This window comes from Camellia sinensis, chromosome 13, assembly GCF_055761805.1.
Source record: "Camellia sinensis isolate YWXY chromosome 13, ASM5576180v1, whole genome shotgun sequence".
Classification (NCBI taxonomy): domain Eukaryota; kingdom Viridiplantae; phylum Streptophyta; class Magnoliopsida; order Ericales; family Theaceae; genus Camellia; species Camellia sinensis.
Genome location: NC_138973.1, coordinates 73,975,142 through 74,047,230, shown reverse-complemented (window position 1 = coordinate 74,047,230; position 72,089 = coordinate 73,975,142). Strand labels below are relative to the sequence as shown.

The window sequence follows — 72,089 nt, the reverse complement described above, 5'->3', positions numbered from 1 at the left end:
TAACCAAGCCAAATAGATAATGACCACACTTATTATTATTATTATTATTTTCAAATAATATATAAATAGACACACACAAACAAAATAGTTGAGTGATAGCAGCTGAATAGAATAGCATAGGCCTTACAGCTTCAACAAATCAATAACATATTCTTCATCTTCCCTCTTTTCTCTTTCTATCTCTTACTCCTCCGTTTTCTATCTTTATCTTCCCTCTTCTCTCTATCCCTCTTCCCCATTTTCAGCTTTTTTTTGTGTGTTTTTTCGAAAGAAACAGTTTGGAACCGTTACGTAACGGTGCATAACAAGCCATTACGGCTGTTACGGCGCCGTTACGACCGCTACGGCCGACACACCTGTGAATCTCAATCACACTGCAAAAGCGGCCGTAATGGGTGGCGGTAACCGCCAAAACCGTTACGTAATGGCGTTACGTAACGGTTGCGGCCGCTTTTTAAAACCTTGCTAATATAACATGTAGACAAAGGTTGGCTAAACCCAAAGAATGTGAAAAATGGAGAAAATTAAACTCCACAACTCCCTTGTCACATCACAATGGAGACAAAGGTTAGCTAAATTGAACTCCAACCACCATAGGAGCAGCCCCTCCACCCTTGCTAGTGTTGCCCAACAAATTCCCCACCACTTCAATAGATCAGTCCATATTCTCCTGTTTCAGCCACTACCCAACCAACCTTGTAGCCTACTTACTTGATAAGTTCGACAGTGTATTTTATCCTCATTTATTTGGTTGATATTAATCAGGTTTAAGTCATAACATTAAGCATTCTTTTGGAGGTCTTTGCATTTAGATTTTGCACCATTTATAATTACCCATTTCATTTGATTTCATATTGCTTTCTGATTTTTCCTCAAAGAAGCTGAGAAAATTTATTATTATTTGTGCATTCTTGTAAAAGATGCTTCTATAATATCCGACACAATTGTATTGATTCAATTCTGTTAGTAACTTGGTGAGGTTCTACATTCTTATGGACCTATCTTAGTTCTACATTAGGGGTGGCTTTTGTGTATGTTTGACAGATTGACAATGGATGGAACGTATTTCGGGGAGCATTAGAGGATTATATTTTGAATTTTTGGATATATTTTGTCATAAGATTTTGTAGCTTGGAAGTATTTTTGGAATCATTGTGTATATGTTTCAAGTTTCGGATATTTTGCTTATATTTAATATGCTACTATTGAATTAAGTTTATAGTTTGGATGCTTTGCACAATTTTAATTTTTTTTTGATTGCATGTATGTGTAGAAATGATGCACAGGAAAAGTAAGTTTGGGTTTGGATTTGGATTATTTTTTAATAGGTTTATGAACTGGACAGGGAAATTGTAAAAAAAATTAAAATAATAAATTTTTAATGATGGGTTTTTCAGTTGTTAATTTACTTTTGGTGACAAGTTGTTTCGGTTGCTAAAAAGTCTGTGAAATAGGATATGAATTTATAGTAACCAAAATCTTTATTGGTCACAAAAGATTTGGCATTTAACAACTAATTTGTTTGGTCGCTGAAGGATGTTTTAGCGACGTTTTTGTGGGTCGCTAAAACCTAACATGGCATCTGTTGAAGGCTACTTTTAGTGACTAAATGTTACTTTACGGCGATGATTTTTTAGTATTTGGTGACTAAATTATTTGGTCACTGATTGTTTTATAAACACGACAGTAGTTTATTTGGTTGCTGAATCATTTAGTGACATGGTTTTGGCGACCATTTTTTTGAGTCGCTAAGACTTTCGGTGTTGGAAAATACATTTTTGATGACTAAAAAAATGTCGCTAAAAGTGTTTTTTTTTTCTTGTGGTGAACAATAAATATATTGCATAATATACATAAACAAATCAAACATGCTAATAAATTTTAATTTTGTAAACAGTTAGTGAACACACTACTTTCTAAAAATTGATGCATATAAAAACAAAGAGCATTATGCATTCTACTATGAAACCATTATTATAGCCATCCAAAAATATAAGTAAAAGCACGCTTGCTTAATGAAAAACAAACAAAAATATGAAGCTTGTAATTTTTAAAATAATAGCAAACAAATAGATATAAAAAAAGCAAACATACACTTTAAGCTTGTAATTTAAAAAAAAAAAAAAAAAAAAAACACGTACTTCATTCTTACTGAGTATATTAAAGGAAACAATCACTTCAAGCTTTTAATTTGAAAAACAAAAAAAACACATATAAGCATTTTTTTTTAGCTTCTTTTAAGAAAAATAAGTTACTTAAATATCTTTTTTACATGTAGGAATTTTGTTAACCGGAAAAAAACTAAATAAAATTACAAAATAAATCTAAGGTTTCCGCAATCAGAAAAAATTAAATAAAAATTTATAATAAAAAAAAGCATACTGAAACAAATATCATTATAATATTTAGAGCATTGAAAAACGTGAACGATTCATTATCTAGTGCATAATATATATCAACTAATCAAACATGCTAATAAATTTCTATTTTGTAAACAGTTAACACAATGATTTATTTTATTGAAAAACTAACACACATTTTAAGAACAAAAAAAAAAAACACACATGAGCATCGGATTGTTTTCACTGTTTCCACATTAGCTTCTTTTAAACAAATAAGTAAGCATTATAAAAATGACTTAAAACATGTAGGGTTGCAAATAAGTAAACAAAACAGTGTGGGGTTTACTTAATGAAAACAAAAATATAAATAAACACACATTAGCTTCTTTTAAACAAAAACAATGACTCAAAACAAGGGGTTTTGTTATAAAAATAAAAAAATAAAAAGTTCCATGTAGGGTTTATGTTAGTATGCAAAAATTTTAAAAATATATATATTAAATCTAGTGTTTTTATTAAAACAATATTTAAAAATACAAAATCCATGTAGGGTTTCAATTATTTAAGAAACAATTAACCATAAACACAATATCGATCAAGGTTTGTAATTAATCAAAAACATTATAAAAAAAATTAACAAATAAACTCATAGGGTTTTGGTTAGTAAGAGAGCGCAATCACCAGCATTGGAGTCTCTAATTTGAAGGATAGATGAAACACCTCAGAAAGTATCATAGAGAGAGAGAGAGAGAGAGAGAGAGATTGGAAAGAGATGGATTTGGGAAGTTGAGAATGGGTAAATCATAGTTGTAAAAAGATATATAATGAGAGAAGAATGTGGGTTTACGTTACACAGAGAGAGAGAGAGAGAGAGAAATATGGGGAAGAGGAGAGGAGATGATAGGTCTGCTATTGGGACAACTTTGCTTTGAAAGTTGAAATTATCACCATCATCATAGAAAACTTCTTGTGGAAGCTTTGCATTTCTTCCAAGAATAATACAATTATACAGATATATATTAAAAATATAGAAGCTGCTTGTGTTATAGATTTTGGCCGGGTCCATTTCAACCGCAATAATTTACATAAAATCATTGTCAATTGCGAAACAGCGAAATTCAGCCAAACTAAACCGTAACCAACTGGTTGAATATTCGAAACTGTCTGTTTCCATTAGGTTCGGGTCGGTCTGGGAGGATGGTTCGGGTTCCGATTTTTCATGAACACCTCTAATGCTAGGAGCCAGAGTGGAATTTCACAAGGATTACAACATCCCGGTTGACATCCAATTTGAATTAACCAAAGAAGGAATCCTACCCTAGGCCTTATAAGGGTTCTGCCCTTTTACCATCTTGTCTATTATAGAAGGGGGTCTGCACTTCTCGGTGCAACTATTAATTTGTGAATGCCTAAGGCAAAGCAAACTTTGCCCCACCCAAGTTTCCACCAATATCTATAGAGTAATAAACAAAGTAGCTGAGCTCAATTGTAGGTTAAACTTGAACCTTGGTCTTGCTGAGATATTTTGTCAATACACCATTAACCACATAGATGATGGGTTATGTTGGTACTTGAAAATCAAAATGGGTCATGAATGCCTGGTGATGGGAGTGCCATACAAGGATTTGCATGATGATAACTTCCTTTGGGTATGGTAACTAGGAGATCACCAACGTGCCCAATTAGTATATAAACCAAATGAAGGGCAAAGAAGGTAAAAAGGAATAGCCTAGTCGAACATTGAATCGAACATTGCACCGAGTTGAATGTTTCTCTTTTTGTAGATATGAACCGACTTCAAGCTCAATACTTTCACCCGAACGAAGATGCGATCAGGGCGGTGCTTCGGTGTAAACAACATGACTGCTATGACCTCCTAAACTACGAACTGATTTATTAGTATTCGACATTGCACAAAAGCAAAGTAACAAACTTCTTGTCTGAACCTTTTCTTTCTTCAAACCCAACACTCTTAGACATTCTGTTGATTAGCCTAATCGAGAAAGAAGACATGGAAAAACAGAACAAAATCAAGAATTTGATGGTAGCCTATTCAAGGGACAAAGCCACCACTTCCACCACTCCTTCAGCTCAGATAGCCAAGGTGTCAACAAGAAATGTGCTAGCCTTGGCTTCGACCGTAGTTTTAGCAGTCAACACTAGATCACATCAGGCTTCCAAAAAGGCATGCATCAATGATCCATCCGTGGATCTGACGACCGAACTAAGCACCAACCAACCCGTTAAGGAAGTCGCTCCTGCACCAGCCTGGAAGCCATCATTGACCTACCGAGGAAAAATGATCACAATGACAGACTTCGTTGCTGCAAATAATGAGCATTTGCTCGGTGACAATCGTTCTAAGGCCTTGCTTTTACCTGCTGATAAGAAAAAGTGTAGCCATTATGCCGACACTTGGGTCATCAAATCCGTGCTAAAATCCATGACCAGGGTAAGTTTTTCTTTTAACCATGTCTTTTTGCTTTGTTTGTGTTGTATTTTCATCTCGGTTTTAATTTTTAACATTTGCATTTCTGACAGACTATCCAAAAATCCCATGTTGCAAAGGAGATATTGGTTAAGCTGAGACAGGACTTGAATGACAAGACCGCCCATGCTGCTGAGGTAAAGACCGAGCTAAGGCGGTCCAAGACTTCGCTAGAGATTGCCAATGCTGACAATATTCAGCTTCTCAGTTAGGTTACTACTATCGAGAAGGTGAAGGATGACGTTTCGGCCAAGATGAGAAAGTTGAAAGAGGAGGTTGGTTGTCGCGCGACAAACTGCCCTTGATGTTGCACTGAAGGTTGCTAAAGACAAATGCATCAATGAGGCGGAAGAGCTCTATAAAAAGCAAGTTGATGCCACAAAAGATGTCTTCTTCTAGTTCAGTTGGAAGGCAGTGTGTGAAAAATTTGGCCATGGCCCCAATACCGAGGTATTCATTACTTCTCCCCCTACTTCCTGTTGGACTACATGGAGGCCTACGCTGTGTTCAAAGCTCTTGAACCGGTGTAGCTCGCTTTTCGTGCTCCTCGGATACGATAGTCATATAGTTCGGACTCCCTTGTTTTTGAATCTGGTTTTACAAGTGCAATGTGAAACAGAAAGAACGTAAATGAGTCCAAATCCGACAAATCTTTTGAAAATCCATTTGTCATCGAAGATGCCGAAAATATATTGCATTGCCAAATTTCAGAATTGCCACCCTAATATTTTTAAAAAATTTAGGAAACTCGTAACTCACACCAAAGGCTACTTGTCTGTCATCACCAAAGTGTCTCAGCTCGGGAACTTAAGTATGAGAGGGGATGGTCATGAAATAAGCACCCCACTCACCCGATCAAAGATCTGCCTCTACTAATCATGATGTGATTTTTATAGACAGTATATGCTCATATTCCGATTATTATGCTAACATTACTACGTGAGGCATTCAAGTATAGACTATTTCACCCACTTTAGATCGCTTTAATTTCATGTTTGTTTTTAAAAGAGTTTTGAATATGAGCTACTTAAAAAAGTAAGCTCACATGTACATGTGTCAAACCATTTCAATTTAAGCGAAAAAGCCTTCATCCACAACGTTCAAGAGATATAATAACTAAACACTTAGTCTCATGGTAAGCATGCTTGATATGGCAACACTAACGTACATGCAATACGCTAAAGCGAAAATGCTTACTTAGTACTCAGTCGAACCGAGGCAAGCCAAAAGAAATAAAACCATTAGAAAAAATGCATGCTCTACTATGCAAGGTGACTAGTGCAACACATACAACATGCAATTCATAGGTTTGGCTACTAGCATGGCATGTGAGTCAATTCAAGGCATGCGATAAAGTACGTATTCGAGTAAGGAATTTGAAATTGACATTGATTTGTATGATGAGCCGAACCCTTATGCATGCAAAACGAATAGATGCGAGTCTTGGAAAATGCTAAGGAAAATATGATACTATACAACCACGGTAAGCGGGTAAATAGAAGGAAGAAAGAAATGGTGGTTGGAAGATATACACAAATTATTACAAATGTGCCCTCATACAAGAAGGTTCGAATGTCCAAGTGTCCGAATTAACTACTTAATACAAATCCAAATGAATACTATCTAATTTATTACAAGATTAATATTACAACAAGAATATGTAAAGAATGCACAAGGAACCCACACACACCGACAAAGACAGCCCTCGGAAATTACTCTATTTATCTCTTGAGAAACTATTCTGTTTTGCCCTTCGCCACTACTCTCTCTTGGAGAGAGGATGCTCTTGTTATAAATCAAACTTGATCCTAAAGCACTCTTAAGTTTGAATTATGGTACCAAAGTCTCAACCAAATCTTTAAGTCCAAGCTCTAATGGTGTATATGGTGTATATGTATAGCTCAAAGATGATATGAGAGCACAAAGATGACTTGCAAGAGAAGAGGGAGCTCTTAAATATCTTTTTTACTCTTTGAAATTTTTCTAACCTTCAAAACAAAGGTCTGAGCTCGTATTTATAGAATTTGAGGCAAATAGGTCATAAATATCTTCAAAAATGGACAGTTGGTGGATTTCCACCCAGAACATTGTTTGTCGCCCAAAGGGCACGACCGGATCCCAATGGCAACCGCCAGCCCCAAATGAGGCACGACCGGGCCCCAATGTGGCTCCCCTGCCTCTTCGTTCTATGTTCAATGTAGGTTGGCACAATGCTCAAAAATAGGTTTCTGAGGTAAAAACATCTTGGGTATGGAAGGTTGAGACTGTTTAGAGCTCGAATTCGGATTCCTTTATTGAGAATTCAAACCACTTACACAACGTAACCTTCATCATCGAGTGCTCGAAATAAAGCGCCCAAGTCTTATGGGCGGTCAAAAATGGAGTGTCTACAGTTGCCCCTTTTTGACAGAGCTCAGTACGTTATGAAATGACATGAGTAATGCCAAAGCCCAAAGATGACCCATTTGACGAAACCGTAAGACTTAGGCAAACAAACAAATGCAAATACAATTGGTTGAGCCCGAGGGTTGCCTACGTATCCCTTTGCAAGGAATCAAACCTGCATAGTTTAGGGGCAAGACGTAAAATAATATATATAATGTGATGCATTTGAAAGTTGGACTTACACACTACACAAAGCTAGTCACTTTTGCAAATCCATGGTCATGCAAGACAATGCGATAAGCAAGATAACAGCATGAATGAAAAGCTTCAAAACAAATCTAATCGTGCCTCGCACGAAAAAGAGTAAGCAATTAACAAGACGGTGCAACCAACAGACACGTCTCCCCGTATGCATACGGAGAGAGAAGGAAGATTTTAACCAAGGAAAATCAACAACCTAACATGTCTCATACGAAAGAAGGTAAAGGTAGTGTGAACAACAGGTGCACTTGATGTTTTTAACCGAGTGAATCAACAACCTAATGCGTCTCCCGTGAAAGGAGGAAAGATGGTGTGAACAACAGGTGCACCTAATGTTTTTAACCAAGTGAATTAACAACCTAATGCGTCTCATGCGAAAGGAGGAAAGATGGTGTGAACAATAGGCGCACCTAATGTTTTTAACCGTGTGAATCAATAACCTAACGTGTCTCACGCGAAAGAAGGAAAGATGGTGTGAACAACAGGCGCACCTGATGTTTTTAACTGAGTGAATCAACAACCTAACGCATCTCACGTGAAAGGAGGAAAGATGGTTCAAGGTTCAAAGCCCTTCGAATTAGTGAAAGGGCAAATGAGTTTTCAAAACTCAATGCAGCGAGATTATCCCATCCCAGGAAATAACACTTGCTTCTGAAAATGCCCTGGAGAATGAAGCTCATGGAGATAACCCGATTCCAGGTATGAAGATTTGAACATGAGTTTAGACAAAACTAAAATGATGCACAAATCAAAACAATGCTCGAATTAATAATATGAAATCAACTCTGCCGATTTTCTTTTGAAAGTGGGGCCCAGTTTGGAATTAACATACCTCAGAAAAATGATATAAAGAAATGAAATGCATTTGGATTATGATTTCGTAATACTTGAAATCTGGAACAAATTATGAAGCAAACAAAACAAAACACCCTTTTCTTTTTTTTCCTTTTCTTTTTTTTTCCCTTTTTTTTCTTCTTTTTTTCCTTTTTATTTTCAATTGAGGCCTACCCAGATTGAAACAAGGTTACCAATTCATTGAAATATTAACAAAAAAAAAAAAACAAACTGTGTTGCACTTGGGGCCGGTTGAGCCTAAATGAAGCATGGCCGGGCTCCAATAGAGCTGGCCGAGTCGTGATGACGGCAGAGGGCAGTTCGATTAAACCACAAACCGTGGCCCTTTAAAACACAACCCAACCCCTATTTCGCACACACCCAAGGCCAAAAACTCTCTCCATCTCTCCTTAGGCTCCTCCTCTCTCTAGATTTCCTTTCCATTCGCGATACCTAACAATCCTTGCGAAATTTATTTGAGACATTTTTATTCCTCTACATTTGAACCGATTAGAATTTGTTTTGGCGAGGTTTTGGGATTTCTCTTTGTTTTTCTTGGTTTCTCACGTGATTGCTCGGGTTTTACTTACCCTCTATTGATTTTTCCATTTTCTCTGTTTTCTCTCTCTTAGGCTCAGATTTGGGATTTTCTCCTCTCATTCACTCTCCCATACACTTTTCATCATTTTGTTTCTTTTTTTTTCCCCCTCTCTATGGCTAGTGACGAGGTTCCTATTCCGAATCTTACCGCAGACATTGGAGCCATCCTGGGTGAAGACATGGCGGCCGAGGACATTCTCCCTCCTGTACCTAAGTTGCTTCCTTTTGCCGTCAAGCCCGCGTACACACGCCTGGACTCCTTGCGACATTCTAAGATTTGAGGGCCTCATTCCTAGGATTGATGCGGACATCCTACTGCGAGAGCCCTTGGAGCATTTATCTGCTAATGCCTCCACGGTAAGAAACCATTTTTTTTTGTTTGTTTTTGTTTTTCTATTTCTGAAAATATTTAGTCAAAGATCTTTTGCTATCTTTTAATACAAGTGTTAACAACATATCTTCTGCCCCAGGTGATGGCTAGGATGATGGGTGGCTATGGGACAGTTTCAGTCCCTTGGCACTGGTATGAGAGGCTCTCTCTAGAGGTCCGCACTATAGTTGATGAAGTCGACTTCGGGCTTTTTTGCTCAGGACTAGTATAGATGAGGGCTGGGCCACTTCTATATGGGGCCTTAGTGGAGAGGTGGTGAGACACCACTAACTCCTTCCACTTTTTCTCGACCGGGAAGCTGACCCTGATCCCATACGATTTCTCGATACTCGCAGGCTTGCGGGTAGGGGTTGGCGATTTGGTCCTATTCGACCCCGACATGACACAGTGGAGAGTCGTCTAGCTTTACCTTCTTAGGGCGATCCCAGATACTGCCAGCCACGAGACGGTACACTACAGCTAGTTCTTGGACCGCTTCTCTAGCCTTCAGCCAGCTATCCCAGAGGAGATTGCTCAGTACACTCATGGTTTCCTCATGTATCTCCTTGGTACAACCCTATTTGCGAACAGGGGAAATATCGTGGGCCTATACATCTTGGGCGCACTGGTGCATTTTCCACGGGTGGTGGAGTATGATTGGGGTGGTGCCAGCTTGGCCACCATATACTGCTACATGAGTTCAGCATCTCGCCTAAAGGCGGATTCACTTGGCGGATACTGGAGAGTCTGGGAGGTACACTTTCTTCTTTTTCTCTTAATTCTGTTTACATATTATGCTTCTTACTTCGCATTTTCAGTTTACATATGCTTTCCCTACTGATACTTGCTTCTTTTGTCCATTCATTCACAAACCTATTTCCTTTTGCAGCTGTGGGTCTACTCCTACTTCACTTCCCTTGCCCCAGTCCTAGTGCGGCCGATCAAGTTGTCTGTACCCTATTCTCAGTATTACGACTCCTGGTTTGAGCGCCGACGATGAGTAGATCGTGACTTTCTCTACTTCCATCGCTTCTTTGACACAGTCACTTCGGAGAAGGTAACAAAACCTGATACTAATCTCTATCATTTACTGCTTTCACTGTTTCCATACTGTTCAACCCTTGATATCTAACATTTGCCTTGCATCGTCTACTTGTAGATTGATTGGCACCCTTCGGCGGGCATTCCTCAAGCATTGAGAATGACCTATGCTGCTGCATGGAAGGCTTTTTCCATGCGGGATTCTATTCGAGGGTCCCTTTGGCAGCGTATATCACCTAGAAGAGCGATTCATTCGCCAGACTCAGGGCCGAGCTGATCCTGATGTTCCACATCCCCCTCCTTTAGGTATGAGGATCGCTGATGATCTTTGTGACGGGCCCCTAATTGATCACCTTATGCAGGGAGAGGATGGTGACTGGTACCACGGAGCTAGCAACTTTATCGCATTCCTGCAGACTTGTGTGATGGTTCCTCTTACCAGGGGTGTGGTCTGTGCACTTTTTGAGGCTACTGCTGCCATCGTTGCTAGAGGTGTTCCTGCCATAGCTCCCACTCCTAGGCTTCCTACGATTCCTACCGGGGTTGTATATATGCGACTAGACGAGGTGATCGAACAGATCCCTCTTGAGCACATTGAGGAGAGGGATCGCAGGTTAGTGGTTGTTCCTAGTGCTGAACATGTAAACACTTCCCCTATATCTATGCCCACTACGCTTTACAACTTTGTTCCATATTCTCAAGTTTTCTCTCTTTTTGTGACGATTGACCGACTACTTCTCATGGTGTGAAAGAGACAAACTGCTTTGGCCACTCATGGGATCGAGGTACACTTACTCATTTTGTCCATAGTCTATTGTTTTTGCAATCTTGCTCACAATTCTACTGAATCTATTCTAATATCTATACTCTTTTCAGCTTGAGCCGGCGCCGGCTGCACCTGCAAGACCTTCTCCACCTGGGAGAAAGAGTGGGAGACGGGCCCCAGTGAGAGGTAGAGAGCGGGCTGATCGTAGAAGAGGTAAAGTGAGACAACGCTCGCCTTTCGAGAATACTTTTGATGAGTACACTAACCCTGAGGATGAGGGGGATGATGTTGACGTCCAGTCCAGTGGTGCCAATGATGATAGTGACGTGCCTTCTTCATGGCCAAGTATGAAGAAGGCCAGGATGGGTTGATTTTTCTTTTTTCTTTTTTCCTTTTCCCTTTTTTTTTTTTTTTTTTTTTTGTTAGGAACTATGTAGCTTCAAATAGACCTCTCGTTTTGTTTTTGAAGACTTTTCTTTTGCTTTTGCTTTTGTGAAACAATGATCGGGGTTGGACCCAACAGTTTATGAAAAGAAAGATTTTGACGGTTTCTCTTGCACAATATGTGATGAATGGCGTAACCCTTGTATAACAAAACATTTTACAAGACTTTAAAATTGTGAATGCTTGCTTTTGAATTCATTCTTGAATCGGATAACAAACCTATAACCGGACAAAATGCAAAATACAACTCGATAACAGAAAAAATAAAGGAAAACAACCTAAAAACACCACAAAAAAATTAGCTAGGACTAAGGCTAGACTCAAAACAAAACAACAGAATGCCTTGCCAATGCTGACCTCTCCTGCAAACATTCTTATTTTGGCCATACATTGAGACAAGGCGGAGCCTAAATAGGCACAACCGGGTTAAAAAGGAGGTCGGTCAATGTGATCCAGCTGTCATGCGCTGCCCTTTCTTAATCTTTATAAAAGGTGCTCCCATGCTGTTTTTCTAACAGAATAGCAACTCTTTAATATTTTGCTCCCAAGATAGAGATTTTACTCAACAATAGGCTTCGAGACTGGATAGCCACTTTGGATGGCTTGGGAAAGGTGAATTTCCGCGGTTTTAGTATAAACGCTATTTTTCCTTTGAGCTATACTTCGTTTTGTTTCCGTTCCTCCATGCCGCTGTTCAATGCTGAAACTTGGTTGCATACGTATTTCACTTCAAGGCACAAGAAATGTGCCTTACACTCGAAGAATTACAAGTTTTAATGGAATCCCGGCTTGATGAGGAGATTATGCCCCAGCCTCGTTTTGGTCATGCACAAGCACTTGAACAGATGTGTGGGCTCACCTTACACGAGGCTCGGTCTTTGGCCTATGACAGGGAGTTGGACATTCCCAGTTTGATTCATCAGTTTTCTGACATTATAGACAGAGGTGACCTTCTCTGGCAAGGTTATCGCCAACACGCCCTCTGCTTATGTTTACTTGCACTCTTCTTTCTTGCCCCTAGTTGAAACGGAGCTAGCATTAGGTTGACTGAAGTGGCCCAACATCTGAAAAGGGTTAGAATTGCAGAGGCCTGGCACTAGCTGAGACCCTGATGGGTTTGGATGCTTTCTACAGGCAAAAGACTACTCAGTTTGCAGGTAGTCCACTGCTTCTCCAGGTATTGTTTCCTATCCTTTCTTATTTATGATTTCTCAAATCACTCGGGCACTCATTCTCTATTTTCTCTCAAAGCCCTTTCCTTACTTTTCCCTTAACTCAACATCTTTCTATTCTTTAATCTCTTATTTTTCATCCATTCCCAGGTGTGGTTGATGGATAAGCTGAAAATAGTGGACCCTTGCCCCGAGTATTTGGTCAGAGCCTACTTCTTTCTTCCATGGCTAGTGGACTTTTCCTCAGAGGGGTCATGGTGCGACTGGATGTGCAGCAGATTCGCGGCTGACATCGCTTGACATTGCCCCTAGCTTATTTTGACTGAGATGAGCTACAGCATGTCCTGACAACCAGGTATATAGTTGATTGGCCTCACGCACTGTGTGTTCTATTTTCCCTTTCGGTTTAGATGCCAGTTTGGACATGATCAGACTTATCCAAATGAGGGGGTTGAATACCCAGTTCCATTCCTATTTTGTGCTTTGCACCTAGCAGAGACTTCCACGAATGCAAGCAGGAGACATAGGACTGACGCCTAACTTATTTATGATGGAAAAGCGACTTTGATTTAATCAAAGAGCTAGAGAATATACTTGTGTTGAAATCAATGGAATTAAAGTTGTGAGCACTGAAAATTTTCCTTTTTGGTCTATGTTAAAAAAGGTAAATTTTAATAAAAATCAACTTTATTAAAACTTTTCAAAACCATTTTTGGAAACGGTCACTACCTGACAAACACGGAATCAGTCTTTAAGACGTACATCCCCGAATAAAAAAGATCGTAACTGCCTATGACTGCATTCACCATCACTGCTTTATCTTGCAACTAGCCCTTTTGCCAAATGGAGGTAACACAACCCAGCTAACAGACAAAAAAAGATGGACCGATCAATCAAATGAAGAGAACAGTTGAGTTGAAAATGGTTGTGGCCGAATTTCAGGATGAAGTTGCCTACATATCCCAAAGATGGGAATTAGGCCTTACATAGTTCGGTTCGAGTTAACTTGAGTATTAACTCTCTCCTTTTGCGCTCTAACTTTTGCCAAAGCTGCCCTTTCGGGTTTTCGACCTTGCGAGCTCGGTCGTTCTTTGTTTCTAATTTTTCATGCTTTAACTTTTGCCTAGGTCGCCCTTTTGGGTTTTCGGCCTAGCGAGCCTCTTAGGGATAGTATTTCTTTAACTTGTCTATATCAATCGGCTACGAGAACTCCAAACCATCCAAATCCATAAGGATAATCACCTCTCTTAACCAGATAGACTTAATGATGTAAGAACCAGTCCAATTAGGTCTGAACTTGCTTCTAGGGTCATAGATGGAAGCTCTATTGTCCTTGAGCACCATATATCCTTCTTTAAGGTTTTTGGATTTGACTTTCTTATTAAAGGCCCTGGTGATTTTGCGCTGATACCCTTGGATGTGATATAATGCCTTCAACCTCCTCTCGTCAAACAACATCAACTCTTCGAGTTTGCTCTGCTGCCAATCCGCCTTTGTTATCTGTCACTCAACCATGATCCTTAGTGATGGTAATTCAATCTCAATCGGCAAAACATGCTCCATCCCATATACTAGAGAATAGGGGGTCGCCCATGTGGATGTTCAAATTGACGTTCTGTAACCCCAGAGCACAAAATGCAATTTATCTAGCTAGTCTTTGTAGGCCTTCACCATCTTCTGTAGGATGTTCTTAACATTCTTGTTTACAGCTTCAACGACTCCGTTGGTTTGTGGTCTATATGTCGATGACTTATGAAAAGTCACGTTGTATTTCTCAAGTAAATCCACTACATCTTTCTTGAAGTGTGAGCTGTTATCAAATATGATCTCATTTGGGATCCCATACCTGCAGATGATGTAGTTTCTAATGAATTTGGCTACATACGACACCTTTAACACAGAGTAAGACTGAGCTTCCTCCCACTTGGTAAAATAGGCGATCGCTACTAGATGAACTCACGTCTGTTTGAGCCCTTTGGCGAGACCGCTTTGATAACATCAATTTCCCAGACGAAGAGAAGGCCACGGTGAAGTCATGTTGTAGAGCTTTGACAACGGGATATTCATGCGATTGGCATGGATTTGACATCTGTGGCATCGCCGAATAGAGTTGATACAATCCTCCTCCATAGTTGACCAATAATAGCCTTGTCTGAGGATTTTCCTGGCCAGTATCACACTATTCATGTGTGCTCCACACTCCCCTTCGTGGATGGCCTCCATGAGATGTTTCGACTCATTTTCTTCAACACAAAGCTTATGCAGTCCCGAATGCCCCCTCTTATACAGCTTGTTTCTGCAGATAATGAATTGGACAGCCAGACGTCGTATTCCTCATTTATCTTTGGCCTTTGCCCCTTATGGGTACATGTCCTTTTCCAAGAAATTCCAAATGTCATAATACCAAGGTTTCTTGTCTTGAACTTCGTCTATTGCGGTTATTAAAAGTGTCACATAAGCAGGTGCATACTTCTGTTCGATGATATAATCGGACACATCTTTACTCCAAGCGGGATGTCTATCATGGAAGATAGAGTTGCCAATGCATCAGCGAACTGGTTGTTCTCTCTTAGCAGATGTGCAAATATTAGTTTTTCAAACCTCGGAATTAGAATATCCATGGTCTAATGATAAACCTTGATGTTCTCTTCCTTAACCTTCTAATCCCCGTTGGCTTGGGAAACAACTAGGTTCAAGTCTCCAATGACGTCCAACCTTATTGCCCCTAGTTCTAGGGTAGCTTTCAATTCAGCGATACACGCCTCATATTCTGCTTCATTGTTGGACACTTTGAATCAGCGTTTGAAAGCCAGGGGCATATGGGAATTATCAGGTGCTATGAGCAACACACCTATCCCATAACCGTATTGATTAGATGCTCCGTCAAAGTACATTGTCCATGTTTCCTCTATTACCTGTAGAATGCCTTTATCTGGGAATAGATACTCTACCACTTCATCTCCTTTCACTGGGTGGTCTGCCACAAACTTCGTTATGGCTCTTCCTTTGACAAATTTGCGCGTGACATACTTAAGGTCAAACTTGGAGAGAAGAAGCAACCAACGAGCTAGCCTACCCGTAAGTGTCGGTTTCTCAAAGAGATATTTGATGGGATCTAATCTCGAAACCAGAATTGCGGAATGAGCTAACAATTAGTGTCTCAACTTCCTCGTTGCCCATACCAAAGCTAAGCAAGCTTTCTCCAGGGGGTGTTACGGGTCTCATAGTTCAGCATCTTTTTGCTCAGATAGTAGATGGCCTTTTCCACCTTTGCTTTAGATTCTTAAGCTAGCATGCACCCCATGGTCCTCTCTGTCATCGACAGGTCCAGGATCAGTAGCTTCTCTAGTTCTAGTGGCGACAATACAGGTGGATTCTATAAGTATTGTTTGACTTGTTCGAAGGAAAACTGACATCGATCATCTCATTGAAACTTATTCCCTTTCTTTAAGAGACCAAATAGTGGTTCACGAGTCAAGGTTAATTTTAAGATAAACCGCCTTATAAATTGTACTTTGCCTAGAAAGTTGCGCACCTCCTTTTCAGTGTTTGGTGGTGGCATTTCTAAGATAGTCTTGATTTTGGATGGATCTACTTCAATTCCCCTTTGTGTAATCAGAAATCCCAGTATTTTCCTAGCAGTCATCCTAAAGGTCCATTTCTGTGGGTTCAACCTCAGTCTGTACTCCCTGATCCGTTCAAAGAATTTTTCCAGTGCGGTATAGTGGCCTTCTTGCTCCTTAGACTTGACAATCATGTTATCCACATACACCTCAACTTCATGCAAGATCGTGGTCACAATCTTCTGATATGTGGCATGTAGCTCAACTTTTCTGCGCCCCCTTTCGAGAGGCGGAATAAGCCCTACAGTTCGGACTCCCGTAGTTCTGAATCTGATCTCACAAGTGCAATGCGAAATAGATAATCACCAAAGAGTCCAAATCCGACAAATCTTCTAGAAAATTGATTTTGAATAAAAAATGACAAAAATGGACTGCTTTGCCAGATACAGAGTCGCCACCTAAATATTTTTTGTTTGGGGAAATTTACGAAACCCATGACTCGTGCCAAAGGCCAAGTGTCCGTCATCACCAAGATTGTCTCGGCTCGGGAACTTGGGTACAAAAGGGGAAGGTCATGAATGAATTGGGTACCCCCGTTCACCTGATCAAAGATCGGCCTCTACTAATCATGATATGAATCTTATTTATATTATATGCTATTGTTCCGGTTTTATTAGGCTAGCATTACTATGTGATGTGCACACACACAAGTACAGACTAACTTTGCAAGAATTGGCACACTTGATTTATGTTTGTTTTAAAAATTATTTCGAAATATGTACCACTTGAAAAAGTGATCGCATATGAACTTTGCTCAAATTATTCTAATTCAAGCAACAAGCCTTCATCCACAGGCATTCAAGCAATTATAACACTTAAGCACTTAGCCTCATGGCAAGCATGCTAGACATGGCAACAATCACACACATGCGATATGCTAAAGCGAGTAAAGGCTAACCTAGTACTCCAAGCCAAAAAGAGAAATGAGTTAGAAAAATGCATGATTCCTAACTTATGCAATATGACTAATGCAACACATACAAAAATGTAACTAATAGGCTCGACTATTAATATGGCATATGAATTAATTAAATAGCATGCCGTCTAAGCACGTATTCAAAGAAGTATTTAAACGACAATGCAAGTTAAAATGATGAACCAAGCCTCGATGCATGCAATACAAATGGATGCAAACATGAAGTATGCTAAACAAAACGTGACATCCCTAAACTAACCATCATAAGCAGTTAAATAAAAGGGAGAAAGACGTGGGGTTGGAAGACATACACATTATTACAACATTATGCTCTCACGAAGGAGAGTCCGAATGAACTAAGCTAACTAACTAACTAATTAAAGCTAAGCTAATTATTACAAACCAATAAACTTAGCTATACTACTTAACTAATTATTACAACAAATGAATTGAATTAACTATTTTAGTTAACTAACTAATTAATTACAATACCTTACAAAATAAACTAGCTACAACTAATTAATTACAACAATTTAAACTGAAACATGCTTGGTACGCGAAGAATGCTCATGCACATGTTCAGTTTCCACCAGAAAAACCACTGTTCTGCTTCCAAAGAGCCTCTATTTCACAATAAAACACTACCACTGTTGCCCACTTCCAAAATAACTCTGTTTTGCTCAAAGAGCACACTGCTAAATTTTGAATCAGTGGCTAGCCGGCCAGTAATGAGGCCTACCGGCCACCAGTGATAGTCAGTCAACAATTAAAGGTGGCCTGCCAGCCATGGAAAGTGGCTCATCGGCTATTGCTGCCCAGTTCACCTTACTGCAACAGAGAACAAATAGAGTAAGCACAGGGTATTCTCAAGGGTTTGTTTGCACAACTCACCTCTCATTTTCATGAACAAATCAAATAAGTGGCAAGCTTAGTTCATAAACCATTAACTCAAGCAATTTTATTGCATGATGACATATAAATCAAAGTGTGCAAGTTCAATAAATACGATGAAATGAGACTCTCAAAACCGCCTCCCTATCATGAAAGATCAAGGAAAGTGGTGACCTTGGAAATTTGAACCTCACTAATGAGTATGAAATGCCTCAAGCTTCCATGTGTTCAATTAACATTCGATTGAACACAAACAAATTATTATCTTGCACCTTTTTAGCCTCAATTTTATTGCATCATTTTAGATTGCCAACCATTCTTTAATGAATTGAGTCCAAAGGGTGAGTTTAAGTCCTCTAATAGAAAGATGGCTCAAACCAAGAGTTATCTTAGACATGAAAGAGACATCATACCATTGGTAATGAACCCCTTAAGGGATTAAACCATTAAGAATGACACCTCAATCTCATGCTTTAAATAAACAAGTTGTTTGAACCACTTTCAAAGCAAAACAAAACCCAAGAAAGGAGGGAGGTTGCAGAGGTGATTAAGGGTGATTACAAGTATGGAAAGCCATAAATAAATGCAATCAACTCAAACAAGATGGTGTCTAAGGCCTAGAACACCAAACTCATGACGACTATTACACTACAAGCATGCAAAACAAAGCTCAAATGCAACTGTCAACCAAAAACAATGCTAAAATAGTGTAAAATAAGTCCTAAAATATGCTAGAAGTAAGCTAAAAAAGACTAGATTAATATGCTAAAATATAGCACAAGCTAGGCTAGTAAGCAAGACACAAGGAGGGGAGGCTAACCCCTTCAAATTTGGACTTCAAAACGTGATTTTGGCCACTGAAATAAATCTGAAAAATAGTGTTTAAAAGCTCAAAAAAGATAGTAAAAGGGTAGGAAACACAAGGAAAAAGGCCTTCAAAGTAAGGCACAAAGAAGAGTGAAACACCCCTCAACCTTTACTGGCCTTAAAACCCAAGCTTTAGCCCCAAAATACATAAGTTTACAGCTCAAAAACACTTGGAAAATTGCAAGAAAAAGAGTAGACAAAGCAAGCAAATAGGCAAAGCCTTATACCTTTGAAGAAGAAAACCAATTCCAAGCAACAAAACCCAGCAAATATACCCTCTAGAGCTCCAACAAGGCTCAAGAATACCTCAGCTCAAAGATGAAGGGGTTTGGTTAAGAGTGTATAGGCAAAGGTTGAAGATTTGTAAGCAAAAGTGTAAGAATTTGTTAGAGAGAGGAAAATTTTTGCTCTAAATTTTTTCTAATCTTAAAACATGAGAGGAATGCCCTCTATATATAGAAAACATGAATTCTCCTCAAGAATCTCCAGTCCTACACGTAGGGGCAGATGCATGCATCTGTGCAACAGTTTCAAAATATCTGCAAAAGAAACCAGTGGCCAGCAACCAAAAGTGATGGCCGGCCACCAGAAGCTATAGGCTTGAAGAACCAAGGTTTGGTCCAAGAATGAAGCAACAAGCGTGTAGGGTTTGAAGGGCTCAAAGTTGTGGCATTCCGCTGAGGACTTCAAGCACTTGACGAGCACATAAACTCATCATCGGGTGTGCATGCAATGCTGTCCAAGTCGTAAGGGCAGTCAAAAATGGGGTGTCTACAGTTGCCCCTCTTTGACAGAACTCGAAGTCATGAAATAATGCGAGTGAATGTTAAAGCCCGAAGACGACCCATTTTGACAAGGCCGTAAGACTTGGACAAACAATTAAGACAGAAACAAATGGTTGCGTCTGCAGGCTGCCTATGTATCCCTTTGCAAGGAATCTAACCAGCATAGTTCTGAGGCAAGATGAAAATGACATGCACAATGTAACTTTGAAAGTTGGACTCACACGCTACGTGAAGCCGACTATTTTGAAAACTCATGATCATGCAAGATGATGCAATAAGCAATAACAAATGCAATGAGCAATAACAAGATAACAAAACATGAATGAGCGGCTTCAAGCTTAGAACCGACACAGACTTTGACCACGCCAAAACAAGAGACGAGGAAAGAAAACATAGCTTAGGGTTACGTTTCACGCATCTTGAGAAATTGAGAACAAAAACCGCTCAGGGTCGCGTTTACACATCCTGAGAAACTGAAGAACAAAAACCGCTTGGGATCACATTTCACATGTCCGGGGTAAGAGAAAACCGCTCGGGCTCACGTTTCACGCGTCCCGAGAAATAAGAAAACTGCTCTGGCTCACGCTTCACGCGTCCCGAGATACAACACGCCCAGGGCGGTGCGTCACTCATCCTGAGATACTAGAAAACTACTCGGGCTAGCGTTTCACGCGTCTTGAGAAACAAGAAAACTCACTTGAGCTTGCACTTCACGTGTCCTGAGAAACAAGAAACAAAAATTGCTTGGGCTCGTGCTTCACGAGTCCCGAGATACAACCCGCTTAAGGCCGCGCGTCACGCGTCCTAAGATACAAGAAAATTGCTCTCGGGGTCGCGCTTCACGTGTCCTGAGATGAAACACGCCCAGGGCCGCGTATTACACAACCTAAGATACTCCAAACACGCTGAAATGGTGAAAAGAGGAGAAAAACCACTCAGGCTCGCGTTTCGCACTTCCTGAGATGAAACACACCCAGGGTCGTGCATCATGCGTCTTGAGATATAAGAAAATCGCTCGGGTTCGCGCTTCATGCATCCCGAGATACAACAATGGGGTGTGCGATAGATGCACGAAGGTAAACCACTGCAATAGATGCACGAAGGTAAACAAATGCGATAGATGCACAAAGTAAAAAAATGCGATAGATGCACAAAGTGAACAAGAATGCAAATCGAAATAGTGAGAACACATGTTCCATACAAGATGATCAACCAACGTATGATGGCAATGGAAGGCATATTCTATTCAAGAAACAAAAACATATTCTATGCGAAAATATAAATGATGCGAGACACGCATACAATATGCGATGCACATTCTATGCAATGGAAAAGAACAAAAAATCGAATAAAACAATACTCAATGGCACCTCCAAGTTACCTTTCGGAGGAATCGCAATATGTTTAAAAAGGATACACCTCATTCATGTTGACAAGTGATGAACCTCGTGAGCTAAAAAATAGTTTTGAGCCTCCTTTGAGACAATTTGGACCCAACAGTGAACCTTCATTGCACTTCCTTGCACTTGTTGGGAAACAAAGACACAAAGCAACATCAAGACTTAGAGGAAGGCCACTAGCCACTTGCCGGTCACCACTGTGGTTTGCTGGCCACTGATGGCAGTTCGGGGGTTTTTCGGTCTTTTCACCCACGGGTCTGTAAGTATACATGACAAGGGCTCATTTCTTCACTTCTCTAGGTCCGAAATTCTTTCCTCTCTCTCTCTAGACACTTTCCCTCTCTAGATCCGAGCTTTTTACGCATTTTCCGACGCCCCACGCACATTTTCTTTGCTAAACCCTCTTAATTCTCTTCCTTTTGAACCGATTAGATTTTGATTTCAGCGATTCTTTCCTCATTTTCACTACTTTAGGCTTGTTCCCCTCGAGTTTCTCTCGAGTTTCGTGAACTTTTCTTGACTTTGACTTTTTCTCCCATTTTCTCTCCTAGGGTTGACTTTTTCTAAATTTACCCTATTTTTTCCATTTTTCTTCACTTTTCACCTTTTTTTCACCTCTTTCTAGATGGCAGATGATTTTTCACATGACAGGGATCCTCTAGAGGTTCCCCCCATATTTCCACCTGTTGTTGAGGGGGAGGTGTCGGTCGCTGCCGAGGCTGGCGAGGCGACTCAGGGTATTGAGGCTGGCCTCAAGGCGGAGTTTGAGATTGAGGTTGAGTCAGAGCCACTACGATTGAGGGTACGACCTTTTGATCCAGCAAGGTGCCATCCCCGGACACATATTTTGCCACCCGGAGGCATTAGGTGCTTCAGCGACTTCGCTCGCGGTGTACCGGAGGACCTCCTACTGAGGGAGCCGGCTTCTCACCTTTCATCCATCGCTGTTAAGGTATGAACTCTGTTTTTATGCATTCCTTCCTTTCTTTACTTGTATTTCTTGCACTGCCTTTTATCTAACTGTACTTTCATCACTGCCTAATTTGATTTATATGTTCTTTGCCGCAGGAAGAGTCTCGTGCCTTCAGAGGGTACGGAGCCACGACTGCGCGAGATTGGTACGACGAGCTCCTTGCTGGAGTTCGCGACATTGTGGACCAGACTAGCTTCAGCCACTTATGTTCCGGCATGACGCGGGTCATCACCAGTCGTCTTCTTCTGGGAGCACTAGTGGAGAGGTGGTGAGACACCACCAACTCGTTCCACTTCTCCACTATTGGGGAGATGACGATGACTCCCTACGACTTTGCCATGATCACGGGCTTAGGAGTAGAGGAAGATCTGATCCCGTTCGTCAACACTGACATGGGGGAGTGAGAGGCCGCTTAGATTGAGTTACTTGGAGCACACGGACAGCTATGGTTAGATATAGCTGGTTTGCTAAGCATTTCAGAGGGAGCGAGCCAGAGACATTAAAGGAGATGGAGCAGTACACCAAAGGCTTTTTGATGTTTGTCGTCGGTACCACCTTGTTCTTGAACAGGTGGAACACCATAGCCTTATATCTGTTGAGTTCCTTGGTGACCCTTCCCCGGGTGCGCTTCTATGACTGGGGCGGAGCTGGCCTCGCCACTCTGTACGGCTACATGAGCTTTACCTCCCGCCTGAGGGGAGAGTTGATCAGAGGCTACTGGCGAGCCTGGGAGGTATGCATTTTAGTTCCCTCTTTGCACTTTATATTTTCTGCTCTACATTTTTTGCTTTATATCTGTTTAACACCTATGCTTTTTTCTTTGCACTTTCTACATCTGTTCATGCTGTGTGTTTTCTGCTTTGCACTTTCTGTATCTGTTCATGTTGTGTTGATCACATATTACTGCACTTTTCTTTTAACTGTGGATTTATGCTTGTTTCCCGACTTTTGCCCCAGAGCCCATGGAGGAGCTCCCTCTGGCAGTCCCCCTACTTGAGGTGGTATGATGGCAGATGCTAGCGTCGGAGCTGCGAGTCCTTCGCATTCTTTCATCACTATTTCGACATAGTGGCCACCCATGAGGTAACCCAAATTACAGTCATTTTTGCTTTAACAACTATTCTGATTCACATTTTTGTAACTGACAGCAACTAATAATTTGTACACTCTCTGTTTACAGATCATGTGGCAGCCTTGGGCCATGATGCCGGCTGGGATACGGGACCAGTACGCTGGGGCCTGGGCCACTTCTCGTTTCTGCATTCTACTTGAGGGTCCAATCTGCCGGGCTTGGCTCCTGAGTGAGCGATTCGTTTGCCAGACCGTAGGCTTGCTGAATCTGATCGTCCCGATGGCACCGTTAGAGTCTATGAGATCAGCAGACAGCTTATTCGTTGATGCAGTTACTCAGTTTATGGTGGGCTTGGATGCTGATCATTTCAGGATAGAGGGCGACTACACGACCTTTATTCAGACCCATCTCATTCTATCTCTGACAGGCACTCGTGGAGGCGAGGGTTCCTGCAGCGAAAGAGGCGAGTAGGGCGACCAAGGCCCGTACTAGAGGGGCTCCTCGTGTGGGGCAGAACATCCGTTGGCCAGAGCTTTCCACCGTGCTTACATGCTGGTGGTATACTGGGGTGGCTTACCAGATCCCAATCGAGTTTGCAGCGGCTGGTCACAAGCTAGTCGGAGTTCGGGGTTTGTCTCGGGTATGGACCATACTTTACAATTTGCACCTAAATTTCATTTCAGATATGTTTATTACGAACACTGATCATCCAAATGCATTTGCAGACATCGATAGAGTACACGAGGAGCGCTCTCGAGCTGATAGCCTCCTTGATGGACATGGTACAAATGAGGGAGACGTTACTCGGTCTCCATGGCATCTCTGTAATTTCTTCAGTTTCTACCTTATGCTATCAAATTTCCACTGATACACTGGCATTTCAACTGTAGTCTTCCCAGATTACACTAATACATTATATTAGCACACTGTATTCACTCATTGTACTTATACATTGTTGACTTCTACATACACTCATTTTGTATATTATGCTTACATTTGATACACACACCAAAACTGATATGTGACAACTATCTTTTCAGATCCCAGCTATACTGATTGCATTGGCGGCAGCACCAGCACCGGCGGTACCCCCTCCAGCAGTAGGGTAGAGAGAGACAGATAGGGGCACCTGAGGCTAGAGTAGTCCTCTAGAGCCCATCTTAAGCAATGATGATGCTAAGACCAGTGACTCTGAGGAGGCAGCAAGTCAGCATTCTGAGTCATCCGAGAGTGGAGATGATGTCGGCATTGGTTCCGAGAGCAGAGGTGATGATGCCGAGGTAGATTTTGGGGCAAAGAGCGGAGATGATGCCAGCTCTAGTTCTGGCTTAGAGACTGATTTAAACAGCGGCGCTGATGGAGATAGTGCCCTAGAGTCCTCTCCTCCGAGGAAGAAGACGAAGAGGGCCTCTCAGGCTAGGAATGACAACGGGGTGGGGCGGGGCCGGGGATCACACTCCATGTCCCCGATCCCTGACGGGAAACCTATATCTGCCCCAACCCCAGCCCCTTAACAGGGATTGGGTTTCCCCGACCCCGAACAACCCCCGACCCTTTTTTTTTTTTTTGGAAAACTGCTTTGAAGCTGAAGGATAAAAAAAAAGAAGATCAACATGGAGAAACAGAGAAATCAACACCAACAGATCATCATCATCATGTATCATCATTAACTACAGATAAAAAAAAAACCAAAACAGAACAGATCAAAAAAAACCAATAGATCCAAAAAAAAAGAAAAAAAAAAGATTAACAATATATTATCATCATCATAGAATAAATCTCAAGATCTAAGCTTCAATCTATAATATACATACATATATATATAACACAGAGAAAGAGAGAGGGCTAGAGATCGGCGCTGTGAAGAGCTAATCGGCAAAGGAGTCGGCGAAAGAGGGCGAAGAAGGAGATCGGTGAAGGAGTAGGTAGAGGAGATCGACGACGACGGAGGATCAACTCTCTCTCTCTCTCTCCCTCCCTCCTCTCTCCTTTCCTCCCTCTCATTTCATTTTTCTCACGCAACTCCCTCTCACTCCATTTTTCTCACACAGCAGCGAAGTGGCACTGTGGCACTGCCAACATAAAGACATGCATATATATATATACATAGGGGTAAAGTAGTAATTTTATTTCTGGGAGAAGCGGGGCGGGGGTCGGGGCCGGGGACGAGGCTGGGAAATGTATCATCGTCCCTGGCCTGAAAGTGATCGGGGATTCATTTTTAACTACCATCATCAGCCCATCGGGGGTATTTTTCAGAGAAAAATCGCTCGAATCGGGGTCAGGGAGGCGGGTCCCCGTCGGGCCATGTTTAAATTGCCATCCCTATCTCGGGCCTAAAGGGACTGGCATTGATTTTTTGTACTTTTGCTTAGTTTCTTTTTGTTTGGTAGTATTAGCAGATGTATAGCTTTAGATAGGCTTTATTTTGCTTTGAAAACTTGTACTCTTTTTTTGTAAAGAACCATGATCGGAACAAAACTTTGCAATTTTCATAAAAAGTGTTGTTATTTTTGTATCATGAGCACCATATTTGCATAAAATGAACATGGAATCGAATTGGCCAAGCACCATATTTTTGTTATTTTTGTATCATGAGCACCATTTTTGTAAAGAACCATATTTGCTTTGAAAACTTGTACTCTTTAACCAAAAAGCCTCACACCTCATTTTCAGTCCTTGGTGGTGGCATTTCTAGGATGGCCTTGATTTTAGAAAGATCTACATCGATGCCCCTCTGTGTGATAAAAAAAAGCTCAGCATTTTCCCTGCTGTTACGCCGAAAGTGCATTTCTGCAGGTTCAACCTCAATCTCTATTCTCTGATTCGTTGAAAGAATTTCTTCAAGGTAGTGTAGTGACCCTCTCTTTCTTTGGACTTGACAATCATGTCGTCCACGTACACCTCGACCTCTTTGTGGATCATATCATACAGAATAGTGGTTACGGCCCATTGATAGGTAGCCCCAGCATTCTTCAGCCCAAACGGCATAACCCGATAGCAGTAGGTACCCCACGGTGTAGTAAATACAATTTTCTCTTTGTCTTCAGGCACCATCAAAATTTGGTTATACCCAGAAAACCCGTCCATGAAGGATTGCAATGCATGGCCCACAGTGAAATCTACTAAGTCATCAAGGCAAAAGGAAGTCGTCCTTCGGACTGGCTCTGTTCAAATCTCAGAAGTCCACACACACTCGGATTCTACCATCTTTTTTCGGTACTAGGACGATGTTGGCCAACCAAGTCGGATATACCTCGATCTGCTTTGTGACCTCTTCTTTGATTTTCAACACCCAATTCGGACGGATTCTGCACAACTTCTGCTTGACAGGTCGGGCCTCGGGGTCAGGAGGGATCCGATGCTGTACAATCTCAGTATTGATTCCAGGCAAGTCTTCGTAGGGCCACGCGAAAACATCTTTGAAATCTTTTAATAAAGCGACTAAGCGCTCGCGCTCCTCCGAAGACAACATAGACCCGATCTAGACCAAACGCGGACCCTTCTCAGGACCCATATTAACAACAATGATTTCATCAGTGCAGGGCTTTTCAAACCTCTCCTCCTCTCGATTAATCAAGTTTTTCAAAACCAGAGGAATTCCTTCCTCTTCGTTTTCATTAAAATTCTGAAAATCTTGGTCAATGTAATAAATAAACAACACAGAGAAATGCTCAGAATCAGCAGCATTCTCATTGATAAGATCCAGCTCTTTAGTTACAACTAACTCAAAAGCAAAAGAAAAAAAGGACCTGGACAAGACCTTGGCATCCGAGTTATCACCCCCAGGAATATCGAACTCAGACTCAGAAGAATCGGAATCTGATTCTGACTCCACAGACTTTGTAGAATCAGATTCTAGCTTATTACCTGACACAAAACTAGACAGGTAGCCCTCCTCCAACTGCCAGATAAGAGATGGTGCTTTAGATGTATCCAAAATGCTACTGGATGGGTTCACACCACGTTGGTCCTCGATTATGGAGATGGTAAGGTTATCCCCCAAGTTCTCTGAGTCAGCCGGAGGATTTGTAAGGAGACATGCCAGTGCTATCCCTACTCCAAGCTCGCTTTTGTTCGAGTCACTTTCCATGCTATGTTTAACTTCAGCACTTGAATTAGCCTTTTGCTCAGCATCACTATCTTACAGCTATAAATCAAAGAAGATTTTGAAGCCGGGAACACAGTGCTTCGCAAAATTCATCCAGGGCTCAAGAAAGACGCAAAAGGGGAAGTCTTCACCTTCCCGAACAAAGCAGCCATTCAACGTTCCCTGGATTGGCCTGTGAACGAGCTCATAGTGTTTCCCAGCCTGCTTGGCTCTGGCTCTGTCTGCCACCTTTTCCTTTTTCTTGACCCGATCCTCTTTGGTGGGTACATATCCCAAACTAAGGGTATGCGGATTATGTGGCACATCGGCCAATGCTATGACACCTTTTCGGCTACTTCTTTCAAGCCTCATTCCGGGCACATGTTGCAATTTGTTCATGACATAGATTGATTGGGTGCTGACATACATGCCCTCATCAGTGGCCAAGATGGTCTGCACTACTTGGGCGTCAACCAGCGTAAACCTTGAGAGGAATACATCCTCCTTGCCATGAACGATCTCCAACACTGGTGTAGTTACCTCTGACGAAGGATGAATGGATGAATTCCCGAAAACAATCGCCACTCCTTTTTCATGAGGGTATTTCAGTATTTGGTGGAGAGTAGAGGAGACTGCTTTCACATAATGCAGCCAGGGCCTCCCTAGCAGTAAGTTTAAGGTGGCCAGAACATCCAGGATATAGAACTCAACATCCCACTGAGCTAGGCCTACCTGGACTCTGATTTGTATCGTGCCCATAACCTCCCTGCTGATAATATCATATGCCCAGATTACTTAGGCTGTAGGCAGGAAATCTGCCCGTCTAAGGCCAATGGCATAAGTTATGTTAGAAGAACAGACATTGATAGCTGAATCGGTGTCTATCAACACCACCGATACCCATTTTTCTCTGCGCTCAACAAATATGCATAGGGGTTTATTGTGAGTTGAGCCTTCCGGCAGCAGTTCTTTGTCAGAAAAGGTTAGGGTTGGCCCGGCACCACCTGGGAAGACCAATCTCACAAGCTATTCAGGGGTGGTGTCAATGGACAATTTAGCTTTGTCCATTGCTGATAGTACAGCATGTCGATACACCCGGGAGGCCATAAGAAGACTCCAAATTGAGATGTCGGCTTGGATTTTCTTCAGTTGCTTTAACACTGCCTCTTCTTCCAACTGCTTCTCTTTCTGTTTCTTAACCTCTCTATCTTTCCCAGAGGCCTCAAGTTGATCTAAGTGTGGTGGCTTGAAATACCGCCCACTTCTCGTCACATGATCAATCTCTTCAGTGTACCGCGTGTTGTCTAAGAGGTACTTACCCCAGTTTTCATCAGTGTGAGCTAGATACAGATCGTCATCCTCCCACCATACACCTCCGGTAGCTGACAAACAGTTGTCCAGCTCTATTCGTATCACTTTCACCTCACAAGCATCCCCCGCAGGGTGTTGGGCCATTACAGCTTTATAGTTGTCTTCAACCCTCTCTTGTGCAAACTGCTTCAGCGCAGCTTCCTGTTTTGTGTCCACAGTACTCACGGCGCCCAGTTCCTCAGCTGATTTTTCCACGCTAGTGTTCTCCGATAGTTTCCCCTTTTCATCGGCTATTCCAGCCACTACAGCAATTCCTGCTTTCTTTTCCTCTAGTTTTGTTTTAGTTCCTTCCTCCATGTCCGGTTCATCACTTAACCACCCAAAGTTATCCATTGACCCATTCAAATCAAACCAGTTAATATGCACATCCACTTGATCTTATTTATCGAAGAACTATAAGTTGTCTAAGTCTTCTTCAAGTTTCGCCAAATCATCCAAATCTTGGCTCGGGCCATCCTCCCTAACCACATTGACCTCCACTGCAGTTGTTAATACCACTTCTGAATTGGCTTGATCAATCGGCACAATATAGCATCTTGGATCATACTCTCTCTTAGAAAAGTCCTCAGAGCACTCAAGCAACAGACTCGTACTCTCTTCTAAGGCCAGCCTTCCTTCTTCTGCCACTATCACCACCACAGGTTTAGGTTAAAGTGTGCACGTGTCCATCATGCACAAATCTGTGCTGTCACGAATGAACACCGTCAGTCTGGATAGGTGGGAAGGGGTAATATATACGCTGGGGTCATAGGGGAGGGCCAGTGTATGAATTAGGTTTAGATTGTGAGGTGGGAAAACTTTATTGTGGGCCGAGAGAGGGTTAGTAGTTATATTTGCTTTTTGGGGTGGTGCAATACTGTCAATAAGGTCTTGAATCTCATAATGCAGCCTGAAGCATTGGTCGATGTCGTGACCGTGATGCTAGTGAAATGCATAGTACTTGGCTGGGTTATGTTTCAGTGGGTGAAGATCAAGTAACGGGCGAGGCTTTAATGGCTTGAGGTGCCCTTTTTTGATCAACACCTCCATGGCTTGAGATAAAGGCATGTAGAGTTGGGTAAAGGTCCTCTAGGATAGTGTAGGGTTGTTTGAAGTTTGTGGAGTCGTGTTGGCAAAGGGATTGGTGGTCTTGGTTGTAGTGATGACAACACTCACATCAGACGGCCGCGTAGTTGTGCTACCACTGGTGGTTGCATTGGAATTACGCACAAAAAGCTTATTGGCCTGCTCTTTCTCATCAGTGATCAATCCCTATTTCATGGCATCTTTAATCTGAACCCCCATCTCATGGAGCTCGGTGAATGTGAACAGAGGTAGGACGATCATTTTCTGGAGCAACTTCCCATGCAGATTGCGGACTACCATGCTTATCTGATCTTTTTCAGAAGGCCTTGTGGTTATCATTGAAGCTTTGGCCCTCCACCTTGTCACAAATTCTGAAAAGCCCTCATTCGGCTCCTAGCGCATTGCCTCGACATCACGAGTTGTGATCTTGATTTGTGTGTTGTACGAGTACTGTACAACAAAGGCCTCAGTCATTTCTTCCCAACTCTGCTTCACAGAATCCTCTAGCTTCGCACCATATAGCGGCTATACCAGACATGGTATGGCCAAAGAGTGAGAGCTTCTGCAACCTGGTCAAGCCCATCGGCCGCAGAATGTCTGAAAACGGCCGAAGATGAACCATGGGGTCTATTAAACCAATCGATGTGTGGCATTTTGAACCGATTTGGTAATGTCACTGTAGAGTCGATATACCCGTCTTCTATGTCAAGAATAGAGTTAACACCCTGTGCTCTCTTGAATAGCTTCTCTAGTTTGCTGACCTTAAGCACGATCGGGTCAACCTCAATCTCAAATGGAGCCTCAGTTTGATATACAGGTGCTTTGGAGGCTTGTGGTGGGATCAGCTCTGCCGAATTGCCCTATTTCTCAACATAGGCAATGGTTCCGAGTGCTGGGATACCCGTAGGAGGTGCATGAGATATAGAAGTCGCTGTTGGCTATAGTTGTTGTTGTTGCAACCTGTTTATTACTTCAGCCTGACGTGCTATGACCTCGGCCTGACGAGTAGTTGCTGCATGGTTTCAAGTGTTTGTTGAAGATGATGGATTAGGTCCTCCATGCTGATTGGGGGATACTGTGGCATCGAAATTGGTGAGTGATCTCATACTAGACTAGATGTAACAGACTGAGCCTGACCAGATGTAGGTGAAGTGAGGGGTGACTGCTGTTGAAATTGAACCGGTGAACTCTGCCTTACTCTCCTCCATCCAGTAACCGACGGGAGCGAAGTAAACACAAGTTGTCCCCTAACAAGATCTCCGGCTTTGCAAAGCCTTCTGACACGAGTCCAGAGCACTTGGGGGATATCCGAACTGTCTGAAGCTATGGTGTCATACTACCTTGCAAAAAGAAATAAAGTAAAAAGAAAGCAGTAATCAAAAACCGTACAGCACCTCAGCTTAAATGTTAACAACACGCAAATGTAATCAAAGCTGTAACACTGCACTCAACACTGAATTCTACCCCCAAAAATGATACCTAACTTGCAACTTATACGCACATTCCTATACAGTTTCACTGTAAAGCACATACCAGTTAAGTGCGAGCCAAAACAACCCTATGAGGGGGTAGGGTTACCCTGTCCTAGTTTCGTCAAGATCAAGGGTTCACTATTCAAACAAAGCGGCTCCATGCAATCCTGCATTCGGGTAAGTATCCTATCCTAGTTTGGAACAATCTTTATAGCTTTCGATATGCAACTAGGCCAAATGGTCAAAAGGGTACCTCAGCAAGACTACCTAATATACCTCTCACACCTAACAGAAATGAAAGGAGGATTAAACGGTACAACAGTAGTCCAGATCCATGGGTTGTGTTCCATCATGGTAGAGCCCGTGACCGGTCAGCCTTTTGGCAAGATTTTGGGCAAGCCTCCAGCAAACCATCCAGGAAAAGCATATGGCAAACACAGTGACTTAAACGCACCAATGAAAATGCAATGCAAAGAAACATATACGTGCAGATAAAATTTCATATCATGAATTTTAAGTCAAGTTCTCTAATTCCCCAGCAGAGTCGCCAGAAACTGTAGCTTGACTTTTCCGCGCCCTCTTTCAAAAGGCAAAATAAGCCCTACAGTTCGAACTCCCGCGATTCTGAATCTGATCTCACAAGTGCAATGTGAAATAGATAATCACCAAAGAGTCCAAATCTGAAAAATCCATTAAAAATTTGATTTTGAATCAAAAATGTCAAAAATAGACTGCTTTGACAGATATAGAGTCACCGCCTAAATATTTTTTGTTTGGGGAAATTTAGTGCCAAAGGCCAAGTGTTTGTCATCACCAAGATTATCTCGACTCGGGAACTTGGAAGGTCATGAATGAATTGAGCACCCCTGCTCTGATCAAAGATCGGCCTCTACTAATCATGATATGAATCTTATTTACATTATATGTTCTTGTTCCAATTTTATTAGGCTAGCATTACTATATGATGTGCGCACACACAAGTACAAACTAACTTTGCAAGAATTGGAACATTTGATTTATGTTTGTTTTAAATTTTTTTTCGAAATATGTACCATTTGAAAAAGTGATCGCATATGAACTTTGCTTAAATTATTCCAATTCAAGCAACAAGCCTTCATCCACAGGCATTCAAGCAATTATAGCACTTAAGCACTTAGCCTCATAGCAAGCATGCTAGACATGGCAACAATCACACACATGCGATATGCTAAAGCAAGTAAAGGCTAACCTAGTACTCCAAGCCAAAAAGAGAAATGAGTTAGAAAAATGCATGATTCCTAACTTATGCAATATGACTAATGCAACACAGACAAAAAATGCAACTAATAGGCTCGACTACTAATATGGCATGTGAACTAATTAAATAGCATGCGGTCTAAGCACGTATTCAAAGAAGTATTTAAACGACAATGCAAGTTAAAATGATGAACCGAGCCTCGATGCATGCAGTACAAATGGATACAAACATGAAGTATGCTAAACAAAACGTGACATCCTTAAACTAACCATCATAAGCAGTTAAATAAAAGGGAGAAAGACGTGGGGTTGGAAGACATACACATTATTACAACATTATGCTCTCACGAAGGAGAGTCCGAATGAACTAAGCTAACTAACTAACTAATTAAAGCTAAGCTAATTATTACAAACCCAATAAACTTAGCTAAATTACGTAACTAATTATTACAACAAATGAATTGAATTAACTATTCTAGTTAACTAACTAATTAATTACAATACCTTACAAAATTAACTAGCTACAACTAATTAATTACAACAATTTAAACTGAAACATGCTCGGTACGCGAAGAATGCTCATGCACATGCTCAGTTTCCACCCAAAAAGCCACTATTTTGCTTCCGGAGAGCCTCTATTGCACAATAGAACACTAACACTGTTGCCCACTTCCAGAATAACTCTACTTTGCTTAAAAAAACACACTGCTGAATTTTGAATCAGTGGCCAGCCGGCCAGTAATGAGGCCTACCGGCCACCAGTGATAGTTGGCCGGCCATCAAATGTGGCATGTCAGCTATGGAAAGTGGTCTGCCGACCATTTCTGTCCAATTCACCTTACTGCAATAGAGAAAAAACAAAGCAAGAACAGGGTATTCTCAAGGGTTTGTTTGCACAACTCACCCCTCATTTTCATGAACAAATCAAATGAGTATCAAGCTTCATTCATAAACCATCAACTCAAGCAATTTCATTGCATAATGACATATAAACCAAAGTGTACAAATTCAATAAATGCAATGAAATGAGACTCTCCAAACCACCTCCCTATCATGGAAGATCAAGGAAAGTGGTGACCTTGGAAACTTGAACCATTTCATCACTAATGAGTATGAAATGCCTCAAGCTTCCATGTGTTCAATTAACGTCCGATTGAACACAAACAAATTATTATCTTGCACCTTTTTAGCCTCAATTTTATTACATCATTTTAGATTACCAACCATTCTTTAATGAGTTGAATCCAAAAGGTAAGTTTAAGTTCCCTAATGGAATAAGGGCTCAAACCAAGAGTTGTCTTAGGCATGAAAGAGACACCATACCGTTAGTAATGAACCCCCTAAGAGATTAAACCATTAAACATGACACCTCAATCTCATGCTTTAAACAAACAAGTTGTTTGAACCACTTTCAAAACAAAACAAAAGCCAAAAAAGAAGGGAGGTTGTAAAGGTGATTAAGGGTGATCACAAGTATGGAAAGTCATAAATAAATGCAATTAACTCAAACAAGATGGTGTCTAAGGCCTAGAACACCAAACTCATGACGACTATTACACTACAAGCATGCAAAACAAAGCTCAAATGCAACTATTAACCAAAAATAGTGCTAAAAGAGTCTAAAATAAGTCCTAAAATGTGCTGGAAGTGAGCTAAAAAAGGCTAGATTAATATGCAAAAACATAGCACAAACTAGGCTAGTAAGCAAGACACAAGGAGGGGAGGCTAACCTCTTCAAATTTAGACTTCAAAACATGGTTTTGGCCACTAAAATAACTCTAAAAAACAGTGTTTAAAAGCTCAAAAAAATATAGTAAAAAAGTGGGAAACACAAGAGAAAAGGCTTTCAAAGCAAGGCACAAAGAATGGTGGAACAACCCTCAACCTTTAATATCCTTAAACCCAAGCTGCAGCCCAAAAATACATAAGTTTTATAGCCCAAAAACACTTGAAAAATTGCAAGAAAAAGAGTAGACAAAGCAAGAAAATAGGCAAAGCCTTATACCTTTGAAGAGGAAAATCAATTCCAAGCAACAAAACCAAGCAAACACACTCTCTAGAGCTCCAACAACGCTTAAGAATATCTCATTTCAAAGATGATGGGGTTTGGTTCAGAGTGTATAGGCAAAGGTTGAAGATTTGTCAGCAAAAGTGTAGGAATTTACTAGAGAGAGAGAGAGAATTATAAAGAGAGAGAGAAAAAATTTTGCTTTAAAATTTTTCTAAACTTAAAACATGAGAGAGAGTGTGGCTCACCTTTTTTGCGCCCCCTTTCGGAAGGTTTGAAAGAAAGGCCTCACAGTTTGGACTCCCGCAGTTCTGAATCTAATCTCACATGTGTAATGTGAAACTGATAATCACCAAAGAGTCCAAATCCTGTAAATCTTTTTTGGAAAATCGATTTTAAATCAAATATTGCCAAAATTGGACTGCTTTTCCAGATACAAAGTCGCCACCTAAATATTTTTTGTTTTGGGGAAATTTAGGAAACCCTGACTCGTGCCAAAGGCCACATGTCTATCGTCACCAAAGTTGTCTCGGCTCGGGAACTTAGGTACAAGAGGGGAAGGCCATGAATTGAGCACCTCCGCTCACCCGATCAAAGATCAGCCTCTGCTAATCATGATATGATCTTTTATAAACATTATATGCTCTTGTTCCGGTTATTAAACTAGCTTTACTATGTGATGCGCACAAGCAAGTATAGACTAGTTTGCTCAAATTGGAACAACTCGACTCATGTTTGTTTGAAAAAATAGTTTGAATTTGCCACCTCAAGTGGGCTTAAAGATACGGATTTCCCACCAAATATAGTGGGCTTAAAACATGATTTGCCACTCAACAAAGTGGGCTTAAAATGCACATTTGTTGAATTGTTCCAATTCAAACAACAAGCCTTCATCCACAAGCACTCATGCAGTTTAGCATTTAAGCACGTAGCCTCATGGCAACATGCTAGACATGGCAACATTCACACTTATGTGAGTATGCTAAAGCATAAAAACTCACTAAGTACTCCAAGCCAAAACAGAAACTAGTTAGAAAAATGCATGATCCTAACTATGTTAAGATGTCTAATGCAACACATGCGATAATGCAATTTAATAGGCTCGGCTACTAATATGGCATATGGATTGATTTGATAACATGAGGTTAAACACGTATTCAAAAAAGTATTAAAATGGCAATGCAGTTTGAATGATGCACCGAGCCTCGGTGCATGCAATACAAATGAATGGATGCAAGCATAAGGTATGCTAATTGAAACATGTCCCTAATCTAACCATCGAAAGCGATTAAATAAAAGGGAGAAAGACGTGGGGTTGGAAGACTTACACACACGCACGAACACTTATTACAACATTATGCCCTTACGAAAGAGGGTCTGAATGAATAAAAGCTAACTAGCTAGCTACGCTAATTAAGCTAACTAATTATTACAAAACTCGAATTAATTAACTATTCTAATTAACTAATTAAATAATTACTTAGCTAATTAATGGATTACAAGTCAATCGTAAGTAAACTAAGTAATCAACTGCTTAGTCTTGGGAAGTGAGGGATGCATGCATGCTCTATTCTTCACCCGAAAAGCCACTGCCTTGCGGCTGAATGCCTCTGTTTGCACATATGAACACCAACAAAGCTGCCCACTTCCAGAACACCTCTGCTCCATCTTACTAACACACTGTACAAATTTCACTGATGGCTGACAAGAGGGACAAGGGGCCGGTCGGCAACCAATGGTGGCCGGTCGGCTACCATTGGTGGCCGGTCGGCCATTGGTGGTAGCTGTCGGCCACTGATGAGCTGAACTTCCTTGTTTTGAAGCAAAGCTCAATTTTAGGCACCAAACCAAGCTAAAACCACTTGCTAGAGCTCAAAGAGAGTCCCAAAGAACTCAGCTCAAAGGTAAGGAGATTTGGTTTAGGAGGTATAGGCAAAGGCTAAGGATTTGTGAGCAAATGTATACAAAATTGCAAGAGAAAGGGAGAATTTTGTTCCAAAATTGCTAACCCCTCAAAATGGGAGAGGAACCCCCCTATTTATAGAAAAACACTCTTTGAGCTTAGAAACATCCCACTATACACGTGTAGGGAGATACAGCTCATTGTGCTAACAGTTGGCACAACTGTCAACAAATATCTAGAAAAAGGCATTGGTGGCCGTCGGCCACCACTGGTAGCCGACCGGCCACACCTCTGGCCGACAACCATTACCCATGGCCGACAGCCTATGGTGGTGGCCGACAGGTCACCAAAAGTTCCAGGCAAGGAATAACAAGGTTTTGGTCTAAAACAAGGCACAAAACAGATAAGGTTTCAATGTTCAAAGGTAGGGCACTCCGCCGAGGACTTCGAGCACTCAAAATGAACACATGCAATCATAATCATCGAGTGCACAAGTAATGACGTCCGAGTCTTGAGGACGGTCAAAAATGGGGTGTCTATAGAGAGGCTTTCTCTATATATAGAAAACATTAATTCTCCTCAAGAATATCCACCCCTACACGTAGGGGCAGATGCATGCATCTGTGTAAACAACTAGCACAGCTATCACAAAATATCTGCAAAAGAAACCGGAGGCTGACCGGCCATCACTGGTGGCCGACAAGCCACATCAGTGGCCGGCAACCAAAAAGTGATAGCTGGCAGCCCAAAAAGGTGACCGGTAGGCCACCAAAAGTTACAGGCTTGAAGAACTAAGGCTTGGTCCAAGAATAAAGCAACGAGGGTGTAGGGTTTAAAGGGCTCAAAGCTGTGGCATTCTGCTGAGAACTTTGAGCACTTGACGAGCACATAAACTCATCATCGGGTGTGCATGCAATGGTGTCCAAGTCGTAAGGACCGTCAAAAATAGGGTGTCTACCTGGCCCCAATGTTTTTTAACCCAAAAGGCATAACTCTATAGCAGTAAGTACTCCACGACGTAGTGAAAGCAATCTTCACTCTATCCTCTGGTGCCATCAAAATCTGATTATACCCGTAAAATCCATCCATGAACGAAAGCAAGGCATGGCCAAAAATGAAATCTACCAACTCGTCGATGTGTGGTAATGGAAAGTCGTCTTTCGAACTAACTCTGTTCAGATCCCAGAAATCGACGCAAACCCTGATTCTGTCATCCTTCTTCGGAACCGAAACGATATTAGCTAGCCAAGTCAGATGCTCAAACACCATCAAAAAACCCGTATAAATCTGTTTGGTGACCTCCTCTTTAATCTTCAATGCCCAATTTAGACGGACTCCGTGGAGTTTCTATTTAATTGGTTAGGCCTCGGGGTCAAGGGGGATCCGGTACTATACAATCCCAGGATCGATTCCAGGCATGTCTTCGTAGGACCACGCAAAAACATCTTTGAAATCTTTTAATAAAGCGATTAAACACACGCGTTCCTTCGAAAATAACGTGGACCCTATATGGACTAAGCGGAGATCCTCCTCAATACCCACATTAATTGCAATAATTTTATCTGTGCAGGGCTTAACGCGCCTCTCCTCCTCTCAGTCAACCAAATTTTTCAAAGCCCGAGGAATATTTTCCTCTTCATTTAAGTCAAAATTTTGAAAATCAATACTAGTGCAACAAACTAAAGGCACAGAGAAGTAAGTGAAATTTACTGCATTCCTATTAATAAGATCAGGATCCTCTATTAGAGTTGACTTGAAAGAAAAACTGAAAGAAGACCTAAACAAGACTTTGGTATCCGGGTTACCACCCTCGGAAGTACCAGACTCAGAATCCTCAAAAGGACTCGAATCTGATCCCGACACAATAGACTCGGTGGAATCAGATTTACATTCATTATCCGATTTAGAACTACCAATGGTGCTCTTGGCTACGTCCACGATAAGACTGGAGTAATCTGTTGCTAGTTTATCCCCAATCATAGAGATAGTAACACTATCTCCCAAGTTAATGGGCTCAACCCTAGCATTGGAATCCATTAGTAGGTCAGCCAGTGTCATCCCTAACAGCTCCTCTTCGTTGCTATTTGAGTTAGCGTGTCTGTCTTGCCCTGTACCGACATTCGGGTCAATTCACTTCTCATCTTCTTTATTGTCTGGCAACTTTTGATCAAAGAAGATCTCAAATCCCAGGTACCTCATCTTGGTTTTTCAATAGATCCATGGCTCCGAAAATCCACAGAAAGGGAAATCTTCTCCTTGGCGGACAAAGTGTTTGTTCAGGGTTCCCCGTATTGGCTTGTGGATCAGTTTATATCGCCTCCTGGCTTTTTTTGCATTAACTCTCTCCCTTAATTCATCAATCTTTCTCTTCTAGTCTTCTGTAGTTGACTTGTATCCCAGCCCAAAAGTATGGAGGTTGTGACTTATCTCTTTGGCAGTAATATTTCCTTGCCCCTTGCTCCTGCCCAGTCCAGATCTAGGAATGTGTCATTGCTTATTCATTATATAGATGGACTGGGCGCTTATGTAGTTCCCGTCATCCTCCGCCATGATAGATTGTACCAACCGGACCTCTGCCAAGGAGAAGCCGGAAAGGAACACATACTCTTCTCCATGCATTTTTTTTAACAAGGGCATGGTAGTTCTCGAAGGAGGGTGGATCGAAGAATTGCCATAAACAGTAACAATCCCACCCTTGAATGGATATTTCACCAGTTGGTGAACCATTGATGAAACTACCCTCATCTGGTACAACCAAGGCCTTCCTAAAAGTAGATTGAAGGTTGCTGGCACGTCCATAACATGGAAGTCAACCTCATGTTCGGACTGGCCAATCAGTATTTGACTTTTGAAGGTCCTATGACATCTCGGCTGGTATTGTTATAGGCTCGAACAGTTTGAGTTGTAGGCGTGAGTTGGCTTCAAACCTGAGAGGGAGATTAATGATATGGACTTTGTGCCAGACAGATTTGGGCCGGACAGAGTTGTGCCGGACAGATTTGGGCCGGGCAGAGTTGTGCCGGACAGATTTGGGCCGGGCAGAGTTGTGCCGGACAGATTTGGGCCGGGCAGAGTTGTGCCAGACAGATTTGGGCCGAACAGGTGTTGGGCCAAGTTGTGTGGCCCGGCCTTGAAGGAAGCTGCTCGGTTAAGGCAGCGCGTTGATTGACCAAGCTGCAAGGATCCGTGATTACGAAGCCGGTCAGGTGAAAAGTCCAGCACCAGGAAAGGCAAGGTTGGACCGAGGTACCTGTTTGCTCAGCAGGTAGGTCGACCGCAGACAAGCGTAAGTAGTCCCGAGCTCGGCTTTGCCGAGATGCCGCCGAGTCCGGTCCTCATCTAAGCTTAGCTGTTGGAGTACTTGGGCATGAAGCGCAGCATGGCAGACGATGGCCGAGATGGAATTGCCCGGCTGCCGAGCTCCCAGGAGAATGGGCAGGCAGTTGAGGTTAGGTGATGAATGGCATGGTTTATGCTGACAGATGGGATAGCAGAGCCACGTGTCAGGAGATGACTGGGAGTGGATATGGGGCTCAGAAGGTATATAAGCATGTCTGCGCCCCCCATATGCAACACACGAACACATCTGTAAGGATTTCTTACACTCAAACACTCTCTCCCTTCTCTCTATCGATCCTAAGGTGTGCTAACTTGACCGTCGGAGGGTTTTTCCGGCCACACACCGCCGGGTAGCTCACCATTACTTGCTCGCAGGTGATCAGACATCGACGGAGCTCGGAAGAAAGGAATACGGGCTTGCTAGAATATTTGCTCCCCGTACAATTGGCGCCGTCTGTGGGAATCTTGACAGACAAAACCTTGTCTTCCAGGTTCATCTGATCGCCGTCCATGGCGAACAACGACGAGTTTTCATTGTCCGCCATCGACGGAGCCACCCCGGAGTATACCCGAAGGAGAGAGGGACCTCCTGCTGTCCACCCAATGGCTGACTTGGGAACGCCCACTGGCGGACAGTCAGGAGACGCGCGGGACAAGCGCGGACGAAGTCATGGACATTCACGGAGTCCAGACGGTCACCGGCGGAGGAGAGACTCGCACGCCAGGCGACTGGAAAGCAAGTTGAGGGATCAAGATGCTGTCATCCGGCGAATGGCGGCAGAGATGGAAGATCTCAAGCGGCATGTCAAAGGGAAGGGTGTAGTTGGAGTGGGAGACCACAGTGAGCGCACCCCATCTCGCCGTTCAGGCGGTCAGAGTCAGCGACGTACTCAGTCCATATCTATTACCAGAAGTTACCAGGTTGGTGATTCCGACGCGCATGCAGAGAAGTCTAGCGCGCAAGACAGCACCTACCGGCCCTCGCGTCCGGTGACGACATCGAGGTACTCTTACTCCGCTCATTCGGAGGATTTGCGGGCGGTCTTGAAGGAGCGGGCTCGCCGGCGCGAAGCCCAGAGGATACCGGCGTTCCAGCGGTTATCCTACAGGGTTCACGCCAGCGAGGAGGTCGGAATGCCTCCACCCCGCCAGGCAGCGCCACTCCTAGTGGATTCAGATTTGGCCAGGTTAAGTGCCACCCCTTTTTCCCTGGAAATAGAGACAACACCGCTTCCGGCAGGCTTCCACCAGCCTAAGTTCACACTCTACGACGGAAAAACCGATCCTTACATGCATGTGAGCCACTTCCGACAGGTTATGGCCGGACATAGGCGAAATGACGGACTTATGTGCCTGATCTTCCCGTCAAGTTTAGGTGAGCTGGGCTTGAAGTGGTTCGAGAGGTTGCCGGAAGGGAGCATACAACAGTGGCATCAGTTGGCCGAAGCCTTTGTGACGCGCTTCAAAACCAACACAAAAACACCAAAGGAAGTCGATCATTTACTTAGTGTCAGGATGGAACCGAGCGACACTCTCAAGGCGTACAACTCCAGGTACTGGGATACCTTCAATGAGATCCTAGATTGCCTAGTCAAACTGGCAATCACCCAATATAAGCGCGGTCTCCCGCTCGGACATAGGCTGAGGGATTCGCTTACAATGAGCCAGCAGACATCCATGTGGCATCTAATGCAGCGCATCAATGAGCACATCCGAGTAGAGGACGATGCAGCGACGTCCACCGCGGAGACAACCTCGATAGCCACGGGCAAGTGGGCGACTGGGTTTTAAGGAAGGTCATGGGCAACGCACTAGTACCGGGTGAAGGCAAGCTAGGGGCAAACTAGGAAGAGCCTTACAAGATAACCGGGCAAGGGGGCATACCACTTAGAAGATTTGGATGGCAAAGGCGTACCCCGGCCATGGAATGCGGCCTTATGTAATTTTTTGAGGGACTTGTTTCCCCTACACTTCTGAATGCAAATACTCTTTTTGTCAATATAATAGAAGTGAATTACTCCAGCTGAAGAGTTGATGATTTGTTCAACTCCGAGGTTCCAGCCGAGATTATTTACTCCGGCTGAAGAGTTGATGATTTGTTCAACTCCAAGGTTCCAGCCGAGATGATTTACTCCAGCTGAAGAGTTGATGATTTGTTCAACTCTGAGGTTCCAGCCGAGATGATTTACTCCGACTGAAGAGTTGATGATTTGTTCAACTCCGAGGTTCCAGCCGAGATGTTTTACTCCGGCTGGCGAGTTGATGATTTGCTCAACTTCGAGGATCCAGCCGAGATGATTTACTCCGGCTGAAGAGTTGATGATTTGCTCAACTGCGAGGTTCCAGCCGAGATGATTTACTCCGGCTGGCGAGTTGATGATTTGTTCAACTGCGAGGTTCCAGCCGAGATGTTTTACTCCGGCTGGTGAGTTGATGATTTGTTCAACTGCGAGGTTCCAGCCGAGATGTTTTACTCTGGCTGACGGGTTGATGATTTGTTCAACTCCGAGGTTCCAGCCGAGATGTTTTACTCCGGCTGAAGAGTTGATGATTTGCTCAACTGCTAGGTTCCAGCCGAGATGATTTACTCCGGCTGACGGGTTGATGATTTGCTCAACTCCGAGGGTCCAGCCGAGATGATTTACTCCGGCTGAAGAGTTGATGATTTGCTCAACTGTGAGGTTCCAGCCGAGATGTTTTACTCCGGCTGAAGAGTTGATGATTTGCTCAACTGCGAGGTTCCAGCCGAGATGTTTTACTCCGGCTGAAGAGTTGATGATTTGCTCAACTGCGAGGTTCCAGCCGAGATGTTTTACTCCGGCTGAAGAGTTGATGATTTGCTCAACTGCGAGGTTCCAGCCGAGATGATTTACTCCGGCTGAAGAGTTGATGATTTGCTCAACTGCGAGGTTCCAGCCGAGATGTTTTACTCTGGCTGGCGAGTTGATGATTTGTTTAACTCCGAAGTTTCAGCCGAGCTAATGTTGCTCGCCAAGAAAGAAGGAAGTCGCGAAGCGGACCTTGCTCCCCTTCTTTGGAGTTCCTTGGCTGAGCTGATCTTGTCCGCCAAGAAGGAAGTCGCGGAGCGGACCTTGCTCCCCTTCTTTGGAGTTCCTTGGCCGAGCTGATCTTGTCCACCAAGAAGGAAGTCGGGGAGCGGACCTTGCTCGCCGACCTTAGAAGTTCCTTACTGAGCAGTTGTTGCTCGCCAAGAAGCAAGTCGCGGAGCGGACCTTGCTCGCCGACCTTGGAAGTTCCTTGACCGAGCTGTTGTTGCTCGCCAAGAAGGAAGTCGCGGAGCGAACCTTGCTCGCCTTCCTCGGAGTTCCTTGACCGAGTTGATGTTGCTCGCCAAGAAGGAAGTCGCGGAGCGGACCTTGCTCGCCCTCCTCGGAGTTCCTTGACCGAGTTGATGTTGCTAGCCAAGAAGCACGTCGCGGAGCGGACCTTGCTCGCCGACCTTGGAAGTTCCTTGACCGAGCTGATGTTGCTCGCCAAGAAGCACGTCGCGGAGCGGACCTTGCTCGCCGACCTTGGAAGTTCCTTGACCGAGCTGATGTTGCTCGCCAAGAAGCACGTCGCGGAGCGGGCCTTGCTCGCCGACCTTGGAAGTTCTTTGCCGAGCTGTTGTTGCTCACCAAGAAGCAAGTCGCGGAGCGGACCTTGCTCGCCGACCTTGGAAGTTCCTTGACCGAGCTGATGTTGCTCGCCAAGAAGGAAGTCGTGGAGCGGACCTTGCTCGCTTTCTTAGTGCGGTCACCATCTTGCATATTGAGGACCGAGGAAGTATTACCCCGGTCAGGATAGGTAATCCCAGTCACGCTTCAGCGGACGGAATTAAGGGGCAATTGAGAGGGAGATTAATGATATGGACTTTGTGCCAGACAGATTTGGGCCGGACAGATTTGGGCCGGGCAGAGTTGTGCCGGACAGATTTGGGCCGGGCAGAGTTGTGCCAGACAGATTTGGGCCGAACAGGTGTTGGGCCAAGTTGTGTGGCCCGGCCTTGAAGGAAGCTGCTCGGTTAAGGCAGCGCGTTGATTGACCGAGCTGCAAGGATCCGTGATTACGAAGCCGGTCAGGTGAAAAGTCCAGCACCAGGAAAGGCAAGGTTGGACCGAGGTACCTGTTTGCTCAGCAGGTAGGTCGACCGCAGACAAGCGTAAGTAGTCCCGAGCTCGGCTTTGCCGAGATGCCGCCGAGTCTGGTCCTCATCTAAGCTTAGCTGTTGGAGTACTTGGGCATGAAGCGCAGCATGGCAGACGATGGCCGAGATGGAATTGCCCGGCTGCCGAGCTCCCAGGAGAATGGGCAGGCAGTTGAGGTTAGGTGATGAATGGCATGGTTTATGCTGACAGATGGGATAGCAGAGCCACGTGTCAGGAGATGACTAGGAGTGGATATGGGGCTCAGAAGGTATATAAGCATGTCTGCGCCCCCCATATGCAACACACGAACACATCTGTAAGGATTTCTTACACTCAAACACTCTCTCCCTTCTCTCTATCGATCCTAAGGTGTGCTAACTTGACCGTCGGAGGGTTTTTCCAGCCACACACCGCCGGGTAGCTCACCATTACTTGCTCGCAGGTGATCGGACATCGACGGAGCTCGGAAGAAAGGAATACGGGCTTGCCGGAATATTTGCTCCCCGTACAAAACCTATGATGTAAGCGGTCCTTGCCAGACATACATTTATTGTCAAACCTATGTCTACTAGCACTATTGGGATCCATTTCTTTCGGCTCTCCAAAGTAACGTATAGGGGTTTGTTGTTGTTAGTACCTTTAGGTGGCAACTCTTTGTCCGTAAAAGACAACACTAGAGTAACATCCCCAGACATGACCAATGACACCAGTTGATCGGTGGTGGTGTCGATAGGCAGCTTAGTTCTATTCAATGCCTCTAGCAACACCGGCCTGTCCTCTTGGGAAGCCATCAGCAGACTCCAAATTGATATATCTGTTTGGATCTTCTTAAGTTGTTTTAAGACCAAGTTTTCCTCTATGTCTTTCTCCTTTGATTTCTCAGCTTTTTTCAAAGAGGATTCTAGTTTATCTAGAGCCGGGGATTTAAAATACCGACCACTTCTAGTCATGAAGTTAATCTCATCTGCGTACCATGTGTCGTCAAGGGTATCGGCTTTCCATCATTCATTGGTATATGCATGGCTCAAATCACTGTGTTTTCACCATTCCCCTACAGTCATTGTTGGGTTATTATTAAGTTCCACCCGGATCATATTTACATCACGCCCTTCGTCGGCACACCACTCCTATTTTACAGCAGATTCAATCTCTGCATTTCGGTACTGCCTGAGCTTCCTTGGCATCCTTTCCCTGTCATTGGATTCCCATTCGGGCTTTTCTGGGGTTTGGACACCGTCTGCTGTCGACTCGGCCTCTTGTTTTTTCTTCTCTTTTCCCTGCTCCCAGGCTATTTTCCTCTGGATTTCCTCTATTCTCTCTTGTTAGAACTGTTCTAACAGTCGTTCCTTCTTAGTCATAGGCATGGCCTTAACCTTGCTATTTTCACCAACTTCTTCTCATTTCGGGTTCTTTTTTATCTACTCTTTTGTTTCGAATTCCTCTTCGCTACTCAACCACCCGTTGCTGGATTCAGGCTGGCTTGGATCCCACCACCAGATCTGAACGCTGACCATATCCTCTTTTTCAAAGAAGTAGAGGTTCTCCAAGTCTCCCTCTAGTTCTATTAGGTCTTCTTCTAATTCTGCCAAGTCATCAAGACCTTATTCAGGCCAGTTATTCATATTTTGCCCTAGCTCATTTTCTCTAATGGCGTTGATGCTAAGGTAGTCTGGCAAAATGATTACAGGCTTTGGCTAGTCAGCGGCCACAGTGTACCAGCTAGGGTCATACTCTTTTGCAAGTAAGGCTCCATTTTTCCATAATTTGGGTGTCAGACAACCCTTTCTTTGGTGTATTCCTCTTCTCTTCTGCTTCCGCTACCACAAGCCCTGATTGGGTTTTGGGTGTTATATTCATCATGCACATATCTGTGTTTTCTAGAATAATCACCTCAGGCTTAGGTAGATGGGATAGGGTGATATATGCGCTAGGGTTAAAGGTGGGCGGTAGTGTATGGATAAGGTTGATGTTTCTGGGTAGGGATGGGGGACTTGGTTATGGGCAGGAAGTGGGTTGGTGGTCACATTTGGTTTGGAGGATGGGGCTATGATTTTATTATCAATGAGATCCTGGATCTCATGACATATGCGATAGTAACGATCGGTGGAGTGACTATGCTATTGATAGAAAATACAGTATTGAGTGGAATCGTGTCAAGGTGGGAGTGGGTCAGGGAGAGGTCGAGGGTCGAGAGGCTTAAGGTGCCTTTTTCTCCATCAGGAGTTTAAGGGCACGAGTTGTGTAACGACCCCAAAATGCGTATCAAAAATTATCTTTATTTAATTGTGGGTTAATGTATTTTAATTTAATGATATCTGTTCGAATTGAAGAATTATCTGTTGAGTTACGACTTTAAAACTGAAATTGACGACCTTTATGGGTTCAGAAATCCAAATTGAGTACATGGATATGCTAATGGGAATTTTTGGAGCCATTTGGGAAAGTTAATTGAAAATTTATTTCGTCTGATTCGCTAAGGTATGTTTGGTTGGTTAACTTTGCACTGTGAATTGAAGGCTCTAGAGGCTTCAGAAACTAGAATGGAGTACATAGTTACGATCAGCATGATTTTTAGAGTCATCTGGGAAGTTTAATTGGAATTTGATTTCGTACGATTCGTAAGGGTGCATTTGGCTCTCCCTAATTGTGATAAGCTTTTATATATATATATGATATGAGTTGAACTTATCACTTGAAGTCCAAAAATATCTGAGGGAGAAGGAGAGGGAGATAACCGTGAGAGAGAGAGAGAGAGAGAGAGAGAGCAAAGGTGAAGGAAAGCTTCTCTAAGAGAAAGAGAGCTCAACATTCATGGGGGTTTGAAGATAAATTGAAGAGATTGAAGAGAAACAAAGAACATCAACCATGCAAGCTATGGAAATTGAAGAGAGCTAAGAGAAAGGCAAAGATTGAACTAAGGTATGGAAATCTATCTTGAATCCTTATGATTAATGCATCAATTTCATGAAATCATAATGATATTGGAAGATTTGAAACCTATTTGGGTTAGGGTTTTATGTATGTATTTAATTGAGCTAAATTTAAGAAATTAGAACTTAGGTCCTATGATTTTGTTTATGATTAGAGCTCAATCTTATGAATACCATATGAAATGAACTCTAGATTGTCCATAGAACAAGATTTATGCAAGGATTAAGTCTGTTTGTAGGTTGTGTTTTGGGAACTTTCAAGATCATGAAAGATGAAACATTGATCTTGAACTTAAGGTAAAGATTGATTTGTTTGAGATGAAATTACACTTGAATGATGTTAGTTTATCTTGTTGTGAGGTAATTTTACATATTTTTGAGTGATTAGAGTTGAAATCTAGCTTAGAAAGTGGAAAAAACAAGTGCTAGAGCAAACAAGAATTTCGGATAGCAGATTTTGCCCAGAGCCGCGCGTACTGTGGGGCTTCCCGCACGTGCGACAGTCCACTTCTAGCACCAAAATTGATTCTGAAATAAAAGCACCTTGTCCCGCACGTGCGGCTCAATTCCCACATGTGCGGCCTCGTTTCCCGCAAGTGTGGGGCACCCCTGTTTCAGCCCACTTTCAACTAAACATATCTCTCTCATCCGGACTCCGTTTTAAGTGATTCTTGAGCCTACATTCAAGCCCCGGAAGTCTAGTTTCCAATGGTGATAGTCTCACACCCAAATTCTATGTACACAAATAGATATGCTCAAATTAGTGAAGGTTGTTCACTTTCTGTCTACCGGTTTTATACCATTTCTTCTTCTAAACCATTTTCCTTTCAATTCCTCCTATTTTCCTAGACACGGATTATGACCTATTGAGGACTAATGAGTTTAGAAGCAACATAACTAATTGATTAAAGAGCAAAGAAAGAGATCGATTATATTCATATGTTGTGTTATGTAATTATGATTGTAGGTCAAGACGAGGACATTGTCCAACTACTACCAGAAGCCCATCACTGTGAGTAATAGTATAGTAAAGACATGTTTTTCATTATCTATCTTGATTTATGCATGACATGATTCTCTAAATGTTACATTTTATCAAAATGCACAAGTTTCCAAGAAATTTGAAATAAGTTATGAACAAGGAATGTGAATTATGTATAATATGAAATGGTGGGCCCAAGGCCATTCCGTTTATCCATTTCGTTTATGCTATGACATGATATGAATTGTTCGGTCTTTAAGACCTATTGATTTTTGGTATGGAACAAAATGTTGTATGGAACTAAGTGCTACAATGGGAGTCACCTCTAGAGTCTATACAAGTCACCTCTTGGGTCCATACATACATGAATTGGGCCTAAGGAGAGGTGGAGGCATGTCGATGTTCCATCTACTCCGTGATCAGATACAGTGATACGATATGATACGTTTGGACCTAAGGTCATTTTGATATATGATTGGGCCTGAGGCCGTTTTGTTATACATGGACCCGAGGTCATTCAGAACACATGATATAAATACAAATGTTTTTACAGATGTGCTATTTTATATGCATGAATGGATGTCCTATTTTGAAATGTGCTTCTAACCTTTGTATAAGTGGGCATACCATGTACCACATAAAATGTTTTGTAATAAATTCCAAATATGTATTCCATTTGAAAAGACATGGATTCTGATATGATAAATGTTTCTTTGAAATAATTTAAGATACGTTTCAGAATTGTGAAATATGTTTTCCTGATGTTAAGGACATCATTCATTAACCTATTTACTTTAATATTACTCACTGGGCGTTAGCTCACCCTTTTATTTTATATATGTAGGTGAGCCATTGAGGATCAACACTAGAGTTGTATCAAGATCCACCTCTCTGTCAAGCCGCCCGGGTTATGCCTCCGTGTCGAGGCTTTAACTTACTATTGGAGAATTATGTATTTCATTGAGTCATATGTATATGTGTGTGAGATTTGTATAAGTTCTGTGACTATATATGTAAATATAGAAGGTGTATTTAAATGTTTATATAATCTAAGTCTTCATATATGCGCAAGCTCAATAGGCATTATCTTTATGTTGGTATTTGCTTCCGCTTAAGGCCCCGTATTTGAATAAATATTCGTGAAATTTTGTTTTGAGGCCTATGTACAGGCCAATCATGGGCCAAACTTTTAGGGGCGGGTTTGGGTCGTGGCAAGTTAGGCTCATGTGAAGAGGGGTAAAGATCCTTTGGTTTCGGTTTGGACCAGTGGGTTGTGAGGTTGTAGCGGTGAAGGGATCGGCTATTTTGGCCGTTGTGGTGACGGTGCTAATCTCAGCAGGCCGAATAGTGCTATTGCTAGCATTGGTACTCCTGGTAAATGGCCTTTTTACCAGTTTGTTGGTTCTCTGAATGATGCCTTTCTTAAATGCGCTTTCAATTTGGACCCCTAACTCGTGCAAAGGAGCAAATGTAGACAATGACGTTACTATCATTCTTTGTAACATATCCGACTCGAGATTCTGAACTACCAACCAGACTTGTTTCCTTTCTGAGGGCCTGTTTGTCATTCTGGCTTCTTTTGCCCTCTATCTCGCAACAAAGTCAATGAAGGGTTCCTTGGGATTCTGAGTGGTCGCTTCTAACTCGCAGATTGTTACTTCTATCTGAGTGTTGTATGAGTATTGGTTAAAAAACACTTCAGGCAATTCTTTCCAATTCCGTTTCGTCGAGTTCTCCAGCTTGGCTACTAGATAGTTGCCCCGTTTGATAGAGTTCTTCCGAACAATGACAGTTTTTGAGCCTGAGTCAGGTCCATTGGTCTCAGAACATCCGAGAAAAGATGAACATGTACAATAGGATCTCCACTACCATCAATTCTATCGATGTGAGGCATTTTGTACTTTTCTAGCAATCTGACTGAGACCTCGGTATAATCGTCTTCAATATCCGGGATGGAATTGAAGCCTTGAGATTTTTTGAGTGTCTTCTTTAGCCTAGCGGTTTTGATCATAACCGGATCAACGTCGTTGATGTCGAAGGGAAAGAGTCCCCCGTAGGGCTGTACTGGAGGCCTGCAAATTGGAGCATATATAAACATCTCTTGAGAATTCGGGACATGAGGGTTTTCAACTGGTGGAAGTAGATCTGGATTTGGCTGGACAGCTAGGACTAGATATACAGTGGATGTCGATGCCCCAGATGGGCGTCGCATTTCAGCGATGGTTTCATCTTGAGTGGCAATTCTTTGATTCAGCGTATCCATGTGTAGACACCCCATTTTTGACCGCCCTTAAGACTTGGGCGCTACTGATGGTTTGCTCGATGATGAAAGGTGTGCAGGGCAAAGGTTCAATTTCTTCGGCAATGAGAGGGTCAAATCCCAACTTCACACCCCATCTTGGACCAAAGCTATTTTGAATGGTTTTTAGACCTTAAAACCCTCTCTTTCAAAACATTTTTGAAATAAAGTTTCTACGATGTTCCGAGGCTCACATTTTGTCAAAAAATGTGCTTTTCGATAAACCGAGCAAGGACAAAGTAGAAATGAATGAAAGAGAGACGAAATCTTTGAAAAATCTTTCAAAACACCTTGCTTAGGGGTTTGAAGTTGAAGAAAAGAGGAGAAGAGGGGAGAAGCCAAGTTGGAGAAGAAGATAGGCAAGAATTGCTAAGAGAGGGACGAGCAGTCCTCGCTAAATCAAGCTTATTTGTCTATACACTTTGAGTTAAGCTATGAGGCCACCACCGTTGGAAAGAAGACTTCTGGGGCTTCATTTTTCATTCAAGAATCTCTTAAATCCGAGACCGGAGGGCGGAGATATGATTGGTTGAAGTTGGGCATCATCCCGGTTGGACTGAAACTGAGCAGCCTTCACTAAAACAAACATAACCTTTTTCATAGTTGGAATTTTGATGCAAGGCTGGTGCCATTGGAAATCTTACTTCCGGGGCTTCAATTTTGACACAAGAATGACCTGAAAAGAAGTTCATATGAAGAAGTTATGCCCGTTTGAAGTTGGACTTGCAGAGCAGATTTTTCCTGCCGACCGGCCAAAACAAATGGCCGACCGACCAAATAGATGGCCGACCGGCCAAATAGATTGCCGACCGGCCAGAAAAGATGGCTGACCGACCAAGTTTGCTAGCCGATAACCTTCCGGAGTATTCTACAGATTGAATGGATGTCAGTTGTGCCAACTGGAATGCACAGACTCTGCTCCCCATGCACGTGTGTGGCTGTTTTGTCCCCTTTGCACCCCTTTTGACCCTCTTTGTTGCACCCTTTGCTCAAAGCTTCTTGAGGAAGCTTTGACCCCTTGTCTTGGCTTCCTCAAGAAACTTGCACCTTTGCATTAGCTTCTCTTAGAAGCTTGGTCCCTTTGACCCTTTTGTATAGCTTCTTTGAGAAGCTTTATGCCATTTCCTTGCTCTATAAAAGAAAGCCATCCTCCTCCATTGTTTTGGTTCAGCAAAATCAGACCTAATACATACATATAACATATGTATCACCCTCTCTCTCTATATCTCCCTCTCTCTCTACATTTGGGTGTGTTAGAGTGTTCAAAGACCCTTGTTCTTGGCCTATTTGCACTACACCACCTAGCACTACACTACCACTTCCATTTCCAGCAGCTTGGGGAGCTTTCCAGCTGCTAGGAGGCATCACTTCTCAAGCCAAGAAGCAACCAAGGGTTGGTCTTCAAGGGTAAACATCAATTCCCCCTTTTTGAGCTTAATTTTGCAACATTTTTCTAGCTATTTTTCTTACTGTTTTGAGCTCCGACCAAAACTAAAAGTACCCTTTATTTGAGCTCTATTTCATGTTTCATTAAGGGACTTTTGTCATTTGAGGTCCCCATCTTGCACTTGCTTCATTATCCCTCTTGTATGCCATAATCTTGCATAGTATTTTTGGCCTGTGTGTGATCTGTTTTGGAGCATGATGTAAACTGTAAGTGAGCTTATTTTGAGCCTCTATTCAACATTGAAGAAGGGCTCATCACTGTTTGGGACCTCCATGTGCCACTTGTCATTATATCCCTCTTTGGTCCCCATTTTTGCATGATTTATTAGCCCATTATGCTTCTGTTTTTGGTCATTTTACAGAACTTAAAACAGTTTTATTTTGACCCCATATTCATGTTTCATTAAGGGTCTTTGGCTGTTTGATGAATGTTTTGTATACTTTGTGTTTTGACCTCTTTTGGGCCCTATCTTGCATGGCATTTTGAGCATACTTGTGTACTGATTTAGGCTTGGCCATCAACCGTAAAATATCATATTTTTGGCCCCTCTTCAATATTGTAGAAGGCTCCTAATATGTTTGGGGTCGGCAGCTGTGAGTTGCTTCTTTACCTCATGTTTAGGGCCATTTTTGCATGCTATTTTTTCCCTATTTGTGTTTGCTATTTAGCCATGCTTTGAACTGTAAAAATTCTTATCTAGGGGCTTCCTTGCTTCTGTATTTTCATCTCATGTTCAAATTATGCATGCATTGCATAGCTATAGGCCATTTCATGCGCCAAAATTCATGTTTCGAGACTCGTTCCACGCATCAGGTATCATTTCGCCTTATTTCGGGGCTGTTTTGCCCCTCGTTTTGCTACTGATTTTTGCATGTTTGCATATCATATTCCGTGTCTTTGCCATGTCTCATTAGAGTGGCATTTTGGTGCCTGAGGGTCGGTCCTCGGTTTGCGTGCACACGTGCACGCATTCCGAGTTGTCTTGTTTTCATCTGATGGCCTCCTATGTGAGTGTGGCTGAGGCTCTCTCATGTTGGTGTAAGCCCATTATTGCATTGTGTATGCCATGTTATGTTGTTAGCATTGTGTGTGCCATGTAGTTACATTGCATGTTTGTATGTTTGCTTGTATGCTTAGGTCGCATGTGCATTGTTGTGCATTGCCTCGCCTCTTGATCAACCATGATTGAGGTTGGGTCCCTTTGATGTGTTTTGTGCTTGCATTTCATTTGATATCGAAGTTGCATACTTGGCTTTTGGGCCATCATGCATTGAAATGCGTGATTGGTGGCCCGAGGGTCGAAGGCCATGCTCCCTTAAGTCCATTATATGATAGGGAGTGTGTCCATGCATACATTTGCCTAAAAATTCCATGCCATACACTGCTTTCCCTCTACTGTTTCCAATTGCAGGTTCTGCAGGAAGCTTTGGCCGATTGGTTAAATACAGTGCCGACCGGCAATCCATCAATGGCCGATAACTTCATCAGCGGCCGGTGACCATTTCCCATGGCCGGTGGCCATCCCTCCCAGCCGGTGGTATTCCCCAACATCCAGAGAGCATGTCCTTAGACTTTGGCAGTCCTCAAAGGAGCAGGGCAGTGAAAAATAGAGGCAACAGTGCAATGGCAGCGAGTTTCCGGGCGATATGGGTCAAGCATGCATCATTCGCGCATCCCAAGGCGGGGGACGTGGCCACCTTCCCTTTGCCTTTAATTTGTTAATTAAATAGGAATTCTGTAATAATTAATTAAGTAGTTAGTTATTTATTCGGACTGTAATATTTATTCGGCCCCTCCGAGTGAGGGCGTATTTGTAATAAGTGTGGGTGCGTGTGTGCATGTCTTCCAACCCCCACTTCTTTCTCCCTTTTACTTACCTGCTTTTGATGGTTAGTATTAGGACATGTTTACTTTAGCATACCTTATGCTATGCATGCGTGCATCATTCATCAGAATTGCATGCACCAGGCTCGGCGCATCATACTAACTGCATAAGTATTTCAAATCTAACTTGAATACATGCTACTTGTGCATTTTCACATGTCATTTATAGACTAGCCGAGCCTACTCTAATTGCATTTTGTATGTGATGCATTAGGCACTTAACATGAACTAGGATCACGCATGTTTGCTAACTAGTTTATTGTTTTGGCATGGAGTACGATGTAAGTATTTATGCTTTAGCATCTCACATGCGTGTGAATGTTAACATGATAGCATGCTTACCATGTGGCTAGATGCTTATGTGTTAAACTATTTGAATGCCTGTGGATGAAGGTTGGATTGTTTGAGTTGGAAAAACTCGTTGAAATCCGTATTTTAGCCTACTTGCGAGTAGCAAATTCCAAAGTATTTTTCCAAAACAAACGGATATGCAATGCTTCTTTCCAAATTAGGCAATCTAGTCTATACTTGTTTGCTGTGCGCATGACATAGTGATTCTAGGCTAATAAATGGAATAAGAACATATAAAGTTTTCAAAAACGGATATCACGGTTAGTAGAGGCCGATCTTAGGATCGGGCGAGAGGGGGTGCTCAGAGCTGACCTTCCCCGATCGTACCCTAGCTCCCGAGCCGAGACAACTCCGGTGATGACGGACATGTGGCCTTCGGCACCGAGTCAGGGTTTCCTAAATTCCCCCATTTTAAAATATTTAGGTGGCGACTCTGTATCTGGCAAAGCAGTCTATGTTTGGCACTTCTTTTCTAAAAATCTGTTTTCTCAAAACGATTTGCCAGATTTGGACTCTTTGGTTCAGATTAAGAACCGTGACACAAATCGAGTCCGAACTGTAGCAAGGCCCCCACGCGGGCGCGTCTACAACATGGTTCTCCGAAAAACTGTTATCATAGCAGCGACCTCTTTTGCACTCTGTGCCATTATGGGTCTAGGAGAGTTAGGTGTTGGTAAGCTGAGTGAGAACGGACATGTGATTGCTAAGTGATCTATGTTGGTGATAATAACTACCTGTTTCTTCTCCATCGAACAACCGATGGGAGAGAGACTAGCACTGGTTGACCGCCAACAAGATCTTGAGTTTTGCAAAGTCTGCCATAGTGAGTCCACAAAACTTGGGGGATATTGGGTCTATCTGAAGCTATGATTGTAAACTACCTAGCAAGATGAAAGAAAAAGAAAACAACAATCAAAATCGAACAGCAGTTCGACCCAATTCGCAACAGATATAATCACAGCTGAAGCACCATATTTCCCACTAAATTCTACCCCCACAAACTAATATCAAGTTTGTACCACTGATACGATGCATTCATGTACAGTTTCACTATAAAGCACATACCACGTAAAGAAAGCCAAAACACCCCTATGAAGGGGTAGGATTACGCTATCCTAGATTTTTGACATGATCTAGGGTTTTACTACTTCAAGCAAGTAGTTTCACAAAATCCTGTATAAGGGTGAGCATCCTGTCCTAAATTGGAACAGTCACTATGGTTTTACTATATGCAACTAGGCCGAATGGTCAAAAAATGGGTACCTCGATAAAAGTACCTAATATACCTCTCACACCTAACACCGAAAAGTGAAAAGATGATCAAATGGTACGACGATAATCTAGATCCACGGGTTGTGTTTCCAACATGGCAGAGCCACGACCGGCCAGCGTTTTAACAAGCTTTTTAGGCAAGCCTTCAACAAGCCGTCTAGGAATAGCAGATGGAAAACACAGTGACTTAAAGTACCAATGCAAATGCAATGCAAAGAAAAAATATATGTAGATAAAATTTCACATCATGAAGTTTGAGTCAAGTTCTCTAAATCCCCACCAGAGTCGGCAAAACTATAGCTCGCTTTTCGTGCTTCTCGAAGGGGTTTAGTCTCCTCGGATACGATAGCCCCACAGCTCGGACTCCCGTGGTTCTGAATCTGGTTTCACAAGTGCAATGTGAAACAAAAAGAATGCAAATGAGTCTAAACCTGACAAATCTTTTGAAAATCCATTTATCATCGAAGATGCTGAAAATGGACTGCATTGCCAAATTTCAGAGTCGCCACCTAAATATTTTTGAAAAATTTAGGAAACCCGTGACTTGCGTCAAAGGCCACTTGTCCATCATCACCAAAGTGTCTCGGCTCGGGAACTTAGATATGAGAGGGAAAGATCATGAAATGAGCACCCCACTCACCTGATCAAATATCGGCCTCTACTAATCATGATGTGATTTTTATAGATAGTATATGCTCATATTTTGATTATTATACTAACATTACTATGTAAGGCATACAAGTATAGACTATTTCACCCACTTTGGATCGCTTTAATTTCAAGTCTGTTTTTGAAAGTGTTTTGAATATGAGCTACTTAAAAAAGTAAGCTCACATGTACATGTATCAAACCATTCTAATTTAAGCAAAGAAGCCTTCATCCATAGGCATTCAAGAGATATAACAACTAATCACTTAGCCTCATGGTAAACATGCTTGATACGGCAATACTAACATACATGCAATATGCTAAAGAGAAAATGCTTACTTAGTATTCAACTGGACCAAGGCAAGCCAAAAAAAATAAAACCATTAGAAAAAAAAATGCATGCTCTACTATGCAAGGTGACTAGTGCAATGTATACAACATGCAATTAATAGGCTCAGCTAATAGCATGGCATGTGAGTCAATTCAAGGCATGCAATAAAGTACGTATTTGATAAGGAAAATGAAATTGACATTGATTTGTATGATGAGCTGAAACCTTATGCATGCAAAACGAATGGATGCGAGTCATAGAAAATGCTAAGGAAAATATGATGCTATACAACCACGATAAACGGGTAAATGAAATGGAGAAAGAAATGGTGGTTGGAAGACATACACAAATTATTACAAATGTGCCCTCATAGAAGAGGGTCTGAATATCCAAGTGTCCGAATTAGCTACTTATTACAAATCCAAATGAATACTATCTAATTTATTACAACAAGAATATGTAAAGAATGCACAAGGATCCCACACGTGCCGACGAAGACAGCCCTCAAAAATTGCTCTGTCTGCCTTCTGGGAAACTGTTCTGTTTCACCCTCAGCCACTGCTCTCTTTTAACCAAAGCTCTAAGTCCTAGCTCTAATGGTGTATATGGTGTGCATGTATAGCTCAATGTAGACACCCCATTTTTTACCACCCTTAAGACTTGGGCGCCTCAGGTTAATCACTCGATGATGAAAGTTATGCTGTGTAAACATTTGATTTCTTCAGCAAGAAGAGCTTCTAAATCCCAACCTTACACCCCATTTTGACCAAAACTATTTTAGATCTTAAAACCCACTTTTTAAAAATATTTTTTCAAATGTTTCTACGATGTTTCAAGGCTCATATTTCATTTAAAATATTGCACTTTTCGGTAAACTGAGTAAGGACAAATTGGAAATAAATGAAAGAGAGGTGAACTCTTTGAAAAAACTTTAAAAACATCTTATTTATAGGTTTGGATTGAAGGAAATAGGAGGGGAGGGAAGAAAACTAGTTGGGGAAAAGGTTGGGCATCAATCCGTTAAGATAGAAATGAGTAGCCTTCACTAAAATAGGAATATCTCTTTGACACTTAGAATTTAGATGTGAGGCTACCTCCATTGGTAAGTAGACTTCCGGGGCTTCAATTTAGACTCAAAAATCCCTTGAAACCGAGTCCGGATGAGGGAGATATACCCTTTTGAAGTTGGGCCTGGAAGCAGATTTTTGTCTAGCCGGCCACTAATAGTGGCCTACCGCCTCCTTTTAGTGGCCTACAGGTCACTTGTGTCAAAAACCAAATATTTTTGCCAGTTGTCTCCACAGATGCATGCACGGCACCAACTGTCTATATACAGATATTTCTAACTGAGTATCATGTTTTTCTATATATAGGGGACTTTCCCTCTTGATTTTAGGTTAGAAAAAATTCGAAAAACTCAAATTCTTGAAAATCTCTCTCTCTCTCTCTCTCTCTCTCTCTCTATATATATATATATATATATATCTTGCAACCTACACACTCTCTCTCTACACTTTCTAAACCAAAAATTTAGGTCTTTTTGTTGAGGTTCTTGAGCTCAAATCTCAGCCCTTGAGAATGGAACTTGTGGGTTTGTTAACAAAAGAGTTACCTTGCTTCAAGAGGTTTAATTTTGGGAATCTCTACACTACTTCTTTCCTATATTTTCTTACTGTTTTTGAACTATGTTTACACTGTTTTTATGGGCTGAAGCTTGTGATTTAAGGCTATTAAAGGTAGAGGGGTTAATCACCCTTCTTTGAACCTTGTCTCCTAAGCCTTTACACTTGTGTTTCTCATCTCTTTTTTAAATTTTTTTGAGCTTTTTACCACTGATTTTTAGAGGTTTTCAAAGGCTAAAAATCATGTTTTGAAGTCCCAAAAATAGAGGGGGTAGCCTCCCCTCCTTGTGCTTGTTTACTAGCTTAATTGATCCATTTTTTAGCTTACTCTTTTAGCTATTTTAACTTTAATTTCAACATTGTTTAAGTGTAAATTAGGACTGCTTTAAGGAGTTAGCTTCATTCATGCTTTGTATAGTATGCTTGTAGTGTAATAGTCCTCATAGGCTTGGTGGTTTAGGCCTTAGCCACCAAGCTATTTAAGTTGATGACATTTATTTCTTACTTTCCATACTTGTGTTCACCTCTAAGCATCTCTGCAATCTCTCTCCTTTCTTGGCTTTTTCTCTTTGTTTTGAGAGTTGCTCTAAAATGAGTTTGTTTAAGCTTGAAGGATGATATTGTGCTTAATGGTTTAATCCCTTTGGGGGTTTCATTACCAATGACATGATCTCCCTCTCATGCCTAAAACAACATTTGGTTTGGTACTTCCCTCCTTTACTGGACTTAAAGCTCATTATTGGACTTAATTGACTAATGAATGGAAGGTAATTTGAAAAGGGGTAATCAATGGTTTAAAAATGGAACAAGATAATAAACTGGTTTGGGTTCAATTGGACGTTAATTGAACCCATTGAGTCTTGAGTTGTTTCATACTTCTTAGTGATGAAAACGGTTCAAGAATCAATGTCAACCCGTTCCCTTGATCAATCCATGATATGGAAGAGGTTTTGAGAGTCTTTTATTGTACATTTATCGAAATTGTATCCCTTGGTTCATAAGTTATCAAGCAATGAAATTGCACCGATTGATGGCTTGTGAATCGAGCCTACCTCTCCTTTGAGCTGTTTGATGATAAAGAGAGGCATGGTGGACAAACATCTCCTGAGAATGCTCTGTTTGTGTTATGTTTATTTTCTGTTGCAGCAAGAGAAAACCAACATCAGTGGGCGGCAAGCCATCTTTACTGGGCAGCAGGCCACTACTTCTAGCCTGCTGGCCACTTTTTCCAACAAGGCAGTGAACTATTTCCTGCAAAACAGAGCAAAAACTGATGTGAAAAATCAGTTTAATCTCCTGACTGTGCAACATAAGCATTCCGGTAGCAAAACGAAGAGCATTTTCAAGTGGAAATCCACATCCATGCATGACCCATCCCTCAATCCTCAGGATCCATTAAAATAATGTTGTAATAGTAGTATGTTGTACTTAAAGTAGCAGACTTGTAACTAATTAGTTAGTTTAGTTAGAATAGTTAGTTAGTGTTGTGTTGTACTTAATTAATTAGCTAAAGTAGTTAGTTGACTTGTGGTGTTGTAATAATTAGCTAGTATAATTAATTTATTGCATTTGGTTTATGATAGTTAGTTAATTCGTAGTAATTAGCTAGGGTATTCATTCGAACCCTCTTGTTCGAGGACCAATATGTAATATTTGTGTATGTCTTCCAACTCCACGTCTTTCTCCCTTTTATTTATTTTCTTAAAATGGATAGAATATAACATCATGTTTCATTTAGTATATTACATGATTTGCATCCACTTGTCTTGCATGCATCAAGGCTCGGTTCATCATTCTAACAAACATTGTTGTTTATTACTTCGTTGAATATGTATTTAAACTGCATGCTATCAAATTGATTCACATGTTATATTAGTAGTTGAGCCTATTAATTTTATCTTGCATGTGTTGCATTAGTCATTTTGTGTCATTAGGATCATGCATTTTTCTTAACTATTTTATCTCTTTTTGGCTCGCCTTGGAGTACTAGGTGAGCATTTTATTACTTTAGCATATTGCATGAGTGTGATTGTTGCCATGTCAAGCATGATTACCATAAGGCTAATTGCTTAAATGATAAATTGTTTGAATGCCTGTGGATGAAGGCTAATTGCTTAAATTGGGATAATTTGATACTGTATATATGATATCTCTTTTTTAAGTGGTACATATTCAAATACTTTTCAAACAAACGTGAAATTAAAGTGTTCCAACTTTTACAAATTAGTCTATATTTATATGCAACACATAGTAAATGTTAGTCTAATAATCAGAATAAGAGCATATAATGTAAATAAGAATCACACCATAATTAGTAGAGGCCAATCTTTGATCGAGCGAGTGGGGTGTTCAATCCATGACCTTCCCCTCTTGTATTTAAGTTTCCGAGCTGAGACAATCTTGGTAATGACGGACATGTGGCCTTTGGCATGAGTCATGGGTTTCCTAAATTTTTCAAAAATATTTAGGTGGCGACTCTGTATCTAGCAAAGCAGTCTATTTTTGACATTTTGATTCAAAATCGATTCCCAAAAGATTTATCGGATTTGAACTCTTTTGTGTTTATCTATTTCACATTGCACTTATGAAATCAGATTCAGAACCATAGGAGTCCAAACTGTAGGGCTATCGTATTCGAAAGGAACACAAAAAGTCAAGCTACACTCAAAGATGATATGAGAGCACAAAGGTGACTTGCAAGAGAAGAGGGAGCTCTTAAATATCTTTTTAACTCTTTGAAATTTTTCTAACCTTCAAAACAAAGGTCTGAGCTTGTATTTATAGAATTTGAGGCAAATAGGTCATAAATATCTTCAAAAATGGACAGCTGGCGGATTCCCGCCCAGAACATAGTTTGTTGCCCAAAAGGCACAGCCGGATCCCAATGGTCACGGCCGACCCCAAATGAGGCACGGTCAGACCCCAATGTGGCTCCCTTGCCTCTCTGTTCTAGGTTCAATGCAGGTTGGCACAGTGCTTAAAAATGGGTTTCGAAGGTAAAAACATCTTGGGTATGGAAGGTTGGGATTATTTAGAGCTCGAATTCGGATGCCTTTATTGAGAATTCAAACCATTTACACAATGTAACCTTCATCATCGAGTGCTCAGAATAAAGCGCCTAAGTCTTACGGGCAATCAAAAATGGGGTGTTTATAGCTGGGTGACGAAGAAAAGGGTGATGGTGAGGATGGAACCGAGTAGACTCATCTTGGTGGAAACAGTGCAAGTGTGGGGCCAGACTAATATGGAAACACTGCAAGTGATCTTCCCCTCCCCAATATGACTTCCACACATTCCTTCGTATATTTCGAACAAGAAGGCTTCAACCTTGCTAGGGTGCAGACATTTCAAAAATAGACTGATGAAAGACTTCTTATACGGCGCTGCAAATAGAGAAAACTAGAATCTTTTTTATTTTGCTTGGATTTTATTTGATTCTTTCTTGTCAGTGGGCAAAATCATGTCTTTTAAAAAGATAATGATAAGATCCATCCTTGATGGTCCTAGCTTGGCACACCACACTTCAACCATTTTTGGCTCTTCAATGCTTGGTCTTGGCAAGAACTCAATCAATAGAGGGTTGGGCACCAGACATCGTTATGAAACTAGCCAGCTCGTTTGCCTCAGCATTTTCCTCCCTTCCGATCTGTTTTACCCTAGTTGCCTAAAACTTCTTGATTTCTTCTTTAACCAACATTTGGTACTTAGCAATTCTGTCATCTTTTGTTTCATATTCTCCAAAGATTTGGTTGACTACCAATTGGGAGTCATTATACACCATTAGCTCAGTAGCCTTTATGCGGCGGGTGGATTTTAGACTGACTAAAAGTGCTTCGTAGTCCGCTTCGTTATTGGATACTGGAAACCTAAGTTTGATTGCTTGCTCAACAGTCAAAAAATCAGGTGAAATAAGGATGATTCCAAGCCCAACTCCATGTCTATTAGAGGCTCCATCCACAAGTAGCTTCCACATCTCCCTAATGAACAGTTTTTAACACTAATGGATCTGAAGATGTTTTTGAATTTGGGATCACAATGACTTCATCAACCGCATTGTCAGGTCACGATGATGTACTTGATTGCTCGTTATCTTGACTTAGTTGCCTTACTATATCCTTTTCAGGCACGTCATTGCAAATTGAATCCTCTGCAGCTTGGTCTACCTCTTTACCCCCTTGTAGTGTGTCATTGAGTCCAGCGAAAGATGCCTCTATTGCCACACTTAATGGTGCATTGCAAGGTTCATTCGTTTGAGGTAAGGCTTCAACTTGTTGCAAGGTGGGAGGATGCTGAGCAATTCCTGATGGTTGAAACTTTGGTTGGTTGAAACTTGCGAGAAGCAGTGTGTTCTTAATCTCCGACAAGAATGGCATACTCCGCGGTTCAAACACTATGTCTTTCGTTATTTTTTCTTGTTCTCACATAAAATTGTGGATTTCACTCGCTTCAACAATCACAATATGCCTGAAGTTTTTTTTTTTTTCAAAATCACATGGGAATTTTCTGGCTATATTTGAACCATAAAGAGATGTGTAGACATCCTATTTTGACCAACCCTAATGACGTCACTCTAACCATACTGTGGTGTGTATTATCTGGAATAGCTCTTCTTGAAAAATTTTGCAAGATTGGCACAACCTAGAAAAGAATAGAAAGAAACTTAGCATAGGAACAACAAGGTGAGTACGGCAAGTATCGCCCGCTCCCCTCTTCTTAATGCATACTTGGATGATTGCTTGAGTGCTTGTTGCACACATTCACTCACGTATGAATTGTTGCACCACAGCCCTCGAACTACTCTGATCTAAATCCTTGCAAACAAGGATAAGCCACCTGTGGGTCTGATCACTTGCATGAATGAATGGCACTGCCTTAAGCCTTAGGGTTATGTCAACTAGGATGGTCTCGGATCTTTAATATTCGCTTCTCATCACTTCATGATTGTTTGAGTTTTGTTAAAGAGGGACAACTATAAACATCCCATTTTGACTAACCCTAAGACTTCGAGTGCTTGCAAGCCTCCCGATGATGAAATGGTAAAGTCCTTCATCTTTAGAATGTTTAAGGATACTTGGAGTTGCTGTGTAAACTTGTTTTGGCTAAAAATTAACTTTTTACAAAAATGACAATTTTACCCCTGAGCCCGTTTTTAGCCAAAAACTAACTTTTCAACCCCGAGAAGAGAGGTAAGTCCGATTGTGCTATGATCAAACGTATTTTTCAAAATTCATAACCAATTTTATTAAAAACATTAGTCAAATTACAACTCGGGCTTACTTGTTCCGCAATCAAGCCAAGGGCATCGGACCCTGCACTTGTGCATCCATGCATGGCATGTGAGCTGAGACAAGACGCATGTGTGCACGTTAAATGTGAGTGTGCTTTAATTACATGTCATTTTACATCTATACACTATAATCTAGAAATAGTAGACATGGTGAATTGAATGTAACTCAATTCAAAATATAAGGAGATTTGTCTAAGTCCAATTTGAGCCCGAGGTCAGGTCTTGCTCAAATGCTTATTAAATTTAATTCAAATTAATAAATTTTAGTCTAGATCTATAAATTTTAAAATTTGTTATTCAAGTTTTAAAGTATTCTGGGTTAGATTTGAATTACGCCTACCCAAAATCAACTGGATAAGAACTCTCAATTGAAAGTCGAGGTAAAGTTTGAATTCATTTATTTATTTATTTATTTTGAGGGGAAAAAAAAAGAACTTAAAATTATTTTATTTTTTTTCTTTATTGTAAGGCATTTCTTATTTTGATATGATTGTTCTTAGAGTTGGACTTATTTACCAGATTTTTATTTATTTATTTATTTATTTTTTAATATGTCATAACACAAATAATTACAAATGGAGACTATTAAAAATTAGAATTAATTCTATTTAACACCTTTTCACTTTTATTAAAATTTTGGATAAATTACACTTTGTATTCTATAGTTTGATTTAAATTTCATCTTAGTCTTTATTATTTTAATTTGAATAATTTAGTCTCTATATTTTAAGTTAAATTTTAATTTGGTCATTCCGTCTGAATTTTCATTATTTTTTTTTACGTGTACATATTAGGAGACTAACAAATGTCCCAAAACTATTAATTTTAACCTCTAACTTAAATAGTAGAACCAAATTGAAACTAGATATAAAGTATAAAGACCAAATTATTTATTTTGAAATAATAAAAACAAAGTAAAATTTAAATTTAAACTTAAAGGGTTAAAAGTATAATTTATCTTAAAATTTTATTTTAATCATTTCACCTTCAATTGTGACAGTCAACCTTTCATATGACATTAATTAAATTGACAAAAATTGAAATGTGTGTCTCAAAGTCGATGTGGTATTTTGATAAAAATGCAAAGAGGCTAGTGAGACGAGAAAAATGTTTGATGACTATTGTGCCGCGTTGATATCGAACACAGTATCAGGCACCATACTCTATTTCTTTAAAACTGTACGTAATTATTATTTGACTAGTATAGGCTATAGGTACCTAGATAAGTGACTGAACATTTGGCATCTCTCATGACACAAACCGCTGATAGAATTTCCCAATTTACAATCCATCCACAAACAAACATCCCAAACCTTATTTCTTTCAAATGATGTTGAAAATCATGAATAAAGACCAAGAAGGGACAAACTTCGGTCTTATTTGGTTTATTTTTCAGAAAAAAATTTTTACAAATAAATTTATAAGAGTAATCAAATCAAGCAAATTTTTTTTAAAAAAAATTTAAAATTTTATTTAGTTACCTACTTTTCAAAATCACTCTCTCTTTTATACACATCAAATCAATCACTTTTTTTAAAAGTCTCTCTCCAAAACAATTTTCTAAATCTATTTCTGAAAAAAGATAAACCAAACAAATTTTCGTACTTTTTATCTCAAAAATTACTCTACAAACACAACCCAAACACATATTTCAAACAAAGACAGAATTGAACATTTTTCATGTGGAACTTTACAAGTCATCCCTTTTTGGAAAAAGAATGATGATGAAATAGAAAACACACCATGAGAGCTATATCTATGCAACAAAAGGATCAGCTAAGAATTTCAATTCCTTTCCACTCTTCAAATTTTCCATTCCCAACCATCTTTCCTATCTTGGTTTCCATTTTCATCTCATCTGTCTATGGAAGTTTCCGGAACCAAAGTGCTCTGGCAAAGCATGACTTCCCCCGGAGAATCTTATGGCTCCTCCATTCATCCTCGGCCCCAAAATGTGATTGTCGTGAGATAAATTCTCCAGAGGTTGGCTTGGAATGTTAAAACCGGCACCCAGCCCCTGATGAAGTGGAACCGGGAACCCACTTCCCATAGTTGATGTTTCAGTGTTGTTTTGATCAGAGTAACGGTAACACATATTTTGGGAACCTGCTTGAGAAAAGCTTCTGAACTGCTCTGCTTGCTGAATGCCCAGATAGTATCCTCTGCTAGTTCCTGCATCAACCATTAACTTTGCCTTTTCCAAATTCATGCTGGTTTTATTTCCGGTTGCTTCTGGCTGAGTATAGTTGCAAGAAGAATCAAGCTTGTGGTTCTCAGCTCGTGGTGGCTCAGATAGAACGGTGGGTAGAGTCAAACACACAGAAGAAACTACCTGATCAGAGAGATTACATGTAGATATGGGTTTTCTAACAGACAATCTCAACATTTCTACTTTTTCCTTTTCATTTGATGCAATGGTTCCAATGGTTTTGTCATGGTTAACTTTCTCTTCAAAAACTTCATGGCAGTTATTCGAATCAGTTGTCCTATCACTTTTCACAGACCTCTCTAAAGATCCCCCATTGCAATTTTGAGTTTTCATTCCCAATTCAACGTTGTTCTGATGTTGGATTTGGCCAGTTTTTTGCCTGTGATTACCGCCTCCTTTCTTTGTTGGCCTTGAAGCTAACTCGACATCCACTAACTTTTTCATCTCATCTCTCATCCTTGTAAACATGTTTTCTCTAGCAACTTTGAGCTCCTCAATTATCGATTTCATGAAGATCTTAAAATCGTCCAGCAAAATAGGCTCACGTGCACTGCGATTATTTTTCTTCTTTCTATTGCTTTTTTTCATAGAAGCCTTCTTCATCTTGTTCTTAACTCCACGATTTCTGTTGCTTGGTCCACTATGTATTTTTTCAGCGTTTGTGAATTCGAAAGGGATGATGCCCATATCAGGATCTAATTGACTCTCCTGTTTAGGCAATGGAGCATCGCCAGTTTCATCATTTTCAGGCAAAGTCAAATTTGAAACCACCGTATGGTTCTTGAGAACTCGCTCACCACCAGAACTTGATTTGGAGTCATGGCTTGAAGAATCAAGATCGTCATCTCTCCTCCTGAACTCCCACCGTTGTTGGAACTTTTGGTCCTGACTCATTTCAAGCACTGCGCAAACTTCGAATTATATAAGAGAAAAAACTTGATTGGCAACTAAGCATATACTTGGCAACTAATCATATTTTGAATTCCATAACTGAGAATAATTAGGTGCCCTAATCGCCAAAGCTTTCACAGGTGGCTCAAAGCAAGAACGCTGTTGGGCGAAAGGATCCCTGCCCCAACACAAAGCAGAACTCATTTCAAAAATCAAACCAACGATTTCAGAAGAACCGTTCCTCCTCATAAACTAAATTCTTGAACTTGAATTTTCAATAAAAAGAGTTCTCTAGTGTTGTCATCACCATCCTCTCCATTTGTTTCGTGTTATCTAGTAGACAACCACAAAAACAAATATCAAAAAATTTAAATTAACTAAAGATAGATTAATCACTAAAAACAATTTTTTTGAGGAAATTATTAAGAATCACAAAATCAGACTGGGAAAATAGATGAGAACATGAAATCTAAGTGTACAAGTTCAATATAATCAAGTACAAGCTAAAAAAAGAACCAAGATCAAAACACTAAAATGGATTCCAAAAAGTTTCTATTTCAAATCATAACTGATAATATTAACAATCAGGGAAAAAGAAATTGACAACAACCCAAAAAAAAAAACATGAAAAAGCAAAATGAACTAAAGTAATGCAACAATTCAGAGAAACCCGCCCAAAATGCAAGCCACCAAGAAAATTGTCCAAATCAAAAAAACCCTCAAGACTTCTAATCAGACAAAACAAATAATAAAAAAGAAAAAACCGAAACATGTATTGCATATTAACAACAGCACAAAGATCACACACACAATATGAGACCTAAGAACATGATTATTCAACATTAAAAAAAATCACAAACACAATCACAAGAAAGAGAAAAGAATACAACAACAGAATATCATACGAGCAAATAGTTCATATGAAAATTTTTCTTTTTTATTCAGGTGGTAGATTATGCTTACCATACCGCCGTTGATGAAATAGTTGAATCAATCAAAAGCTTCTTCTCCACATCCCCAACTCCGCCCCTATCTCTCCCTCTCTTTAAGAAGAAGAAGGAGAAGTTTTCATTCTGCATTTGTTCTTGATTTTTCTCTTTCTCTCTAAAAGGAAGAGAAAGATACGATTTTTAATGTGTTTGTGGGTCTATGTAAAGTTTCCATCTAGTGCAGTGTGTGTTTTTCTGTAAATGGAAGGTGGGAAAGTGAGATATTGAGTGGGATGTGGTGTGATGTTGGCATGGAACCAGTGACACAGAGAGCGAGAGAGAGAGTCTGGCCCTTTATGGGTGTGATTACCCTTTTTCAATGGGTTGGTCTGCTAGATATCAAATTACCTATGGACAGGGTGTTCAGTGCATACAAAACGGTACAGTTTTGACTCTCTGTTTATTTGTTTGTTTGTTTATTTATTTATTTATTTTTATTTTTTTTGGTTTTAAGAGAGAAAGTTGTTGATTTGAAACAAAATAAAATAAAATCTTACAAATCTTCAAAGACATTTATTGTAGTAAAGAGAAATATGTACTGATGTATTTTATATTTTATTTTTGAAAATTCATTAATGTATATTTATTGATTATTATATTTTTGATTTTTTAAAAATCAAACTAGTTATATTTCTTTTGACATTGATATTTTTTAGAATATAGTTACTTATATTATATTATTCACAGATAAATATAAGTCATCTACTATATATTTAGGCCAAGTTTGGAAAGTTACCAAAAAATTAAAAAGTCAAAAAATTATTCAAAAAGTTAAAAAGTTATCATTATTCACAAAAGTCAAAAATTACGGCTACACAACTCTCAATTCTAATCTTCCCCTACACACTAATTTATACAATTTTTAATATATATTTTTCCATAAAAAGTCAAAAAATTAACCTAGACATCCATATTTTTTTCCTCAATTTTTTAGTCCAAAAAGACAAAAAGTGCACTTATTTAGGACATCCCAAACAATCCCTAATATCTGGGCCAACTAGTACACACCTCGAACAATCTTAAGACTTGGAAGTTAATTGGGGAGACTCAAATTCATTAGTTGATTTTTCAATAAATCAATAAATAATATGTAATAATACACATAGTTGCAGATAAATTTAACAATAATATTTTATGTGTTTTATAATTTTTTTTTAATTAGTTTGCCTAAATGAGAACAATATTGATGTTGTTATTATTATTATTATTATTATTTTAAAAAATTTTAAAAAATAATTTAATTCTTGTAACAAAATAAATCATTAATTTTTAATTTTATCAATTTAAACGCTACTATTTTGATTTATTTTCATTCTCAATCATTCGCTCATTTTTGTTAGGTAAAATTAACGAAAAAAAATATTTTAATTATTAAACTCAATATAGATATATATAAAATATTCAAAATATTATTTTTGCTTAAATTTACTTAACGAAAATAGTCAATGATTTAAATTGAAAATAAATCAAAATATTTAAATTTAAATAGATAAAATAAAAAAACTCATAATTTATTTTATTACAAAGGTCAGATTCTAATTTTTTTAAAAACAATTTCCCCTCATTATTTTTGTTAATTTTGCTTAAAGCAATGTAAAGAAACCAACAGCTGCTGCACACATACCAACATATTAAAAAAATAAAAAATAAAAACCCAAACGCACCAAAGATTGAATGATTTTTTTGAAATTTATTTATATAAATGTGCTTCCTTTAATACTATCCAAAATAAACGAAAAAATGTTTTCCAAGAAAGTTGATAAATTTGTTGCTCTGATTTTGACAAACCACTCACTTATCCACCACCACCATCACCACCACCAAGCCTAACTTTTCATGGTTGGGAATGGAAGGTCAAAATTTCCTCATTAGTTTTTTTTCCCCAATTTGAATTTTGCATTTAAAAAAAACCCAATAATACTTATTTTCAAACCCATATGGTTGTTTCTGTGTTTGTCATCCATCAAAACAAGTTAAATGCAAAGATTACATGTAAACTTTGACCAGAAATTGGGCATTTTTGGGTGAAACAGTGGGCACATGATGAATTGTGGGCCGCTTTGGGAAGAAATTAAAAAAAGTTAGTTTTTTTGACTATTTAATTTTTTTAATTAAAGAAGTCAATTTTTTTTGTCAAAAAAGTCAAAAAGTCAACTTTTTACAAATTTTTCAAAACACCCTGTATACATTACTAGTTTTCAATAATTAGCACACAAACAAAATTTAATGAATATACATGTTATTACAGTGAGGCCCACGAGAGGTATCATAATTTGCCGTTACAAGAAGTGAATTTCATGATTTTGATATGAAAAATGCCTAAGACCCCCAATGGGGGTCACTGGGGGTCGTCCGTGATTGGCCCAAAAAAAAAACAGTATTTTTTTTTTTATTTTCAGCGAATGGCGCGCTGCCCCGTCACTGGGGGTCTGAAGCATGGCCCTTTTGATATATATATATTCTAATTACTTTTCTGCAGTTTAGTTTTTTAAAATTAAAATTTGTATGTTTACTTGTAGTTAACACATAAAATTCCTACCTAGACATCCAAACGTTGTGTTTGGTTAGAAAATTTGAGAAGAAAGTTGGGAAGAGAAAACAGAAAGGTAAATGAAATGTGAATAAAATATATTTTCATTTCATCTAATTTCACACACCTTTTCTCTTTTCGTTTTTAAATCTTTTCTCAAATCTCTTATCCAAACATAATGTAAAGTGAAAGCATCTTATATTTTCGATTCAATAAAATGATATGAAATTTTTGAAGGGTGTATATATATTGCACTAACTTTCTTCAAGATTTGGAAAAAATATAACAAACCATGTCATTTTTACATAATTGTACCAACCTTGTAAAATATATATTTCAATATAAAAGATATAATAATATTATTTTCTTCATTTATATAATTAACTAATTAATGATGAAAAATGAATTAAGCGTTATGTGAATTAAAATCTAAGCGATTATAATGTAATTACACCAAACTTTTAAGAATTGCAGTAGTTTCACCAAACTTGAAGGGAGGTCACCGTAGTTTGCCCATTTTTTAAAGAGAATGGCTTGTCACCGGTTGTGCATCCAATTGGACCAAACAGTTAACGCCATAAATTTTGCAACATACGCAAAATGGGCCAAAGCCTTTTTATAATTCTGACCGGTAAAAAAATCTAACCAAGTGTTAGAATAGTGGGCTAAGAAATTTCATTAATTCTAACCAATAAAAAACCTCACTGTCACTAGTCTAATTAAATCCACAGCTGGAGACAAGTGACGCCCTTTTCGAAAATACAATTCATTTTTTACACCATTTGGAATTGAAGTTTGTATGTATAATTATTAAAACTTAAAATAAAAGCACATTTTGCACCATAAAGGCAATCATGCCTCTGAAAAAACACAGAAAAAAAGTGCAATTTATTAGACTATTTTAAATGACAATAATTTTTTAAAGGGACTGAAAATGTGATTCCAAATTGCATGATTCTACTGTTTGAATGTGATTTCAATAGAAATTTGATTCGTGATTTACCGATCCATGTGAATCAATTTCTTAAACTAAAGAAGAATCCAATCCCCTACTTTTACTTAGTAATCTTACATTCTTTTGTCTGAAAAAATCAAATTAAGTACTTAAATGAAATAATTTTTTCCTTAGTCAAGATTCTTAAATTATGCAAACACTTCAAAGAGATTATCCACCCATCAAATTACTAGGAATGAGATTCCAAAGAATGAGATAGTCTTTTGATTCCTGCTATTCAAATAGTCTTAGAACCATGGCAAAAGAAGCATCTATTTCTTTGTCATTGTTTCTTGGGAAAAATGAGTGGATTCTTTAGTTCTCACGTTTCTAATCTAGACCCGACCCATTGTATGTTTCAGATCCAGATTTCATTATCTTATACAGTTGTTCATCTCTTGTTTTCTCTCATCTCTCTTTGACTTTGGCTTTTGAGATGTGTTGTTTACGTTTGAAACATGTTGGTAGCTTCTTTTTTTTTAAATTGTTGATGTCCAGAATTTTGTTCTTTCGCTCAAGCGACATTTCTCGAGCTCGGGCGGTCTTTGTGAACCTTCAGTACTTTTGCAGGTCTGTAAAACTACTCGGAGTTTGCATTCTTCGCTCGAGCAAAGCTTCTTGCACTCGAGCGACGGTCTTCTATCTATAAAACTACTGGGAGTTCGTATTCTGCACTCGAGCTAGGTTTCTTACGTTCGAGCGGTGAAAATAATTGTGTCTAGTCACTCGAACGACTCATCTTGCGCTCAAGCAAACTGTGCATATATCAGTTCGTAAACAGCCACTTTTGATTCACTTTTTCACCTCTCTCTCTCTCTTTAAACATTTCAAAACCCTAATATCTCACTCTCTCTCTCTCTAAAACTCACCTAGATCCGTCGATCTTTTCACCATTGTGCCTTTATTAAAAAGGTAGAGCTTGACAAGGGTTTCGTTCTAATTGGAGTAAAGTTGAATTTTGGCATCTTTGAGTTTCCACTCCTCCTTCAATCATCTTCTAAGCTTGAGGTAGGAATATCTCCACTCTTTGTATGAGTTTTAACTTAGTTATTTGTTATTTCTAAACAATATTGAGATTTTGGAAAGATTTGGAACAACTTAGGGTTTTGGGATAAAAATTAAAAGAGAGGTTTTTCAAATGGGTCCTTGAAAATGATTTTGGTATGGAAGAAAATGGTGAGTTGGGAATAAATTATTGATGTTGAATGTTGGGGTTGATTTTTGAGAAGAAAAGAGATTTTGCCCTGAATGCTTCAAATGTTGATTTTATATAAATTATGAGATTGATATTGATGAGGATAATAGATATTTATTATCACTCACCTTTTGAAAATTTGGAGAGTTTATCTTTATTGATAATTATTTATCTGTTTAGAAATATTTGTTTTTGACTATCAGTGAAAGATAACTATGAGTGTTGTAGAAATTGCATGTGAATTAGGAGAATTGAAACTATTTTTCTCATTTATTTACATTAAGCATTATCTCACACTTATACATTGAAAATGTTACTGTTTTGAGAAAATTGGTGAATCTGAAAAAGAGTTGTTACTTTGAATAA

General features: G+C 40.5%; 1 protein-coding gene across 2 annotated transcripts; it reads right to left on the bottom strand.

Annotated features, from left to right (window-relative positions):
- Nucleotides 1-64,564: 64,564 nt before the first annotated feature.
- On the bottom strand, nucleotides 64,565-67,318 carry LOC114281820 (stress response NST1-like protein). Of its 2 annotated transcripts, none has more exons than XM_028224412.2 (2): nucleotides 66,979-67,318; nucleotides 64,565-66,348 (listed from the first exon to the last, which is right to left on the bottom strand). In XM_028224412.2, exon 2 carries the CDS (start codon nucleotides 66,016-66,018, stop codon nucleotides 64,765-64,767), a length of 1,254 nt encoding a protein of 417 aa, XP_028080213.2. In that variant the 5' UTR covers nucleotides 66,019-66,348; nucleotides 66,979-67,318; the 3' UTR covers nucleotides 64,565-64,764. The 2 variants fall into 2 exon arrangements, with proteins under 2 accessions (XP_028080213.2, XP_028080216.2); XM_028224415.2 differs by having other exon boundaries at nucleotides 64,565-66,026; nucleotides 66,979-67,312.
- Between the last annotated feature and the right edge of the window lie 4,771 nt (nucleotides 67,319-72,089).

Coding starts and splice junctions, on each gene's coding strand:
- LOC114281820 (XM_028224412.2), bottom strand. CDS start 66,018: ATGAGTCAGGACCAAAAGTTCCAACAACGGTGGGAGTTCAGGAGGAGA.